Source organism: Acipenser ruthenus, chromosome 22 (genome assembly GCF_902713425.1).
Source record: "Acipenser ruthenus chromosome 22, fAciRut3.2 maternal haplotype, whole genome shotgun sequence".
Lineage (NCBI taxonomy): Eukaryota > Metazoa > Chordata > Actinopteri > Acipenseriformes > Acipenseridae > Acipenser > Acipenser ruthenus.
The window spans coordinates 30,681,699-30,735,293 of NC_081210.1; the positions used below are offsets into that span (position 1 = coordinate 30,681,699).

At 46.3% G+C, this 53,595-nt stretch overlaps 3 protein-coding genes across 7 annotated transcripts; 2 read left to right on the plus strand and 1 right to left on the minus strand.

Moving 5' to 3' along the window:
• Positions 1 to 228: 228 nt before the first annotated feature.
• On the plus strand, positions 229 to 5,658 carry LOC117973774 (nucleotide exchange factor SIL1-like). Its single transcript, XM_034927012.2, has 10 exons — positions 229 to 564; positions 1,181 to 1,277; positions 1,625 to 1,751; positions 1,838 to 1,940; positions 2,189 to 2,294; positions 2,497 to 2,688; positions 2,837 to 2,958; positions 3,320 to 3,416; positions 4,197 to 4,361; positions 4,684 to 5,658. Exons 2-10 carry the CDS (start codon positions 1,188 to 1,190, stop codon positions 5,044 to 5,046), a joined length of 1,365 nt encoding a protein of 454 aa, XP_034782903.2. The 5' UTR covers positions 229 to 564; positions 1,181 to 1,187; the 3' UTR covers positions 5,047 to 5,658.
• Positions 5,659 to 6,098: 440 nt separating this feature from the next.
• LOC117431126 (trypsin inhibitor ClTI-1-like) lies at positions 6,099 to 8,676 on the minus strand. The gene is made up of 4 exons (XM_058996523.1): positions 8,526 to 8,676; positions 7,203 to 7,243; positions 6,750 to 6,859; positions 6,099 to 6,234 (listed from the first exon to the last, which is right to left on the minus strand). Exons 1-4 carry the CDS (start codon positions 8,572 to 8,574, stop codon positions 6,183 to 6,185), a joined length of 252 nt encoding a protein of 83 aa, XP_058852506.1. The 5' UTR covers positions 8,575 to 8,676; the 3' UTR covers positions 6,099 to 6,182.
• Positions 8,677 to 9,959: 1,283 nt separating this feature from the next.
• LOC117431427 (casein kinase I) lies at positions 9,960 to 36,588 on the plus strand. Of its 5 annotated transcripts, none has more exons than XM_034052311.3 (11): positions 9,960 to 10,683; positions 11,135 to 11,241; positions 19,406 to 19,532; positions 19,873 to 19,971; positions 23,410 to 23,493; positions 28,226 to 28,365; positions 29,184 to 29,262; positions 29,877 to 29,951; positions 30,598 to 30,704; positions 31,538 to 31,634; positions 34,864 to 36,588. In XM_034052311.3, the coding sequence occupies exons 1-11, from the start codon at positions 10,561 to 10,563 to the stop codon at positions 34,876 to 34,878; spliced, it is 1,053 nt and encodes a 350-aa protein (XP_033908202.1). In that variant the 5' UTR covers positions 9,960 to 10,560; the 3' UTR covers positions 34,879 to 36,588. The 5 variants fall into 5 exon arrangements, with proteins under 5 accessions (XP_033908202.1, XP_033908200.1, XP_033908199.1 ...); XM_034052308.3 differs by having other exon boundaries at positions 9,961 to 10,683; positions 31,538 to 31,686; XM_034052310.3 differs by having other exon boundaries at positions 9,961 to 10,683; positions 31,538 to 31,650.
• Positions 36,589 to 53,595: the final 17,007 nt, after the last annotated feature.

The following is a 53,595-nucleotide window of genomic DNA, read 5'->3' on the forward strand; positions in this document are numbered from 1 at the left end:
CTTCAGAAAGTGAATTCCGGGTTCCTTTATTTATATATAGCGTTTGTTTCACTCTAAGATATGTATACGTTTTTTAATAGCATCTTGATGGTATTAAAATCATTTAAAATGAAATGCCTTTGTATAAACACACTGCTACTAGCTTTTGTATTGGATTTCTGTCTCGGTTACGAAACACTATTATGACGTGTGGCGGCAGAGGACAGGAAGCCGGTGAACCAATCACATGGCTTTCTGGAAAAGGGGCTGCGGTCCTTTTACACGATCCCAGCGCGGATTGGTCCACATCATCTCAAAGACGTAAGGGGGAGGAGCCAGGAGTTACGTGGCGTGTGTGTAACTGACTTTTGTTGTGTGTTACCTGGTATAAATATTTTAAGGAGTCGTTATTATTACAGTGGAAATTGATGTGAAAAGTTACATGTACAGTTTTCTGCAAGGGGAGACAAACCGAATCGTATCGCGTTTAGAAACCAGAATTCCAGGCTGTCGGACCTCTCGGCTCATCAGAAAATAGCAGTGTGTTTGACCGGTGCTGATAGACGTACTCTGCTTTTAACCAAGGTAAAAACCCCGATATAAAGTACATTGTTATAGTGAATATGTGACTACAATCCTTTCAATTATATTAAACGACACGGTTGTGCGGTTTATGAAATGCCGGCATGATGCCGCAGTGTAGGTAGCGAACGCACACGTGTTGCTATCAATACCAATCGTGGAAAATACTGTCTGTTGTAGTTACAGGTTTTCTTCTTGAGTGATGAGTTCTTTGCATTGAATTGTACAGATTCAGAGCTCATCTGGCGTGCTGTGTGTGATTGCGGTGCCGCTTTTCTTGGAAATGCTTGATCACACAAGGCATTGCTTGGTTGACAACTATTACTAAATGATGAGGAAGATATTCATTCGTTTCTTGAGCCACTATACTGTATAGACGTCCCTCGCATCTGAACTCTAGAATGCACAGTGTCTGTCCAGGGATGGGAATAAGACTCCTGTTGCATAGCCCTGTCATCCATTCCAGGTTTTACTGCCAGCTTGATTGGCTCCAGTGTAGAGATAACAAGCTCAGGTGTGTCTTATTAAAACTCCTAGTGAAACCAGGACTGGATCAAACTGCTATGCAATGGAAGATTCCACCCCTGCTATCAGTGTGTGCTGCCTGTTGTTGTTTCAGTGTGATCATGACTGTGAAGAGAAGGTTTCTGAAGAAGGTGCTCCTGGTCCTTTCTGTGCTGCTGTGTGTTCCACGCTGTCTGTCTGGGACCGGTACAGTAAGTGTGGTGTTGTGTGTTTTTATCTGTCGTATGCACATTTTGGGTGTAGGTCCAGGGATGGGAATAAGACTTGTATTGCATTGCACTTTCACCCATCACAGGTTTTACTATGAGCTTGATTAGCCCCAGTGTAGAGGTAACAAGCTCAGGTGGTCTTGTTAAACTCCTAGTGAAACCAGGACTGGATCAAACTGCTGTGCAATGGGAGTCTTATTTCCACCCCTGAGGTCAGTCTGATGAGCTGAAAACAGTTCACAGATCTTTTAAGCCTGCATGTAACTTTGAGAATTTGCTCAAACAGTTTATTTCCAGTGTACCTGTTGATCACAGCCCCCCTCTCCCAGGCGCGGTCCGCCCTCACGGTGGTGGAGGGCAGTGAGCCGGACGGAGAGGCCCAGGTGAGCGATGATGAGGACCCAGAGGACCTGGAGGTGTTTCAGCCCACCGACCAGTGGCAGGAGCTCAGGCCAGGTACGCTGCTCTGGAATGTGCAGGCTGTGTGTTTGTAGGGCTCTAGCTCCGGCAGGCAGGCTGTTTAACTGCGCTGTGTTCCCCAGGCCAGGCTGTGCCGGCAGGATCCCACGTGCGCCTGGACCTCCAGACTGGGAAGAGGGAAGCCAAGCTGCAGGATAGCCCGGGGGAGGAGGAGGAGGGGGGCAGGTACGTCTGCAAGAAGCCAGGGGCCAGTTAGTACTGCTAGCAAGCTGTCTTCCTGTTTCAGATAGAACGATTTAGAGTGGAGTAGAAATCCACTCAGCAAGTCTATATGATTAAAGGTCAATGTGTTCTTTTATTTGTAGAAGTGAATTCGATTTGCAGATTGACCAGCATGAAGGAAAGGGTGTTTCTGAAGAGGCTTTAAGAGCTGAACAGTTCAAACATAAAGTGCTTCTCTGCTTTCATTGCAGGCAGGGCACGGTGAACACGGAGTCTCAGACCTTCACTGCTCAGGAGCTGAAGAAAGCTCTGAAACATTTTAAAGAAGCTGCCGTGGTGCCCACTGATGAGGAGAAGGTAAAGGGAGGGGTCATTGATTCCTGAGGCACACTGTCACAAGAACTAATGCTGACTGTACAGCAGCTGTGGCTGGATAGACTAAAGTCTTCTCACTCTCTCAAAACATTTGATTCCCTGGCTAGCAGGGCCAGTGTGAGTTTCAAGCCATGCATTTAAAGAGGGAGGAATGCACTAGTAGTGACTCTGTGTCTGTCTGCAGGAGGCAGCGGAGGCGCTGAGGGCTCAATTCCGCCCCCTGGACGAGCTCAAGAGGGACATGGAGGTGCTCGGTATGATGATGGAGACAGACTTCCAGATCATGTCCCGCCTGCTACAGCAGTTCAACAGCTCTGCAGCCTCGCTGGAGGAGAGGGTCTCTGCACTGCGAGAGCTGGAGTACCTCGTACACCAGGTGAGCCTGTGCCATCATTCCTTATTGAAATGCTCCATTCCTCTGTGCCATCATTCCTTATTGAAATGCTCCATTCCTCTGTGCCGTCGTTCCTTATTGAAATGCTCCATTCCTGTTTAATTGACGACTGCCTTGTGTCCGCTGCCAGGTGGACAATGCCCAGGATTTCATCACCATTGGGGGTCTGCAGCTGGTCATCGGCACCCTGAACAGCTCAGAGGCAGTGCTGCAGGAACACGCTGCCTTGGTGCTGGGCTCTGCACTCTCCAGGTAACACACACTCCTGCCCCGCCAGGGCCACCCTCCATACAGCTCTTCCATTGGGTGCTTTGCATTCTCACCTTACAGGCTGAGAGATGGACATGAGTTTCTGCGCTGCTCATGTGTCCATGTGTCTCTCCTCTCCTGTCTGCTCTGCTCACGTTGTGCCCCTGTCTGTGTGTGTCTCCTCTCTGCTCACGCTGTGCCTGTCTCTGTGTGTCTCCTCTCTGCTCACGCTGTGCTCGTCTCTGTGTGTCTCCTCTCTGCTCACGCTGTGCCCCTGTCTCTCTGTGTCTCCTCTCTGCTCACGCTGTGCCCCTGTCTCTGTGTGTCTCCTCTCTGCTCACGCTGTGCCCCTGTTTCTGTGCAGTAACCCCGTGGTGCAGGTGGAGTCTGTGGAGGGGGGAGCTCTTCAGAAGCTGCTGCTGCTGCTGGCCACCGAGCAGCCCCTGCCTGTCAAGAAGAAGGTAAACACAGCGCTGTGGCTCTGGCTTTACCGCTGTCATTAAATAATGAAGAGACTGAGACCTGCAAGGAGGGCAAGCTGGTTGGGCTCAGTTATACAGGGTGCAGGTAGAACAGGAGGAAGAGTCAAGAGGAGCCCTGATCGGCACTGTTCATTAATATATATGTAAATATAAATAACATGCATTTATAAATGACAGGTAGAGAAGTCTCCATGTGCACCTGTTTCTGTGTAATCCTAACCTCAATTGCTCTGTGTGTGTGTGTGTGTGTGTGTGTTTCAGTCCCATTGTAACCTCACTGCTCTGTGTGTGTGTTTCAGTCCCATTGTAACCTCACTGCTCTGTGTGTGTGTTTCAGTCCCATTGTAACCTCACTGCTCTGTGTGTGTGTTTCAGTCCCATTGTGACCTCACTGCTCTGTGTGTGTGTGTGTGTGTGTGTGTGTTTCAGTCCCATTGTGACCTCACTGCTCTGTGTGTGTGTGTGTGTGTGTGTGTGTGTGTGTGTGTGTGTGTGTGTTTCAGTCCCATTGTAACCTCACTGCTCTGTGTGTGTGTTTCAGTCCCATTGTGACCTCACTGCTCTGTGTGTGTGTGTGTGTGTGTGTGTGTGTTTCAGTCCCATTGTAACCTCACTGCTCTGTGTGTGTGTGTGTGTGTGTGTTTCAGTCCCATTGTAACCTCACTGCTCTGTGTGTGTGTGTGTGTGTGTGTGTGTGTGTGTGTGTGTGTGTGTGTTTCAGTCCCATTGTGACCTCACTGCTCTGTGTGTGTGTTTCAGGCTCTGTTCGCCATGGCCTCCCTGCTGCGTCACTTCCCCTTCGCTCAGCAGCGCTTCCTGAAGCTGGGTGGTCTGCAGGTGCTCGAGGCGCTGTTCCTCTCTTCGGGGGGGGCGTCCCTGCGTGTGCGAGCCGTCACCCTGCTCTACGACATGATCGTCGAGAAGGTGGGTGTGCAGGGGGGGGTGCTTCGTAGTAATGATGGAGAGGAGGATGATGAACGCGTGAGGGGAATGCTAAAGCTTGCTGAAGCTGATACTGTGATGTCACACTGCTACAAGCTAGCTATTGAAATACAGTAGATGCTGCTCCCTGCCTCTCCCTCTCTCCCCCCAGGAGTCCTGTCTCTCCCTGCCTCTCCCTCTCTTCCCCCAGGAGCCCCGTCTCTCCCTGCCTCTCCCTCTCTCCCCCAGGAGCCCTGTCTCTGACTCCCTGCCTCTCCCCCAGGAGCCCTGTCTCTGACTCCCTGCCTCTCCCTCTCTCCCCCAGGAGCTGATCCTGCAGCATGGTCTTGACCCAGTCCCCGATGCCTCACACGAGGCCCGGCTCCGGCAGTACTCCCAGGTGTCTCTGCTGCCCCAGCTTGCAGAGCGAGGCTGGTGCGGGCTGGTCCCGGAGCTGCTGGCCTCTCCGGAGCACGACGTGCGTGAGAAGGCCCTGCGCGCGCTGCTCGCCATGATGCCACCCTGCCGGGAGCTGTACCGGGGGGACCGTGCGCTCGCCGGAGCCCTCAGCCTCCTGCAGGAGCAGTACCAGGGGCTGGCGGAGAGCGAGCGCGGCTTCGGAGACGAGGACGACTACTTCGGGGAGCTGCTGGGCCTGGTGGAGAGCATGCTGGGAAAGCTGAGGTGACCCCCAGCTGGAGAACCTGCCTCCACTAAACCACTGCCCTCGTCTCACTGCGTCGCTCCCCTACGGCTTCACAAACACAATGTGATAAATGTACTGTTGAGCATGCTTGCCGAAGTGGAGCTGTGTTTATTGCAGGGTTTGCAGTGAGGTGCTTTCACCTCCCTTCCTCGTGTCATTCTGATATATTGGGGTACACACATTTCTTTATGGATCACCGTGGCTGCAAGTGTTATCTTGCAAAAAAAAGAAAAAAGGGTTTTGTCATGATAGAAGTAATGTAAACCCCATGTAAATGTAAGACTTGTATGTTTTGCTATTAACCTCATGCAGCAGGGATTGAAATAGGTTAGTATGAAGCAGTCAGTGTGATAAACAGAAAGCAATTCTAGCAACCAGGACTGGAACACTGAAGTGAAATCGGCATGGAGACCATCAGACAAATATAAAAGGTGCCAGGCTGGGACTGCCTGTGGACTCAATGGACACCCTCAATACTATGAACTTTGCACCATGCCAACATACTGTATCAAGGACTTGCCTTTGTGTGGGAAAAAAGGAATTCATTTGCACAGCTGTGTGGAAGCTTTTGTAAGTAATAAAATGATGTATGGATGTTGTTGTGTTGTCTCTCATGTGGTCGCTGTGAGCGCCTGCCTCGCGAGGCTGATGGCAGTGTAATTGATTGCATATTGAAATGTCCTGAATTCAAAGAGCTGGTGATTTCTCCAGTTGCCTTGACTATGTGTCGTCTTTGTGAAACACTGAGTGCCCTGAACTGCTCTGCAATGTGCGTTCATGGTCTTTAATCAACTCCTGTGTGTTTATCTGTTCATTTCTTAAAGTAGAAAACCACCCTGCCAATCTTACAAGAACCAGGCAGCTAATTCTTCTCATTAACAAGGATGTTCTCCTTTTGAAAGCTGGGAGGTTATGTACAGACGGAGGTGCAGTGAGGTGGTCTCAGATTAGTGGAGTCACGATCTGGTGAGCGTGTGATAGAATGACCAGCTGCAGAGCCTCGCTGACAATGAGAGACGAGCAGACGGAGCGAGGCATGCTGAATCGTTTATTGCGTCATCTCAGAAACGAGTGGACGGATTTGATGAAGAGGCTGCGGGGCTCCTCAGACTCCAGGATCATTCCAGGCACTCCCCCTCGCTCCGGATCCGGATGTGCTCGTTCTTCATCCTGCAATATGAAGACAGAGCTGACGTGGGTAGAAAGCTACAAATGCCTTGTCTGGTGTTTGATACTTGTATTAAATCAACACTGGTGAAATCTGGAACCGTGTAATTGTGAGGGACAGATCACAGCTCAGCTTGGGTTAGACAGAGTGCTGTGTTACAGACAGGGCTGTGATCGGGCAGGGTGATGTCTTTGCATGCAGAGGACCCTGTGTCTGTCATTGAAGTGTAAAAAAGGGTTCTTCTTGCCACATTCTCGTTGCCTATCATTAATCTTGCCCGTCTGTCACCTCATGCACGTTTCAATCTAATAGGATGATGTCCCCTTCAGTCACCCGGGCTAGCAAACCACAGAGAGGAACGTTAGTGTTGCAGGGCAGCTGTTGAAACGGACACATTGAGGTGAATTGCATCATAAAGGTGGTGAGGTTTCAAGGTGACCAGCTGCATGCTGCCCCCAGGATCCCACGCTCCGGGTTAAAGATAACACTGGCTGTAGCCTCGGAGGGCGTCTCCTACCTGTTTTCCATGCACAGTACGCACTCGTTGGAGTAAGTCTGGCCATTGGTCCCGCACACCGGATTGTAGTCCCTGGGACACATAGCACCTAGGTACTGCGCACAGTTAGGCTGGAAGAGAGAGACAGGAGGAGCTGAAGTACAGTTCACAGCCATCTGAACAACAGGGCTGCAGAGCACCTCTGCCCTCGCCATACTGACAGTGTCACATTTTTAACAGCAGATTCCATGTATAATAATGCAGATCTGTGCTATGTCAAGGAGCTGAGAAAGTGAGTTTGTGTGAGTTACGGGTGATAATAAAGTCCTAGTGTAATAGGATTTCTACAGTGTCATTCCAGGGGTGGATGTAACAATGCATCATTTATAAAGAAAAACAAAAAGACACAAACATTCACTTCATTTGCTTTGTGTGCTCTCTGCAGGCAGTGTGTATAAATCATTACTGTCTCACCTCCTTTGGTTGGCCAGAAGGTTGTTCAGCCAAACTGAATTCTGTAAGAAACAATAAAAAAAGAACATGAAAACAGAATTACTGTATGTCCAATAAATGGTGTATTGGTTATTGATGAAGCACCAGTAATGGATCCCCCATCAATTGAATTGATCACTTGCTGAATAAGATCCGGGCCACCATGGAGTGAGAACAGTGCCAGATCTGACATGGGCCTGCTTTCTGGCATCCAGTCGTTTTATCAACACTGACAGAACAGCAGAGCTTTACAACAATGAGGAAAACCACCCGAGAACACTTACAAACCAGGGATCTAGCCGTGCTGACAAACACAAACCAGGGATCTAGCCGTGCTGACAAACACAAACCAGGGACCTAGCCGTGCTGACAAGCACAAACCAGCAGATGCTGTGAATAAGAAGCTCTTCGAGTGCACTTTGCTGACAGGGTTAAAACCCCCTGATCTCTGATTGTATTTGTCTCCTCCTTTTCTTTTGAAACTCTTCCAGTATTGTGTGCAGCTCTGTTCTCATGGTACCTGGTTACTCGATACTCTATTGAAAGATGGGAGTGAGCCCAGTATTCTGTTACCTGGGAGTCTCTGGGCTGGATTCTGTGGCTCACACATCAGCGACTCCACCCAGGGATCCATGGGAATGCCACACTCTCTGCTTTGCTAGTTTTAGAGCTCAGTGGAATGAACTGACACCTCCGCTCATTGAACTGAATGGGAAGGCAAACTGAGCCCAGCCCTGCTTACCAACCCCTAAAGAAGCAGCTCTGTACCCAAGAGCTAAGTACGGGTCAGTGTGATTCACTGATCAGCTGCACAGAGATTCATTACAACAGCAACGAACACAAGAAAACACCAACATACAGGTCCTGGCAAGCACAGAGAAGACACACACACTCAGCTTGACACAGAAGTCTGTTTGCTGAGCTCAGTAATGCTAAACAGCTTCCGATAATGAACTGCAAACGAGATTCAGGCAGACGAGCAAAAAAAACACCATTTCAGTGATTCACAGTTTGTTAAGTTTCCTTCTGCCTCTGCGTGTAACGGACTCCTCTCTCTTAACCCCTGATTGTGCTGTGCATGTGCCCCTTGGATTATCGCTTTGGCTACAGATAATGTGAAACAACACACTGTGAATGTTCAAACACAGGCGATGAGTGCTGTTTGTTTTCAGTTTTGAAACCTGAGCAGCCTAGAACCCTGGGAACAAAGTCGAGTTCTAGAACAGCTCAGGCACAGCTTAGTCATGTGGCTGCCCACCTGTCCAGCATCTCAGTGTTAATACCATTAGAAAGCAGCATGCTTACCAGAAAGGCAGAGCAGGGCCAGGGTCAGAAGAAGGCAAGTGGTCTTCATAGTCGCGTACGTAGTGAGTGATGTGTGAGTATGAGTGTGTGTGGACTCTAGTATCTGTGTGGACTCTAGTATCAGTGTACCTGCGCAACTAACTAACTCTCTCTCTCTCTCAACTTTCTGTTTGAGAGCTCAGTAGTGCCCTCTGGTGTAAGCAGCGAGTCGTGTTTTATTACCAGACCATGCCTGGGCCAGTAAGCGCAATATTTTCAAAGCGTTTTACTTGGGTGTTTAATTTATAACTCCTGTTTTTTTTTTGAAAGAGGTAAAACGTGTGTTAATTTTACAAACTGTGGTGAAGACTAACTCTGGACAGGGCATCACGGGCTAGGTAATCACAGATCACATGACGTTCTACTGACGTTTAGTCAACCTCTACCGTGTAATGCGACATCATAACCATAAGGTGGCAGCACAGTGTTAGTAATAATGGTAACAGAGCGTGCATGTGCAGAACGGCAAGCCCTCTCCACCATGCTATCTGAAGAAGGCCGAAGTCCAAGCATAGCTAATTTTTAAAATAGTCAGCTTTCTTCTTCATTGTATGTACAAATTATGGCAACAACAAATGATTTCTAGCAAGACCGGGGCTGGGGATAATCGTCTCCTCTTTAAAAATATGTGAATGTTTGATGAGCAAGACATCTCACAAGTAGAGCGTTCCCTCGAAATGTTCTCCTCTTTCTAGGAAAGCAGTAGAACTGGAGACGGGGAGTTTGCTGCCAGATAGAGTGTCTGTGTGTCAGTGTGTGTGTGTGTGTGTGTGTGTGTGTGTGTGTGTGAGAGAGAGAGAGAGAGAGAGAGAGAGAGAGAGAGAGAGAGAGAGAGAGAGAGAGAGAGAGATTGTCTGAGACCGCTCAACAGTAAAGGCCTGTCTCAGGATCTCACTGTGTTGAATATTCATTTGTTGTAAGGCACACATTTTGCCCTGTGTAAAGACATTCAGATTTCATCATGTAGTAACTCTTAGACTGCCTGTGCATGTCTTAGTGCAGCATGCAGAGGACATGCAGCAACATGTGCAGTGCTGGCGTGTGCACACAAGAATGGTTATGGTGCTGAGAGAGTGTTACCAGTGTAATACATTGCTGTATTCCGTTCAGGGGGGCTCAGGATACTAGAACACGTCAAATATGTGGCACTTTGGTGTGATGTATGTGAGAGCTTAAAGAACCTCATTCTTACAAAAGACACAAGCCGCATAAAATGCCTGCTAGGGGTTCTCACTTCGATACTACTTCGCATTAAGGTGAGGACGGCCAAAAAGTCTGTGTGCGTGTGCCCGTGCCCGGGCCCGTGCCCGCGCCCGCCTCGCCGTCGTGCACGGTTTGGCTCGGAGCGCGTCCCCGCTGCCTGGCTGTTTTTCAGATTGACGTTAACGTCATGGCCCCGCCTCTCCGCAGCTGCTCGCTCCCCCAGAGTGCCTCGCGCTGTGAAGAAACCGCTGAGCCTCGAGACGGGCAGAGAGGAACGACAAGATGGCGGAGTGAGCGAGCGGTGCGGCTGAGAGACAGAGACGAGAGAAACAAAACACACAACCACGGCCGAGGAGGAGCAGACCAACCGCCACTAAACAAAACCGTCGACCCCAGGAGACAGGGGAGGAAGCAGTATCGCCAGGACATTACACAAGGCGATAATAAACTAGCTGGATAAGAGTTGCTAGAGAGAGAGAGAGAGAGGTCGAAAATATAGAGGAGGAAAATATCGTGTGGCTTAACCCCCTTTCCCCCCGAAAAACTCTTACCGAGAAATCCATGATTTTAAAACTTAGCACCTGGATTTTCATTTGTAGTCGGTAAACAAAGCGGCTCGCTCTCCCGCTGGCTCGTTTTATTTTTATATTTTCGTTTCCTCTGAAGTACGCGGTCGCTGACAGCTGCACCGGGACTCTATGTTATTGTATTGAAAGACGGAAAAGGGCGGCGGATTGAGCGCACAATAGCACCTCTTTTTTCAGCTCCAGCGTTGCCGGCGGTTTTGGGGGACATGGCGAGCAGTAGCGGCTCGAAAGCCGAGTTCATCGTCGGTGGGAAGTATAAACTCGTCCGGAAAATCGGATCCGGATCTTTTGGGGACATTTACCTGGCCATCAATATCACAAATGGGGAGGTAAAAAAACAAAACGCGACCTCCTCGTTTTAATAAAGTAGACAATGTCATGGCTGAGCTTTTACAGAAGGTTGTGCAGAAACGTTGAGGATACCATTTTGTAGTATGGTTCGTCCTTGTTTAGCTGGCTTTTTGCTGCTGCTTATTACTCTGTAATTACACACTGCAGCTTTCTGGGGTGTTTTTTGTGTATGAAAGTGGAGTAGTTTGATGTATCATGGCTAGTTATGTGAAATACGTGACATGTCTCTGTGAAAAAGCAGAGATGGGTCAGCCTTTGTATTTTTTAAACCTAATTTATTCTGGGACCTGTCGTGTAATTTACATTTCCCCACAGTACCGTCGTTTTTGTGTTAATCTTTTATTTATACGATTGTATCTGGAACATATTTGTTTGTTTTTAGATGAGTAATGAAACTGTTAACATATATTGTGCATTGTGTATTTTCAGGAAGTTGCAGTGAAACTGGAATCCCAAAAGGCCAGGCATCCTCAATTACTGTATGAAAGCAAACTGTACAAAATACTTCAGGGCGGCGTCGGAATTCCTCACATTCGGTAAGAGACCGGCCCCGGGTTTTTAAATCATCCTTGATCAAATGATCAAATATAATGCCCCCCTGGTTTGGTTTGTGATCAACTGGGACTTGTCAAACTGTTTATCTTGTTTGAATGGGGTGATGATACCTGTAGAAACCCCGACTCCCTTTTTAGGTCGAATATTCCTCTTTTTTAAGTGGGATAGCTGCTTTTTCTAAGTGGATGACGCGTTATAGATCCGGGGAGCCCTGTGGGTGTTTAAAATGATGCGGTGTATATGAATGTCTGTGTTCACGGAGCGGGGGTAGGGATTCGTGCGAGTTGGAAATGGCCGCTCCTCTCTTTTGTTGTGTTTTGTTCCAACATGTCTGCCTGCTCTCTGTGTTAGAAAATGGCGGATGGATGTCAAGTGAAAACAAGTTTGCGAGGCTCTCCGGGGCTTTGTTCTCCGAGGAGATCAGAGCTGCATTCCAGCTCTTAATGTGTCTCATCACAAAAAAAAAAATCACAACGTGGGGTGATAGGGAATATATATCTATAATGTACGTGCGTGTTGTCATGGTCTAAACAACACACAAACCAGCAACGAGAAATAACTATTTGAACTGTGAGGGTTGTAACCGACTTCAGACTTTACAAAACAAAATAATACCAGATTCAATTAGTGTGTATAATTAATATATATATATATATATATATATATATATATATATATATATATATATAATAATAAAAAATAATGTGTGTGTACAGTAACAGTCAACAGCCTAATTTAAATTTCACATACAAGTTTAATTTTGAATGCATGGGTAGAGTAACTCTATCCTGTACCAGATACATTTCTGATATATATTTAAATGATATACTTATATTTATTATAATTAAATTATATACACACACACACTGTTTAGGTTCCAGAATGAGTTGGGGTCCATTTTGCGATCAGTTGTTAACTTTCCAGGCAGCTAGATTAGTTAATGTGACAGATGCAAGCCTGTCCTGAAGCCCCTGGCTGTGCATCAGACTGCTTTAATGCTGGTTTGCTGTGGTGGAGCCGCTCGGGAGACACCCCACAATGCACTTCAGCAGGTTACCCCGAGTCATTTTGCAGGTATATTACAATGGGCCTGGGAGACTCCACACAGCAGCCACCTGAAGGAGTGTTTTTATTAGTGTCCGCAGGCCAGTGCAGACAGCCACAGCACACACTTGTCACTGTGTTCACACACATGCTGCATGGCTGAGAGCACAAGTTAAAAAGACAGTCCCCTCTACTGACAAGCACCCAGCTCCAAATACAACATGCAGCTAAAACTGCCATGCTCACAAGGGCGTTGAGTTTGACATGGGAGTTCAACAAAGCTCCAGAAGCCTCTCTTCAGTTTTCCCTTTCTTTGTTCTGCTAAACTTAGTTTAATCATTCAGCTGTATTACAGCTTTAAACTGCAGCTCTGATACAAGGCCATTGTTCTTTCATCAGGGATTGTTGGGGCTGTGTTGAAAATACAGAATATTTGAGGTTTGTGGAAAAAATTAACAAACTTGAATGCGCGTAGGAGCCCAAATAAATGTTATTGCTCGTCCGTCCTGCTGGATTTATTTTATTTCCTTACTGACAAAAGCCCAGTCAGTCCGCAGGTTTGAGTTCAATGAGGTGTTTCACTCCGGTGGCTTGCGTTGGATCCTGTAAGCCTTTCAATAAGGAGGACAGAGCTGTCCGTTTGATACTGGCTCTCTCAGTTCACAAGAGGACCTGGTAACAGAGCTTGAATTCTGGGCGCTGGTTCTGCTAATCCACACTGCAGTGTTAATGACGGCTTGTTCCCTTGCTAAGCCAGCCTGTCTCAGTGAATGCGTGCCACTGCCATCACTGGAGCGCTCTGTATAGAGAGGGTGCAGACAGATTAGACCCTGCGAGCACCCTGTGATCAATCTGGATCAGCATGTTACAGCTCCTCTCCCCCAGAGGAAGATTGCTAGACTAATCACCTGTTTGAGATAATGCTACCAGGGTTTACTCCTGCAGCGTTTAATGGACAGCATTGACAGTCCAGCCCAGGTCTTCTTGGTAAACTCGCCTCTTAGAGTAGCTTGATGGATAGCAGGTATCTGTGTTGGAGTGCGGCTTCAGACTTTTTTTTTTTTTTTTTGTTTTGGCTCTTATTTTAGCCCATGAGATCTTATTTTCTATCTCCCTATAGATTCCCTAATTCACTTGTGTCTTGTGGTAATGTCTTGCAGTGAATCAATACTTTATAAGTGGTAAGAATCTGTGTTTCCTGTAGAGATACAGTAATTGATTTGTCATGGTAAATTGCAGTACCTTCTTAAGGGCTCTGGGCAACCATTTTGTCTAGACATGTTTAAACAAGTCTCAGTTGTTGAATGGCAGAAAATCAAGACTCCCTCCCATTGCACAGCGGTTTAAATTATTCTTTGTAACAAAGATCATGTCCCGTGGATCTCCCCTGTTCACTTAGACAGTTTAATAGACTTGTTGGTATACTTTTATGTTAAAGGTGAACGCTGCTTCTGTAGAGCGCTTGAGGACTACTGTAATACAAATATTGTTTTTTTAACCCTGCTTGGGAACAGACGTCATCTTCTCTGGCTTTGACATGGTTTAGTAAACATCACAGTTTTAAAATCTTGTGCTCTAAGGGAGGGGACCATTCTGTTTACAAAAACAAACAATTGTTGGGTTGGCCAATATTTGACTACTGGCAAGCCATAAAGATCAGGATAGACTTATCCCCATGAAAGTATGGTCTGAAAGCAGACTGAGGAGGCTGCTTGCAGGTCAGCTATGAAATGAAGTTGAAAGCTGCTCCTGTTTGCTTTCAGGGTTGCTTGGACACCGACCGTGTTTCTTTGGTTTGCTGTGCTGTAGCTGGGGCTCTAGTTAAGTCAGGTATGCATCAATAAGAGGCTAGGCGGGTGCAGCTGCTGCAGTTTGTTGTGTAACCAGTCAGCTTCCTGCAGTTGCTGAAGGCTTCTCAATGGACAGACTGCTTATGGTGGCCTGTTCTGTGTGGGACAGCGAAAGGGGTCAGGCTGTTTTGTGGGGTGTGTAATCCTCTCACTGGACTGTGTTGCTCAACATGCAGCCCTTTCAGATTACAGCAGGGATGGAAGCAAGATCCTTGCTGCAGTGCGTTTGAGCCGTTCAAGGTGTTGCTGTGAGCTGTACGTTTTGTGAGGAGCTCTGGTATGATTGACTAAGCTCATTCCAGTAAGACCTGGAATGGCTTGATCTCTTAGCTGCCTTGCCTGTGCCAATTGCCTGTGGTCATCCTCCTCCTCTCTGAAAAAGTAGAAAATACAAAGAAATAAATAGGGACCCCTTGTCATTTTGACCTTGTTTAACCCAGATAGAGGTTGAAGGACTGGGTTTTGTTCCTTGTCCCTCATTGCTTGTCCATGCATTTGTCATTGCAGAGCATACACTGTATATCCCCCTTAAAACCATCTTATTCCATATATTCCTTTAAACCGATCAGCAGCGGCTATAAACAGCAAGCATCGCCCCTTCTGACGATGATGCAAGATTGTGCAATGGAGATCCCATAACACACAATAACTTCTCATAGGGGAATGGTTTCATTAAAAGATATGTTTCAGTTTGCATAGCGGTGGCTGTTTTTAAAAAGGGTAATATCTTTGAAAAAAAATAATCTTCTTTATCATGTAAATGCCAGTAGTCCTGTTTCAAATTTCATATCGGCTATGCAAAAGTGAAATGGTACAGTGAGTGGGTAACAGAGCGTGCTTCTGTTTTATTAGGTAATTTTCTGGATACAGTGAAAACCACTTAAAAGCATCACCCTTTAATTGAATCGGAAAGATCATAGCCGGATCAAGTTGCATTCTGAGAACAAACTACCTTTTTAAAATGCAGGTAAACATGTGAATGCATTGCCAGATTTTTTTACTGTGAATCTCGCCCATAGTCTTTGCATACAGTTGGCTTCCTTACTCTTTACCACCTCAGAAGATTGTCCTTGTGGGCTGGTTTTTGGGTTTCCTGTTCCTAGCAGCGGTGGGGGGTTCAGAGCCTCTCTGTTCCCACAGACACCTGTGAAGGCTGAGGAGGAAGTGGGTGTAAACAGAGCTCCGTGGATTCAGAAACCATGTTGTTGCAGCCTTAGATAATTGTACTAATCTAAAGAGCAAACACGACCTTCAAGCTTATTGATGGAGGGAATGGAGTGTAACTAGGAGACGCGTCCGTTTAGCAGTGTGCCAAGAGAGGGAAATGTAGACCGGACCTCCATAAACATTCGTTTATCTTGTTTACTTACGTCCTAAACTTATTTTGAGCGTTGGAAAGCATAGAGAACAGCACTAAGGTCATGAAATGAAGAGCCATTATGTATTCATGCCAAAAAGAAAAACACAAAATGAAAAGATCACATGTACTTGCTCTTCTTTTTAAGGACAGTTAGCTGTGTAGTGTATTTGGTATCGCAGTACGCATCATGAAGGGAAGTATGATTTTATCAACAGAGAATCGTTCCTCTTTCACTTGTAGCCCTCTCTCTGTGTATTATCAAGTCCTTGAACCTGCTGCCCACATGAAGAAATCCCCATTCAAACCAGTGCCTGTGCACTGTATTCCTCCCAGTGTCCCGACACACACAAACCATTCACCCAGATGTGTTTATTTTAAAACTCAATGCGACTCCCTAGGAAACAATAAAACTGTTCTGGAATAGGTTATTGACGGCCACGCTGGTTACATGAGGAAGCTCTAAAGAAGGAAGCTGCAAGTACAGTAACACAGCAAAGCCACTCTAAGGAGAACACACAGAGTAGCAACTTCAAGCAAAAAGCTTACTGTAAATACAGTTATGCAACTAACTTAGCCAAAGCCTCTTTCTTGACAGGTCAGCATGGTACAGTATGCTTTGTAATCCAGCAGGCCACCAAAGAATGTATTGATGATGAATCAGGACTTCTACAGTACAGTTTGTGGGACTTCAAAAGGCAGGGTAGCTCTGTGTTGAGTAGATGTGTGGGGAACCCACTGTGAACACTCTGTTCAAACAAAGTGGGCTGTGCGATACTGCTCCGGGCATTCGGGTGTTGTATTAAAAACACAAAGAAATCCGATTATGAAACAGTTTAGCTCTGTTCATTTCTGATTGTGTGTAGGGATTCAGTCTCCTAACAGAAGGCCTTGCCTAGTTAGCTGCACCTTGCAAGGTGTATGTAGTGCAGGCTGGTGGAAACACCGTGGCCTTGGTTTGGATAGGGAAGCTACCATTGAATCACCATTTTAGAAGCGAACCATGACCTTCTAAAAATACTTAGTTTGGCAGTTGAGACTTTGATCTCCCATTTTTATTTTTGGTTTTCCTGTGGCTGTATAGGTTAAGTGCTGTAACCTTTACCATGTTCACTTGTACTTCCAGATGTATTTTCTTCTGTATTATGGGCCAAGTCATGAATAGCAACTTTACCAGTGCTTGAGACATCCTGCATTTTTGAATTGTCCTTTTCTGGGAAGTGGTGGAGAGAATTGGGTGGAACTTGTTGAGCTGTAAGTTGCCTGTAACTGATGCCAAGCCTCTCCCCTGCCTGCAGGCACATCAAGGACACAATGGCGGCGAAACTTTCCATTGAGCCCAAAGAAGCCGCTCTGCTTTTGTGCTGCTTTTTTAAAGGTGCTTCCTGTTTCGGGCGCTATAAATGAACTTTTAACAGCGATTTTAAAAATAAAACCAGTAGAAGTGATTGGGCTGTGATTGTGACTGTGGGGGGGGGGGGGTGGTGGTGGTGTTTTCCTGTAACTGCAGCATATTGCAGTTTATGGAAAACCCAGAGTGGTGTGTGAGCGAATGCTGCAGAGGGTTTGTCAGCTCTGTCAGTGTGCGAGGCTGTTTCAAAGGGAGTTGTGTAATGGATCCCTAGTTTCTTTCATTGGGGCGTGACTCCTCCCCCCTCACTGGGAGGGGTTTGTACGAGCTCTGCTCAAGCCCAGGACCGTAGTAAAACCTGTGTGGGCTTCTCATTCATACAAGAATGGAGAGAACCTCATGATAGACTGGGAGACTGTGGTTGCTGCAGAGGGGCTAGGAGGCTGGATCTCTCGGCTTCAGGACTGTGTGCAAGTCGAGTCAATAGGCAGTGATGCAGCTTGTGTGTTTTAATTGTTGTATTTCTCCACTGCTCAGATTCAAGGGTGTTCTGTTTTAAACATGTCCACGTCTCACTTTATTTTGCAATGCCCACCTTGGTTCCCTGCCACTAAATTCATTCTGTAAGGTGTTGCAGTGCACCCTCTTTATAATTAACCCTGTTCCGCTGTGTAACTCCTAACATGGGAGCACTGCCATTTGCTCTCTTCCTTCCAGTATCCTCCCCTGTATGTGGGGACTGGGAGGGGGTTGTTCAAGAACTCAACAGGCTTCCCTTTTTGGCTCCCATCGCAGTGTAGTTTGTCGACAGCTGCCGTTGGGGGTTGTGAACTTTGCTAGAAATGGTCAGTGTGGCTTTGTCTTTAACTCGTCACCTGTTTTCCCGTTTCTACTCTCCCTAATCCACTTTAGCTGCTGCTGCCACTGATTGCGTTTGCAGTGGATCTGAGAAAGGAGCGTTTGAACAGCAAACCAGCCAGATTGCTGCTTCAGAGTCCCGGTAGTTTCAGATGTGCGTCTCTCTCTTTTGTTCAAATCTGTAATCCTTAACTTTCAAATTGTGACAACGTTTTACTCCCAAGTCGTCATTAGTGCAGTTTTCTCAGTATTGAGGGCATGCCCGCAGTCTTCTCGTATCGATAAGGCAGCCGCTGCTGTGAAGGTTAGAGTCCTCTCTGGAGGAAACAGTCTGGGAAATGGAAGCGCTTGTTCATGATCAGCGAACAGTGATGGTCAGCCAGAGAGTGTAGCGCTCAGGACCAGAGTACATGGAGTCTAATCAACATGCTACCAATCTACCAATCCTAGGTGTATCCAAACAGGGTTAATGTTCCTCTCCTCCACCACCTCCTTAGCTAAGGACAGCTCATCACTAATGAGACGTCTATCAGTCATACAAGAGCTATTTACTTATATGAAGTTCATTCTTTAGAATGCAAGTAAATTGGCTATTACAATACAAAGCTATGTGGTCATAATGACTCCTCTTTAAATGGCTGTGTATGCAGACTGAATAGAGCTGGGCAGATGTACTGTAGGTACCTTCCTCATTCCTTTTTGAGGTACAATGAAATGAGGTGGAGTGTCTGTACGGAGACAGTCATGTGATTTCTGAGGTGGAGTGTGGGTGTTTGTACAGAGACAGTCGTGTGATTTCTGAGGTGGAGTGTGGGTGTTTGTACAGAGACAGTCGTGTGATTTGTGAGGTGGAGTGTTGGTGTCTACAGAGAGTGTTGTGTGATTTCTCCACTGTGCACTTTGGAGTTGACATGACTCTTTGCACAGCCCTTTAAGTTGATATGCTCTGCCCTCCTTTACTGGCCCATCCACTGCTCTTTCCATTATCTAACGTGTGTGTGTGTGAGGGTGAGGGCTGCTCGCTGTACTCCTCACCATGCTGACTAAACCACAGCTGCTGCCCACGCAAACTCATTTTAATATTTCCCAGGCCTGTTCCTCTCGCATTAGCACTGATTTTAATGGTGGAATAGGTGGAGTTTGTTAGGCACCTTTGCTGTAATCTCATTATTAACTCTTCTGCACATGGGCTGACTAGACTTTACACAGTCAGTTTGTCTCCTCTCTCCTCTCTCTATCTCTCTCTCTCTCTCTCTCCTTTTGCAGAGTACAGTAGGAGGAGGATTTGTTCCTGAGCTTCTAAAAGCTTTTGCATCAACTCCCCCGTGCCTGTAGTGCTTGACCCACACAAGAACATTGTTGCTTGTTGGTGTATAATATTGTGTTTTGTAATTTGATGTTGGCATGGATTAGTACATAAACCGATGCGTCAGTTCTTTAGTATTGTATTTGAATTGCCTTTTGCAATATGGTTAATGGCTGTGTTCAAGTTTCACTTAAGTATATATTCACTTGATTGCTTAGGCCTAAGTGATATCTAATACAACATTTTAATTTTCTTCCTTTAGAAGGAAATGTGACATGAACTTGCTAGATGAGGAACCTGGCTTAATTTTCACGATTTCCTTCTGGCTTTTGTCTGTGTTGGTTTGACCTGTTGTATTTTTTTTGTTTTTGTTTTTCAGGTGGTATGGACAAGAGAAGGATTACAATGTTCTAGTCATGGATCTTCTGGGGCCCAGTCTGGAGGACCTCTTTAACTTCTGTTCCCGCAGATTCACAATGAAAACAGTGCTTATGCTAGCAGACCAGGTGAGAAGAGCAAAAATCTGTCTCAATAGTGAGGGGAGGGGAGGGGTAGCATTTGCCTTGCTATACCAGCAGAAATTGCCTCTGATTGTGGGCTAAATATCCAAGAGCCTGAAACTGCAATACTGCCAGCTGAACATTGGTGCATTGCACTCGTGAGTCAAAGTCAAAGCAGTGCGTTGAGAGTCTGTGCAGTTAAGAAAAGGTACAAGCAGTTGGGTGTACCAAAAGGGGTAGTACTGCTAATCTAGTTGAGTGAACCGTTCAACTCAACAACCCGTTTAAAGGTCAGCTACCATTCCAGTGACTTATTCGTTTCAAACTCTTCTCTCTCTTCCTGCAGATGATCAGCAGAATCGAATATGTACACACAAAGAACTTCATCCACAGAGATATCAAACCAGACAACTTCTTAATGGGCATCGGACGCCACTGTAACAAGGTAAGACGTGGGTTAGTAATGCAGCTGCCTGCAGGGGCTAGTTGTTATGCGCACAGTCTGACTACTTGGCTAGGACAAGGACATTAGATTATGGGTCAGTCTGATTATTCGGTGGGGGCGGGGTGTAACACAGTGGTGTGGGATTTTGGATTCTACCTGAACACCCACTCTGTCACAAACCGTTCTAAATGATGACAGGGTCGTTGTGCATAGAAGTTATGAAATCCAGAACACTTTCATCCATGTTGCATCCCAAATCCTCCTCCAAGGTATTTCGGATGTGACATGGACGCCCACAGTTGCTGTCTGTGAACACCTTCCCTCAGTCCCTCTACTGCAGCACCCCTGGTCCACAGTGCTTGTCCTGTGGGTGCTCCACTTTCCTCCCTGTAGCGTAGAGGATCATTGAGCTAAGCCAGCAGGCTTTAGCACATGGAGCCACAGTGACGGCAATGACTGCTGTTCTGTTAAACTGAAACGCTGGCTCCGTTACTTAAAAAAACAAAACTTGTTTACAATTAATCTTGGCTTCAGAGTGGATTATATTTGTGTTTTAGACCCTACCATAGTGGTGCTAATCAACTAAGACAGGTTTTTTATATATATATATATATATTTTTTAAACTGATACCCTAATGCCACGAGAGAATTAAAGTGTTACATTCGAGCAACAAGGAGGTTGATCTTGTTTGAAACTGGGCAGGCAAAACAAGTGACTTATCCTCATTTACAAGGTTTTCTTTCCCTTTCACAACAGCATGCATGTTTGTGGGTCTGTCAAGTATAATTGATGTATAAACCCACAAGCAGTCATTGGGCATTGATGGAAAGCTTGATAAAGACTTTTTTTGTGTGTAGTGAATTCTGTTTTCGTGAAGGGGTTTCCTCCGATCTAATCTATATTAATACCAATCAGTATCCTGTTTCGATCAGCCTATACAGTATGCGATGCATTCAGTCCCAACGTGTGCATCTAACCCTGTTCTTTGAGAAGGGAACTTCCATGAATTTTAGCAGAGTCATTTTTCAGTTCAACAGGTATGCTTCCAACCAATCACTTTTTTAAAAGGTAAAAAGCTGCTGCTCCTGCAGTGCTAACTAATGCTACTGCATGACTCTTCACTTGTGGTAATCCATATCTGACTTTCCTTTTGCAGAAAAAAAACATTTGAGGTATTTTGTGTGGTTTTAATTTTTAATTTATTTTGTAATACTGAAAGTTGCCTGGTTTTTATTTGTAAAGTTACAAATATTTATGTTGAGCCCTTGCAGACAGGCAACATTGGCAAAGTTAAAGCATGATGCATATTGGGTCTAGACCTGCCAGTACCAGGATAGCAGCGAGTACTGGGGGTAGTGAGCCTCAATTTCTCTAAAATCAGACTGACTGACAGGTCACGTTATGTACCATCAAAGCCTGTATTACCATTTCTGGCACTGCTACCTCAAACAAGTGTTTACCATTGTGTGTCTGTGTGAATGCCAGCCTCAAGCTTTTTATTTTTAATTTGATATTTTATATATATTTGTAATTTTAATTTGAACTTTAACAATTGTCTGCAAAAAAGAACAAGCAGCAGCGCGTGAGAGGTGAGGAGTCTGTGCGTTTAGTCCTGCGCTGGACGTCCTACTTGTGCATCGGCTTCCTGATTTGAAGCGCTTCAAGCAGATTACGCTGTAGGAGACAGCAGGACTCCTTGCGTGAAGATGGGATTTTCACATGCTCTTGTTAAACCTGATCCTACCCCGGCTGGAGTCGTCAGCTTCTCTGTGCCAACTTTATCACGCTACTCCTGCTTCCCACACCCAACCACTCCCTTTTTTCATTTTTTTTTTCCTCCCCTAATTTTCTCTTTTGTATTGGGCTGTGTAGTTCCAACGATGGGGTGCTGATTCTTAATCGGGATGATTATTTCATGTAGTTTATTCCCCCCCCGTTCTAATTTCAGTATCAGATCTAGTGATTGGCTTAGGGTCTGTAAATGGGTCCCATCCATTCCGGTCTCCTTTTTTTTTTTTTTTTTTTTAATTCCTGCTTAACGATGTATTTGAATGACAGCTAGATCCTGTCACTTTGCCCTTGTCCAGTCTATCCGGGAGGCACAGGCTTGGTACATGCTAGAGCAGGAGGCGACTCGTTGTTAGGGTTCGAGCCCTTCGTACCAGCTAGCCTTTGTTTAATAGGGTGTGCTGTAACTCCTGATGTATTTGAGGGGGTTTAGGGTGTTAGGTGACTAGTAGGGGTAGCTGTTCTCTTGTGTTTTGTGGTTATCGTGACTGGAATTGGGCAGTTATCACACCCCACCCTTTCAGACAAGATCAGTGGATTTCATTTCTTCCAGGGCCCTAAATGATCCCCTACTACCAATGCAACAAAACCCAAATAGCAGTCCCACGAAAGATTTGAATTATTCGTATGTGTCCTTTTTTAGGCTGAATGTAGATCTCCCTGATCTTCCCTGTGCTGCTCCTGTTAAGTTTAAGACGCTGCAGTCAGTACTTTTCCTAGATGGTGATCCATCTCCTTACACGTTCCCAGTCTGGCTTTTGAATGAATTGTTTCCAGATTAATTTGCAATCCCTGCTTGTGTTGTGTGCTGTTCTTTTTATTGGTTTGTATTTGTTTTCTCCAGCACTCCTCCTCCCTGCATGCAGATTAGCCTGATGGTCCTATTGAATGGTGCCAATATGCCTTCTGCCCTCTTCCTTACTGAAGTGATATTCAAAACAGACTTTATAACAAGGGCATCATTTCATACATGGCTTTAGCGTTAAGGAAGTTGTTTTTGTGGGGAGGGTAGCGTCCTCCGTTTTAAAATCAGAAGCTGGCAAATGTCGGCTGTTACTTTGTGTAATAAGATGCTTTAAAGAAGAGAAAACATAGTGCCAGCAAGTTCACGCTTCAGCTCATAAGCTTTCCAACGCTCAGCATTTCTCTTTCCTTAAGTTGCATCAAGAATCTGAGCCACTTTGTGTGTGGCCATTGGCAATGCTATGGTAACGCTGATTTATTTAAGACTTTGCCAAGAGAAACAGGCTGCACTGAGTGGTTATGATTCCATCAAACAAGGAGGGCTTTGGGACTGCAGAACCATTAATCAGTTAGGTAAAACCATGAGCAGTTTACCAAATAAATAATTGTACTTTTCAAACCGAATATATCTTGTAATTTTAGCAAAGTGCCCTGTGCAGAGGACCCTGCCGCTGCTTTTAGTAGCGATTCGCTCATTCCAGTAGTTGGGCGAGACCTCCCCGGTGCAGCTAGCTCTCCTGTTGTAGTTTGAAGAAGGCTGGTATCTGGCTTCCTTCTCCTGCTGCTGCTCCTCCTACTCCTTGCTCCGTTCTTTTTCTTGAGCCTTGGTGTTGCCTGTCTGCGCTGGCCTGGTTGGATTGTCAGCAATACTGTTTGATGCACTGCACCCTCTATCGTTTGTTCAGTGTTTAGAATCTCCAGTGGGGAAGAGGAAAAGAAGCTTGGCTGTTAGTTCTTCTCAGGACCCATCTTTCTCAGGATTAAACAAGGTCTGAAACAACTACTGTCTCCTCCTCCTATTACTATACTGCTCCTCCTCCAACCTCCTTTTTGCTTTCAGCTTTCTTTCTTTAACCCCCCTCCCTTTTTATCAGTAACCAATACTTTGACTGTGTAGAAGAACACTTCTTGTGTTGGCATTTAATCCAGACACACATGCTAAACAGACCTAGACCATGAACAGCACTCTATCCAGAGCGCAGCGACCTGCCCAGGTTTACAGGAGGCTCTGTGTGTGTGTGTGGGGGGGGTTTGTGTGTGGGGGGGGTGTTGGTGTTTTAAAGGGCTATCCCGTGGGGAGTGGGAGGTATGTTGGGGCTCCAGGATCCCATGCCACAGGTTCTCTTGAGCAGTGGCTTCAAATTCTGATCCTCTGGGACTGGCAGCAGCCCAGTATTGGATTGGGAACTGCTGGTACTGCAGGACAAGACTCGTTTCTCCTGAAATTTTAAACTGGGAAACCTTGAATGTCATGGTAAGGATGGCAGTGAACACAAGGGATGAGGAGGTGGTAAAACTGGGCAAATTGCTTCCACTGGCTAGCTGCTAATACTAGGACTAATCCAGTGAGCTTGAATGGGAAATGAGACCCAGTGCATAGCAATTTGATCCAGTCCTGGTTTTACAATTAGTTTGACTCCCATGAGCTCATTACCTGTACACGGGGCTAATCAAGCTTGTTAAAATCTGGCATGGATGAAACTGCTATGCAGTAGGAGTCTTATTTCCATCCCTGTGGTTAAGTCTCTTTACTACAGATTGATGGGTTTATATATATATATATATATATATATAAAATAAAAATATAAAGTATTGAAAAAAACAGAAGAACCTCCCAAGTTCTGATTGTTGATTTCTGTGTGTGATTGTTGCTGTTGTAATCTCTTTCCATGGATAACAAACATTGGAAAATTCTGTCATTTTTTATATGAATTGGTGATTTTATTAAAAAAAGTGGTCCAGCCTTTATAGTGAGCTGGGGAGGAGTGTATAAGGCAGTGCAGTTGATCAATTCCTGGCTTTACTATGAGTTTTTAATAAGGCACACAAGCTTGTTGATACACTGGCTAATCAAGCTCTTCATAAAGCCTGGCCTGGGGAAACTGCTATGCAGTAGGAGTCTTAATTCCATCCCTGCAGGGGGTTAGAGGGGCTGGGCTGCAGTGTGGAAGCAGTGGGTTTGTTTAAAATATAGATGTTTATTTTTAATTCACTAACATCACCTAGTCTCGGCCACCTTGCAGTTGGACAGTCACGCCATGGTCTGCTCAAGGTAAACATGAACTCTGAATAAAGAGCTAATGTGTGTGTGAAATGTTAATTTCTGTGTAGACGTTTCAGGATGAAACCCAACGTTCAGCTGTCTATCGCTCGAATGGTTCAGTTCTTGAGTTTCAGATCAGATCTGAGCAGATGTAGACTGTAAGCGCTGTTACAGGGATGTGTGCAGCAAAATAATCTGTTCTTTATTTAAAAGGATAATGATATACCGAGAAACTGTAGCCTTATAACCGCTGTAGGCATTGTAGAGGGATCTGTGATCCTAAATATATGCAGACTTACAGTACAGTAGGTCTTTTTCTTCCTTTTTTTTCTTTGCGATTTACAGGTTTGGTTGCTCAGCAGATAAGGAATCGATTTAGTGTTGTGCTGTATTTTGCAGATGAAGCTCTGTTGATGCAAGGCTGCAGCCGAATGCACAGCCTGAGCAAACAGAAGCGCAGTGCCGACCACAGCAAGAGCGAGAAGGGGAGGGGGGGTGGAAACAAACGCACATGATTCCGCTGGATTCTTGTTTCATGTTAAACCTGAAATGAGTGCATGTAGGATATTGGGCACTAGCTAGCTGTTTCTACACTTTTGGAAGTTGGCTGTAAGCTGTAGGGATGTAATTATTATTATTATTATTATTATTATTATTATTGTTGTTATTGTTATTCTTGCTTGACTTGTGAAACGTTTCACTTTTATCTTTGTGACAGTTCAGTGACCCTGTGGTGGCTGTCTGTGGTGCAACATACTGTACGTGTTCACTTTTCATAAAACACATCAAAACCACATGGCAGCTGGTTTAACTTTCTTGACGTGTCACAGCTTGTCTGAAGCAGAGCTCTGAAACCCAGGGGCTGGGTGCAGGATTAGTGTGCTTCTTACCCTGCTTATGCAGTCTGTGCTTCATGTTCTGAAACTGCTGATGTACTGTAAACTGTTCAACTCAAGCTCTAGTGCATTTACTTCAGCTGGTATATGACACATCGACCTCAGTTGCTCTGTGTATTTTGTATTTGTTTTTATATAGTGCCTTTCATAGTGGACCACCATCACAAAGCGCTTTACAGTGGTAGGTAGTCACTTACAATGGGACATAGATTTAACATCTCAACCGCAGGATGATGCACAAGGAGGTTAAGTGACTTGCTCAGGGTCACACCGTGAGTCAGTCAGTGGCAGAGGTGGGATTTGAACTGGTGACCTTCTGGTTACAAGCCCTGGACTTTAACCACTGGACCACAATTCCTCCTATATTTTGAAGGCTAGTGTTGGATACAGGAAAGGTAAGGCTTGGAGATCCAAGCCCTGCGGTTGGCTCCTAGATTAAAGTAGTTTTTAGCAATACACGTTTATAGAAGTCATCCAGTTTCTTACCAGGCGGCACATGGACCTTAAGCATGGGGCTTATTTGATCAACACACAGTCGCTCCCTAATACTGTCACCCTAATTCTCACTGACACGCCATTCTCAGCACAGTGACTCCCCTCTCCAGTTACACCACCACGCTGCATGCTTAGTGAGAGCTCCAGTGTCCCCTTGCACATCCGTGTATTACAAACCATTTAATATAGAAAACGAGTGCCTGGGCTCGCGTTAAGCCTGGAAGTGGCTGATGTGTGTTGCTTAGATGCTGCTTTACTCTTTGTGGCTGGGCTTAACGGGGGAGGGGAGCATGTTCTCTTTACTGGAGGTAATAAGGTTTGAATTCCAGCCCAAGCTGAGCAAGCACAGTAGTTTGTACAGCTAGAGAGCTCTGCATGCACGCCATGAGCACATTGCACTCCTGCTACATTAGAGAGCTCTGCATGCACGCCATGAGCACATCGCACTCCAGCTACATTAGAGAGCTCTGCATGCACGCCATGAGCACATCGCACTCCAGCTACATTAGAGAGCTCTGCATGCACGCCATGAGCACATCGCACTCCAGCTACATTAGAGAGCTCTGCATGCACGCCATGAGCACATTGCACTCCTGCTACATTAGAGAGCTCTGCATGCACGCCATGAGCACATCGCACTCCAGCTACATTAGAGAGCTCTGCATGCACGCCATGAGCACATCGCACTCCAGCTACATTAGAGAGCTCTGCATGCACGCCATGAGCACATCGCACTCCAGCTACATTAGAGAGCTCTGCATGCACGCCATGAGCACATCGCACTCCAGCTACATTCACACGCGTCCGCCTAGAGAGGGGAAGCAGCAGGGTATTGGACGACTACAGTGCTTTAGAGCAGGTGTAGTGCGAGCGATTTTAATTATCAGTAAATGACTCGAGACAAGGGTCTGGGAGGCAGTGTGGTTAGAGCAGAGACGCCGGCTGGGAGGCGGTGTGGTTAGAGCAGAGACGCCGGCTGGGAGGCGGTGTGGTTAGAGCCGAGACGCCGGCTGGGAGGCGGTGTGGTTAGAGCCGAGACGCCGGCTGGGAGGCGGTGTGGTTAGAGCCGAGACGCCGGCTGGGAGGCGGTGTGGTTAGAGCCGAGACGCCGGCTGGGAGGCGGTGTGGTTAGAGCCGAGACGCCGGCTGGGAGGCGGTGTGGTTAGAGCCGAGACGCCGGCTGGGAGGCGGTGTGGTTAGAGCCGAGACGCCGGCTGGGAGGCGGTGTGGTTAGAGCCGAGACGCCGGCTGGGAGGCGGTGTGGTTAGAGCCGAGACGCCGGCTGGGAGGCGGTGTGGTTAGAGCCGAGACGCCGGCTGGGAGGCGGTGTGGTTAGAGCCGAGACGCCGGCTGGGAGGCGGTGTCGTCCAGTGGGTAGAACTGAGGGATTGGGCAGCAGTGTTGGTGGTTAGAGCCGAGTCTTGGGGACATAGATAGATAGATGCTTCCTCTGTACGCTGTACAATTTATTAATATCCTTTACTGTAAATGAGACCTGCCATTTGTGATCTTGAGGCTTTTAACATTTCCAAACGTTAAAATGTTTCCGTCTCTGTCCGACCGGTTTTTTTTAAATGTTGTCTTGTCACCTTACACACTGTAGCCCAGTGCCACGTAAAAAGGTTCCGTTTTTATAGTGTCTCATAGGTTCATCTTGGATGCTGTGTGCCATGACATGGGCAAGCATATTCCGAGTGAAACGTCTTATCCAGTGGTGTGGGTGTTGGAGGTTGTGTGTGGTTTTTATTTATTTATTTTTTAATAAAAAAAGAAACAAAGCTGAATGTTCTTAAGCAGTACAAATGCATATTCTACAGTTCAGTCTTCTAGCCAGCTGTGTTGGAGACAGAGAAACTAAACGCAAGGAATAAATTACCAGTTGGCAGAAGCACAGGACCAGGTAATTGGTCTACTAGGTTTATGTCTCTCTTCCTGGAAGTTTGCTGCAGATTGATACAGCAAGGCTGCAGGTAACAACAATTGATGTCATCCTGACATTAAGCCCAGTGCATTTTGCATACAGAATTGCATTGATTTTAAATTGCATCGATTTCCTTCTCTTTTCAGTTGTTTCTTATTGACTTTGGTTTGGCCAAAAAATACCGGGACAACAGGACAAGACAGCACATACCCTACAGAGAAGACAAAAACCTGACTGGTACAGCTCGCTACGCCAGCATCAACGCACACCTGGGCATTGAGCAGAGGTGAGACGGGATTGTTGAAATTGCAATTCCAGTGCCACTGTTCAATTGCAATTAGTTATGCTGCAATAATTACACTTGCACTAAAGTAACAAACTGCTACAGACTAGCTTGTTTATTCGAAATAACCAAGCAATAATCACAGGTACACATGCAGAAACATGCTATGCAACTTTTATATTTCATCAAACAAATGGGGTCACCAAAGGTGTTTGAAAATACAAGATTAGTGATCGAATGAGAAATGTGTAATTGAACTGTAATCAGTCAATTACATGGTATGATTACAATTACGCAGGTTCCACTACAATTCCAGTTGCATTGGAATTACGAAAGCTGGCAATAGCCCATCCCCTTGCATGGTGGTTGGAGGAGGAGGAGCCCCTACTCCCCTTCTGGGTTTCCGTGGAGGAGAAGCTTGTGTGCTGCTGAGTTTGGGCCGGTCCCAGCTGGTAGTGGCAACAGCTTGTTTTCTTTCTTCTCTTGCCAGTGACCTGGAATCCCAGATCTCGTAGGGTCTCAGCTGCTTGTGAAGGAATTCGCTCTGGCAGATAGGGAGGGGTGTTCTTGTCCTGTCAGTTCTCTTTAGTTGCGCGCTCCTGTCAAGCAGGGCCCTACTTCACAAGAAACTGCCACCCCCCCTCGATTCCTTCGTTATTTCAAACCCTACTGCATTATAAAGTCGTTTCTTTGGATGTGACTAACCATTTTTTATAGCAATGAAATCAATGATTGGATTAGTACTTGCGGAGAACAATGTTGAGCTGAATTGGCTGATGCTAATTGTTTCTCCCTGATCTCAAATCCTCTCTCTTTCTCAGTCGCCGGGATGACATGGAGTCTCTAGGATACGTGCTTATGTACTTCAACAGAACCAGTCTACCCTGGCAGGGTCTGAAGGTAAGCCAGGCAGAGACCCAAAGGCTGGGCTTGAACTTCCCAGTGCCTGCAGCTCTGTGTAGTATCCCTGGAGGAGATGGACTCGTTTCTGCCCAGTGACGGCACGCTGGGAATCAACCTGCTGGTTAGCAGCAGTATCAGCTGCTTTAGTGGTGGAACACATGGCTGAATGCAGAGGCAGGGGGATTATATGGGTCACGACATGCTAAAGTGAACTTCATGTACATAATCACTTATTTATTATATAGTAAGTTACTCATTCCATGACTCTGAATTCAAATTAAGCACGTTGATAGCAGTGTCTTCTTCATGCTGACTGTGGAATAAATTAAGTGGAACAGCTGCTACATATTTCCTATTTTTATATAGAAATGCCCTTGTGCTAAGCATTTTATTTATTTTTTGCACTGGAAGACCACGTTAAAGTGATAAACGAAACCCCTGCGGAGTAGGTGGGAGCGATCAGATTATAAAATATGATTTAATCACACACACACACAGTGCATGCGAGGGTAGCTGTAATCCCTGCGGGGAGAGGGTTCTGTAGCAATCTCCTACCTTCATTTCAGTCGGTGTTGCACAACATTTTATATTCTCGTCCACATGTTCCACAGGCTGCCACAAAGAAACAGAAGTATGAGAAGATCAGTGAGAAGAAGATGTCGACACCTGTCGAGGTTTTGTGTAAGGTATGTGGACCAGTGTGCTGTCCCTAAGCTTTATGAGAAGGAGATGCGCCAACGTTTGTTTTTGCAAAGCTCCAGTTGGGTCTCCCAGAGGAAAGATTTGTGTAACTTCATGTTTTGAGTTTGGTTTAAAGGGTCATTAGAGATTAAACGTGATTCCCAAATTTATGCTGCTTTGGTAAGACCTGGTTTGACCTGGTCCTAAAACAAATGCAACTGTCTGGGGATTTAAAGGGAAATTGCTCTGGGTAGAAGTGAATATTGTTGTAATGTTGAAGCCTTGCAACACTGTGTGGAGCTCCCTTAATGGAATTGACAGAGGTGGGGCAGGGTGTTAACATTAAACCAAACCATTGTACTGTGGAGCGAGCAAGTATTTCATTAGCAAACAACCCTGTAATCCACCCCAGGTTAGAATCGAAATGTAAAGGATTGCTCAACAGCATGGTAAATGGAAGCTTTTCTCAGGGTGGCATTAAATACATTTGATAATGGATGCAGGTATGTGGGGTGTGGGGGCTCAGTACTTTGTCAGTACTGAGTTGTGATATAGAACCTGTTGGTTGGTTAAATCGGCAGATCTGTGTTCTATATGTGTTAACCATTATTTTTCCCTGCAACCTCTCTTTGTCTCTCGGTCTCATGCTAGGGTTTCCCAGCAGAGTTTGCAATGTACCTGAATTACTGCCGTGGGCTGCGGTTTGAGGAGGCTCCTGACTACATGTACCTGAGGCAGCTGTTCCGCATTCTCTTCAGGTGCTCTGCACTAATAGTTACTGGCTGTACAGCCCGTTTCCTAGGGATGGGCTCATACCTATTTAAAAAAACAACTTTGTGCTTGTTCCATTTTAGCTCAAATGAAACACAATTATTTAAATTGCAAGAATGCAGGTTGCCTTTTCCCTTCCAGTATCAGACTTTGAAACTTGTTGGTTATTTAAGGGTGAAATCCTTTTAATTTAATACATTTCATATAAAATGAGTCCAGTAGTTCTGTGTTGGGTATTTGTGTTGCTCAAATCGAACTGGTAATCTGCAGTGTTCCCTTTTGGCTTCTCTTTTTTGCTTTGTGTTAGACCTGAAATACCTTGAGCTTGTTTCCATGCGCACAGATTGACCTCCAGTCTGAGCTGATCAGGCTGCTCCTGCAGTCCCATTGAACCTCCGTGGATAGTCCATCCTAGTTGAGTTTGACGGATGTTGGCGGTTCTTCACCAGCATTCATTTGTTTTCAGAACTGAAATGATGGATGCTATTGCTTTGCTTCCAATAACCCTAACAGTAATTGAGCTTTTTGTTCCTGCTCACCCCGGATGTGGATTAAATATTTCCACCCACTCGTCATTTGATTGGTTAGTGTTGTGATGTACTTCCATCCACACACTTTGGGATTGGGTCAGAAAACAATCCTGGGCAGCTCAGATTGGTAGCCTGTGTGGGCTGGCTAAATTAGCATGGAAACGCAGTATCAGGGACAGCAGAGTTTTCAACCCGGGTTCAGTGGTGCGTGGAAACGAGGTATTGTTTGTGTGTGTGTCTGCTGTTGCTGCTCTAGGGCCCAATCAAACGGTCTTCTCCCTCCCTCACAGGACCTTGAATCACCAGTATGACTACACGTTCGACTGGACCATGCTGAAGCAGAAAGCGGCCCAGCAAGCCGCTTCCTCAGGGGGGCAGGGGCAGCAGGTAGTAACCCCTACAGGCAAGCAAACTGACAAACCCAAGACTAACATGAAAGGTTAGTAGCAAAGAGCCAAGCGACGTTGAGTGCACCAATTGCTTTTACTTCAGACCAGCCAAAAAGGAATTTGGACAGAGCTCTCTTTCTTTTTCTACTTTCTTTCTTTCTTTTTCTTTCTCGCTCTCTTCTCCTCGCTCTCTCTCCTTGCTCTCTCTCTCTCTCTCTCTCTCTCCTGCTCTTGCTCTTCTCTCTCCTTTCTCCCTCGCTCTTCTCTCTCTCTCTCTCTCTCTCTCCTGCCCTTGCTCTTCTCTCTCCTTTCTCCCTCGCTCTTCTCTCTCCTCCTCCTCCTCCTCCTCCTCTTCTCTCTCGCCACCCCCAAATTCTTTTTTGTTGAATAAAGTAAATAAAATAAATTTAAATAAAATAAGCTTGTGTTAGTTCAAGGAGGCAGCTGTAACACAAAAGGAGAAATTCAATTGGTCAAGTCTTGCTGAAGCAAGGACGTCCTTGGGAAATTTGACTACTAACTTTGAACCAAAGTGTTCTTCTTTGGTACAAAAGGGTGAATGAACCTCTCTCTAAATGGGGCAACCTTTGCAATGAAATTGTTTTATAATCAATGATCCTGGACCTAACACTTGTTTGATTGGAATGGGAATCCATGTTGAATCGTATTGAATGGAAAGGGTTTAATGGGAGTGAGATTTTAACTAAACACTAACTGTGGTGTCTCTGTGGTATTGGGGCATCTTGATTGTAACCTGGTGGGTATTTGGGTATTCTGCATTTTATTTATTTATTTTATTTATTTATTTATTTATTTATTTAATTTTATTTTATTTATTTATTTATTTATTTTTATATATATATATATATATATATATATATATATATATATATATATATATATATATATATATATATATATATAGACTTCAATGCACACAAGATCTGATACAGAGTGGGAAATGTGTATCTGGACTCTTCAATACAGAAGAGTTACTTTTGGACCAGGCTTCTGAGCTGCTGAACTGCAGCTGTGTGTTGATGTCTTCCTCACATGCGATTTATTGATGGAGAATAAGATACAAAGTCTTTACTGACCTACACCGTTTTAAAGAAGGATGGAAATAAGGCTCCCATTGCATAGCAGTTTTACTCTGATTTTAATAACTCACCGGTGCTTTTTACCTGTACCCTGTGGCTAATCAAGCTCTTAGTAAAACCTGGAATGGCTGAAGTGCTTTGCAATTGGAGTCTTCTTTCCATCTGTTAAAGAATGTCTTGGTCACTTTGAGGTGGCTTTCCCAGTGCGGTGTATGAGGGAGACTTTCAGCCAGGGAATTGAATGCAAGACTGGTATTTGAGCTTGAAAGCGCTTTGTTTGGAATGTATTGCTGGTGTCCTGGAAACCATGTTGGCTTCCCCGTTCTATCAGATTGTCTGGTCACAATACCTTCATTGTTAATGCTGGCTTATGTTGCAACCCTGCTGCATAATCACACAAAGAAGTACTACATTAAACTTGTTCAGAGCAAACAACTACAGCACAGTGTCCTTAAACTGGCTTTTGCTGTTAACTTTTGGTCTGCTGTGCGAAACTAAGCATTCTGAGACACTCTGTAGATTCCCAGCAGGTGTAGGGGCTCTAACCCATGCAAGGGGAAAACACATGACCAAAGCTGCCAGAGCCAGGCTCCTATATCCATGACTTATAGCAATAATGAGGCTGTTCTGCACAGATTAGGGGATGATATTGTACGTGGCGTCTACTGGCTTGTTTTATAGTCCCTGATTTCAGCACTATTCTCAGACCACCTTGAGGCAACGTTCAATATGTCAGATTTGTCAGTCTGGGTCTGTGACTTGACCCTGTATTGCTATAGCCGGTTCTGTGAGCGCGCTGTGGCATTTTAATAAAGATCTTTGACCTAATTTGGCTCAATGGATATTTCCGTGCCGGAGGCGGTGTTTGGGTGGTTCATCTGGTTACAATGCAGAAGCAGCAATGCTGAAGGGCTCATTTCCGGGGTGGGGGTGGGGGGGGGGGTTGCAAGCTCAACACTTTGTAGGATTTTGAGTAGTTTTAAAAACACAGAACATGTTTAGAGGTCTGAAACTTTTTTCCAAAGTGCAATCTGAAGATAAGCTTGATTTCAGTATAATTGCAATAAACTATAAAACTGGTTAGTTTTTTTTCTGTAAAGTTTCAGAAAGTGGAAGGCTTTTAATTTTTTTTTTTTTTTTTATGTACTGCAGGAGCCCCTCACAGCAGCTAGTTGTACACGGAGGTCAGCTGGCAGATAGGCTAGCACTCCCATATTAAAACTGTATTGACCACCTGGTTGTCTATCTTGCCAGGAGACAATATGGACAGCAGTGTGTGTATGGAGGGACACTCTGCAATGCCAGAAGTGAGTGGAGCCCGTTCGAGCTTTCCACGAGACTCGGGAGTGGAGGGACTCTCTGCAATGCCAAAAGTCAGTGGAGCCTGTTCAAGCTTTCCACGAGACACAGGAGTTCCAGTTTGTTAATTGGAGAATGCCCCAGTTATGTGCTGCTGGTGTTTGTGTATCCAGGCTCCCTCTCCCTCTGTCTTTTCCAGCTGGTATTCTTGAGCAGACAGCTGCTATACAGTATGTGTCCACACCACACAGCTATGGCAGATATGCACCTAGCGTGCTACAGCTGGACTCCTCCCCAGGCATGACATAACTGCCCTGCTCTGCTCTGCTCTCTTTATGGACTGCTGTGTTGGCAGGCTGGGTGTAAAAAAGGAAACCGGGCTTTACTCCCACGCTGGTAATTGGAGAGGCACGTGGGTTAGCACTGCTGTGTTTTTGATCACCAGGAGCTCTCTCGATGTCTCCTGCTAAACCTAGAGCTCTTTTTGGAGCGGCTTCAGATTGAAGCTGTCCTTTGTTCTCCACCTCGGAGACTGTAAACGCTGTTGCTTGGGCTGATGGAGCAGCAGGTATAAGACCTCCCAGTCATTTGGAATGACGGTGCATTTCCGAGAGGTTCTATCTTTAGCTTTTTATATAAATGTTTTATGTAACCCGATGACGGCACTAATGGGCTCGGACCTCGTGTGCATTGTGTAAGAGGCTCTGTGGTGAAGGTGCTCTCAGATGGGAGCTGTGCTGCTCTTCATTCGTTGTGATGTTCCTGGATGAAAGCATTACAAGCAGCTACAGGCTTTTAACCTCTTTTTTGTGTTTGTGTCTCTCGCAGGTTTCTAAGCATTAAGACGATGTAACGAAGCACAGCAGAACAGTCGTAGTGGGATTTACCTTCTAATCGCTCCCCGGCATCTAGGATTTAATTCACAAGAACCTGCCAGGCATCGTGGGCAACCAATTTGTTTCGCTGTATAAGAACTTTTGTTTCATATATTATATGTAATGGATATATAGATATATTTACACAGTGTGTATCTATATATGAGTATATGTATATATTATATACATTATACACAGAAAAGAGGTGGCTATGTAAGGAGCCTTTGAAGCTGTAGCCTTTTTCTATTGTCCTGTTCCTGAAGACTGGTGTCCTGGTTTCTTTAGTCCCCTCCTCTACCCCCCCCTCTTCAAACTGAAAACTACCAATGGTTGGCTCACAAAGGAGAACTGTGCGTATGCCAATTTTCTTTTTGATTTCTTATCTCCGGACTGATCTGCTTGGATTCCACCCCTCCCAGTCTCCTCCCCTCTCTCACACACACACACACGCACACACACACAGGGGCACCGTATGAGCAGTGTGTGTGCACGTCTCCGCTCTCCCTGCAGTTGGATGTAATAGTTTTTAAAAGCACCTATATATTTTTTTTTTCTATTTCCCTCCAGACAAGCCTATTTTTTGTTTGTTTGTTTTGAATGGAAAAGTTGTAAAACTTCCAGGAATGGTTTGCATCTTCATTCGAAGTGAATAGTTTGCAAATGTAGGGGGGGCATGGGACCTTTCTTAGTTGTTGTTTTTTTTTTTTTTTTTTAGGGTAAACAAGACTCTGCCTGCTGATCTGTGCTAGAAAAGAGCGTCTAATGTGAAGAATTTAAAGTTAAATAAATCAAACATTCTAGTGACTACTAGGTTTCTCTTAGAGCACTGCATTAACTATAATTGTACTCGGTATAAAGAATTGAAATGGTATGTTCATTACATATTAGGCTTCTCTTCCTCACTCAACCTGTATGTAAAAATCGCTTACACATAATTGTACACTTCCATGATCTGGGATATTTTTTTCTTGGAAACGTAAGATTTTGTTTAAATTGTAAAAGTAAACAAACCGTTTCTGTTTAACGAAGAGGTTTATTTTATTGCTGTGATGACAACACTTTAAAAAAAAAAAAAAAATGTAAAGAGAATTCTTCCTTCCCATTCTGGATTTAATTTTATTTTCATTTTTATCAGTAAAGATTCAAGAATCCTTTAAATACAAATTCAGTATGTTTCCTTTACAGCTTTTTCCTTTTTAGATTTGTAGAAATGTGTCTTTGTGGTTCTTTCAATAAGATGATTTTCATTTTGTATTTTTGATTCTCATTTTGTGAAAGGGTGTTGTGTGTTTTGGTTCTTCCTGCGCTGAAACAGACCCTCATGTAAATATCTCTGGGACTGTGTCTCTGCAGCTGAGAGAATAGCAAAGCAGCTGTTTGCAATGGTGGCTTTTTAAAAACAAGAAGAATTATTCAAAGAAAGTGTGTTGGAGGGTTTGTGGTCTTTTTTTTCTTTGTTTACTTTTGAATCTTGTGAAGCAGAAGGAAATGTGAATGAACTTCTCACTTTTCCTTTAGCCACACCCAGTGCGCACACCAGTAACTTGTGAGCTGACTGGCTGACTTTCTCCCTCTTACTACTCCTCTGACCCAGCTTCAAGTATCTTCGTGCTGGACATACTCAGTGTCATTTATTCCCTTTTAGCATGTCAGAATAAATTAAAATGACTTGTCAGAACTGCCGTCCCAGTCTTCTGTGTAATTAAAAACCCAAAAGCAATCAAAGGAGTTAAGCACCCAGAATTGTTTCGAAGCTCTGTCTGTCAGGTACACCTACTCAGAAGTGATTCCAGCCTCGTTTCCATCGGATCAGTCAATGTGTCTACAACCAGTTGGTACCTTCACATGACCTGAGCAAACGACGCTGAAGTTTGAGCTGTGAGTGAAGGATTCTCATTATTCTGAGAGTCCACTCACTGTGTGGTTTAGTCTGATGAAAGTGAAAAACAAGGCATTCATCAGATTGTGTATGCCTGGGCTAGTGTTGTGAAAGGACTAGTGCCAGGCTAGCAGACCAAACCTTCCCATTCATTTCAGTCAAATAAGAAACAACAGCCGTTTAAAACAAGCAAACAGCAAAGTTACCACGAGTGGATTGATGCCAGTGCAGGTGCAATTTTTCTGAAAATGAGTTGGATTATAAACACTGCTGTTAGATTAGATTTTATTTTGTTATTCATAGCGGTATTCTTGCCCTTCAAAGTTCACAACTACTAGAATAAGTGCTCTGGTTCTGTGTGCAGTGTAACACTGATCAGTGAAGAGCACCCCGGGGCTGGTGATTCTTGGAAACCGTGTTCAGTACGTTAGTGGCAGGGTGCGGTTCAGAGTGCGCCAGGATTCTCCTGAGCTATTGTGGAGTGACTAATAAAGTGTCTTCAATCCATCAGCGTGTTTATGCATGGAGTGTTGGCAAGTGATTTTAAACGACCACACCTGGGAAAAATCCGATTCAGACACAGACACACCCGGCTCAGAACAGACACCGGCCCTGCGGAGGATTCCTCCAGCGCTGGCTTGTCTTCGTTCACCCGTCTTAAAAAAGAAAAGCAGCAGAACTCTACCACGCAATGGGTTTGATTGGTTTTCAGCTGTCGTTGGCAATGCATTTCTTTGCCCCTAGTCTCAAATGAAGCTCCTGTTCTTTAGTGTGTGTGGAAGGTATCGTTTGAATGCTTTAACTTGTGTTCTAATAAATAACAGTAGTGAAATAAACAAAGCAGTCGTGTACACTGTTTTGAAAGTTTAGCAGCAGAGAGGCTGCTGGTGCTAAATGATCAAACCCTGCTCTTCAGTTAAACTTCCCCCACGACATGAAGCTTGGCTCCTGTGTGTGTGGAGGAGTCATGTTCTGTGCTAAAACTCTTCAAACATTCTATTAAATGAAAAGTGTGCTTCTTGCTAATGGATTATATTGGTAAGAATAGATTTTTATGTTTTATTTTAACATTGCTCCCGTGCTGTGCTTGCTGTTCAATGCTTGTGATAGGCTGAACTGTCTTTTAATCACACTGAATGGGTTTTATTAATAGAAAGGTGATTTACTGTTTAAACTATATTGGAAATGTAATCCGAACCCGTGTGTATTTCAGTATTCTTTCCAGTGTGGGTGTGATTTAAGGCAGGCCAGTGCACCAGCCTCGGCAAGGGCCTTGGTTTGAACCCTGGCGTTTCATTAAAAACAATGTGGGATGTTTCTCAAGCAAACCTTTCCAATCTGTTGTTAACTTTTCCATTTGTAGCTGGTCTCTGTAAGACGCACTTGTGGTTATTTCCTGTAAGGTTTTCAGAGGCAAGTAGCAGCGTCTTCGGTCTCTTGCACAATACAGGTGCAGCCCTATTTGCATCTAATCCAGGTGTGTGTGTGTGTGTGTACAGGAAGCTCACCTGAACCTGCATCTAATCCTGGTGTGTGTGTGTGTACAGGAAGCTCACCTGAGCCTGCATCTAATCCAGGTGTGTGTGTGTGTGTGTGTGTGTGTGTGTGTGTGTACAGGAATCTCACCTGAACCTGCATATAATCCAGGTGTGTGTGTGTGTACAGGAAGCTCACCTGAACCTGCATATAATGCAGGTGTGTGTGTGTGTGTACAGGAAGCTCACCTGAACCTGCATATAATCCAGGTGTGTGTGTGTGTGTAGAGGAACCTCACCTGAACCTGCATATAATGCAGGTGTGTGTGTGTGTACATGTAGAGGAAGCTCACCTGAACCTGTATCTAATCCAGGTGTGTGTGTGTAGAGGAAGCTCACCTGAGCCTGCAGCTAATCCAGGTGTGTGTACTAAAGTGTAATAAAGCACAGTGAAACCATGGGAAAGCACAGCAAAGTGTCTATGTATATGATTGATTGATTGATTGATTGATTGATAAACTATGGTGGTACATGCATAGTATAACCACGGGAAAAGCATGGGAAAAAGTGCAAAACTTTTCAAGGGAAGACCTGGCCCGTGTGAATCACAGTAAAATGAAAGTGACGCTGTCAGATGAAACGCGGTCCCGTCAAATAGAGGACACTGGGGCAATGTCGGAGCCAGTCACACGCGTATTACTGAGCTGTTTCTCCAGGGAAAAATAGCAGCCGAAGCGTAAAATAATCTTCCAGGCAGCTGAATGAATACATTGAAGGAGTCCCATGAGCGTGTAGAGCTCTGAGTCTGTACTCAGTGTGGACTGTTGTTCAGGCAGTTCCGTTTGGCAAAGCGCTGAGTAAGCCGAGCAGTCAGGTAGAGAGATTGCTATGGCGACGCCCTCCATAGAGACACGCCTGCGTGTAACCAGCCTTAACTCGCCTGAACTCTGACCACTCATCCTCGCCACCCTCACAGCCTGCTCGCTTTGACCAGCCACTGCCCCCGTGTGGCTGTGTTTTTGTGTTTGTTTTGGTGTCGTCTGTGAAGACAGCCTTGGCTGCTTGTGGTAACAGCTTGTTTTGAAAATCTGACGCCAGAGAACTTAACGCTTTCTGTTAATTATTAGGCAAGGTTTGCTGCATTAAGTGATCATTTAGAATACCTCAATGTATTTCTGTATGATGCAGCCCCAGTGAACTAGATAGTGTGCCAGGTTAATGGATTACAGACATGAGTCAGACAGAGCCCTGCCTCACACAGGTGTGCCAGTCCCAGGGAGTGTGTGTGTGTGTGTGTGTGTGTGTGTGTGTGTTCATATCAATGCTGCAAACACACACACTGAGACGCACACAGCTCCTCTGAGTCACAGCACCCCTGGCCATGAACCACATTCCAGAGCCCTCCCACTTGCTCTTACTCACAAATAGCAAGCTGAGAACTCACTGCATCCCTTTTAAAACACCTTCCTTGTGAACAGTTCCTATTAAACTTTATAACGTGTGTGTGTGTGTATATATATATACATATATATAAAGACACTTTATTTTCAGTATTCTGTTTTATTTGTATGGAAAATAGTAATAAGGGCCAAGGGCTTTGTGTACCTGGCGTCCTTCTGAGCATGAGATCACTAAAATGCATGAGGCAGGTCTCTTAGTGCCATCTGGTGGCTTTGCTCGGTATATACCACAGCAGTAGGTTTAATAGGTTCCATTTCTTTTCATGCTACATACTGGCAGGTTTTGCTGTTCTTTCTGGTAATAAAGATGATAAAGTGCAGAAAATGGGTTTTTAAAATCTTAGGGATCCTTACACTTGTAGGGTTAGCGTGTTTGAGAGAGTGTGTGTGCGTGGAGGGTTTGCATTGGGATTCAGATTATCATTAGGGCTGTTTGTTAGGGATGAGGGATGTTTGCACTGGGATTAAGATTATCATTAGGGCTGTTTGTTAGGGATTAGGGATGTACAGTGGTTTGGAAGCTCTGCGCTGCGACTGCACTGGCTTCTTTCAGCAGTAGATGGCGCTGATTCACCATGTGTGTGTTTATTATTTCACATTATACAGATATCAACATTATTTTTACATACAATTCCCCATTTATACAGTTGGGTTTTTACTGGAGCAATCTAGGTAAAGTACCTTGCTCAAGGGTACAACAGCAGTGTCCCCCACTGGGGATTGAACCCACGACCCTCCGGTCAAGAGTCCAGAGCCCTAACCACTACTCCACACTGCTGCCACACTTGTTGTTTTGTTTCATCACAGGCCTTTCTGTTTATAATAATGTGCAATTTGTATGATAATAAATGAGACTGACTCCCAGAACGCACACTTCCTTATGAATTCCTAGCAGCTGGGCTTCATGATCAGAACTCAGACACAAGGACACAGCGACAAGGGAATCAGGTTGTCAGGGTTTATTAAGCCAGACTCCACTGCACGGCCTGCAACCAAGAAACACATTCACTTAATAACTCTGTATTTCATTGATGGCCAATTTTAAAAAGTACACAATACAACAAAAAGTACCAAAGAAAAAAAAGTCAACAATCTTCCAGTTTTCACTCTTCTCCCAACCATTTGATAGAGAAAAGCAACAGTGTAAAGTCAGTAATGGTGCAGTGCTGTAACAGTGGTGCCTGTGCCTGTTCCTGTGTACAGGGAGGATTCCCCCAGTACTCCCCAGTGCTCCTCGATGAGGTCACAGCAGGTCCTGGGACAGAGGTGACACCCACCCCTCTCTGTGATGTCACGTTGCTAAGCCTCGCCCCCAAGAACAGTATTGCCAGGAATCCCCATGTGAGTGCCCAAGGGATTCCTGGGAAAACTGGACCCCGAGGGAAAGGTGAGGGAGGGACAGGAAAGCAGGGACTGCTTCAGTGATGTTGGAAGAAAATGTTGTGGGATAATCTAAGTTTATACAGCTAATGGGTTAAAGTAACTATATAACGTTTCAGCTGGTGCTTTTACAGTGTGTGCTGATTGTGCAATTAATGCAGCAGCTGTGCTGAACTAAACTCGACGGTGTGTTCATGTAATCCAAGCACACCAGAGGAGTGTCCTTGGTTCTGACCCAGCGTTGAGGTGAACGTACCTACCTTTCCAGACAGAGTCTCCCTGTGGCAACGCCTCCCTGTGGCAGTGCCTCCCATGTGACAGCGCCTCCCTGTGGCAGCGCCCCTCTGTGACAGCGCCCCCTTGTGGCAGCGCCTCTCTGTGACAGCGCCTCCCTGTGGCAGCGCCCCTCTGTGACAGCACCTCCCTGTGGCAGCGCCCCTCTGTGACAGCGCCCCCTTGTGGCAGCGCCTCTCTGTGGCAGCGCCCCTCTGTGACAGCGCCCCCTTGTGGCAGTGCCTCTCTGTGACAGCACCTCCCTGTGGCAGCGCCCCTCTGTGACAGCGCCCCCTTGTGGAAGCGCCTCCCTGTGGCAGCGCCTCCCTGTGGCAGCGCCCCTCTGTAACAGCGCCCCCTTGTGACAGCGCCTCCCTGTGGCAGCGCCCCTCTGTGGCAGTGCCCCCTTGTGACAGTGCCTCTCTGTGACAGCGCCTCCCTGTGGCAGCGCCCCTCCTTGGCAGTGCCCCTCTGTAACAGCGCCCCCTTGTGACAGCGCCTTCCTGTGGCAGCGCCCCTCTGTGGCAGTGCCCCCTTGTGACAGTGCCTCTCTGTGACAGCGCCTCCCTGTGGCAGCGCCCCTCCTTGGCAGTGCCCCTCTGTAACAGCGCCCCCTTGTGACAGCGCCTCCCTGTGGCAGCGCCCCTCTGTGGCAGTGCCCCCTTGTGACAGTGCCTCTCTGTGACAGCGCCTCCCTGTGGCAGCGCCCCTCCTTGGCAGCGCCTCTCTGTAACAGCGCCCCCTTGTGGCAGCGCCCCTCTGTGGCAGTGCCCCCTTGTGACAGCGCCCCTCTGTGGCAGTGCCCCCTTGTGACAGCGCCCCTCTGTGACAGCGCTCCTTGTGGTAGCGCCCCTCTGTGACAGCGCCCCCTTCCCGAGCTACAGTGCTTCATCTCAGACTCCCAACTGACCAGAGATGCAGCACTGCACCGTGGGGGGGGGGCTGCGTATCCAGTGACACCAGAGTCCAGGGATCCATTAGAAGTAGTTCTAGCCAGCCTATAAAGCAGTTATTATTACTATGTAGTTAGACCCCAACAGCAGTCCTATGACAGAGCGGTCCTGTCCTCCCCTGAGCGCAGCGCTGCGTGTGGAATCCCATGACAGAGAGATCCTGTCCTCCCCTGAGCGCAGCGCTGCGTGTGGAATCCCATGACAGAGAGATCCTGTCCTCCCAGCGCTGCGCGTGGAATCCCATGACAGAGAGATCCTGTCCTCCCAGCGCTGCGCGTGGAATCCCATGACAGAGAGATCCTGTCCTCCCAGCGCTGCGTGTGGAATCCCATGACAGAGAGGTCCTGTCCTCCCAGCGCTGCGTGTGGAATCCCATGACAGAGAGGTCCTGTCCTCCCAGCGCTGCGTGTGGAATCCCATGACAGAGAGGTCCTGTCCTCCCCTGAGCGCAGCGCTGCGTGTGGAATCCCATGACAGAGAGATCCTGTCCTCCCCTGAGCGCAGCGCTGCGTGTGGAATCCCATGACAGAGCGGTCCTGTCCTCCCCTGAGCGCAGCGCTGCGTGTGGAATCCCAGTGCAGGGACAGGAAATGCCTGCTCCTCGTTATTGTTTCCTGTATCCCTGCCCTCTGCGATCAGGGCACATTCCTCAGCACTGCGTTCCCACACAGCTTGTTTAGAGAACAGCCCCTCTGCTGCAAACTGAGCTGCATATACGAGGGAGAGAGAGGGAGAGAGAGGGAGAGAGAGAGAGAGAGAGGGGGGAAGGGAGAGCGGGGTGAGAGGGAGAGAGGGGGAGAGGGAGAGAGAGGGGAAAGAGGGGGGTGAGAGAGAGAGAGAGGGAAGGGAGAGGGAGAGAGAGAGAGACAGGCTCCTGTCCTTTCTTCATTCCAGAGAGGTACACCCTGGCTGTGCTGAACTCCCCTCCTTCCTTCTCTGGAGTCATCTCTCCCTGTAGCTCAATGTACCTGTCTTTCAGCTAAACTCCTGACTCTTGCCTTGTTCCAGAGAGTCAGGGTGAGAATGTGATCTGTCTGCTCCCCTCAGCTCTCTGGTGCAGTATGCTGTAGTAAAGTACAGTATTAAACAGCACTGCATTTACCTTGGTCTCCTCCTCACTCTCCTGCTTTTCTGCTTCCTCCAGATGTTTGTGTTGATTTATTGCACGCTGAAATAAATAAGAATAACAACAACAAAAATAAAACCCAAGTGGAAAAACCTGTTCACTTGAATGCTAGCAGATGTTAAAGCAGCCTTGTGGTCTGTGTGACAGGATGGATGGTATTTGCTAGATTTGCTTCCCCTCTCTCTGTCCAGCAATGCCCTAAGGCCTTCGAAAGCTGTCTCTGCATGCTGCTCCATAGGGCCGCTGACAGGCTGCACAGAACGGATTGCTAGCAGGGGAAGTAGTCTTGCCTCCAGTCTGCCTCTGGGGGATGTTGGGAGTTGCTGCTGGGGGTCACTGCATTAACATCACTTGCTTCTGCATGCCAGTGCTTGGCTAGTTGGGCCTGGCTGGCTTGTATATTGTAGCTCCTTATAAAAGTAAGTTTCATGCTGTTCTCATGGTTACACTATAGACCCCCCCCCCCATGCTGTTGTCAGGGTTACACTATAGACCCCCCCCCATGCTGTTCTCAGGGTTACACTATAGACCCCCCCCCCATGCTGTTCTCAGGGTTACACTATAGACCCCCCCATGCTGTTCTCAGGGTTACACTATAGACCCCCCCCATGCTGTTCTCAGGGTTACACTATAGACCCCCCCATGGCAGAAAAACAGAAGAAAAAAGCCCATGAGAATTCCTCGGCTGCTTTGACTGCTTTCCGAGACGAGGCTTTAGGTTGTGTGAATTCCGCTCCAGGAACCTGGCTCTGCCCATATATGGAATGGATTGTATTTTTAGGATGGTGGAAAATGTAAGTGCGCTCTTGATAAACATTCGCTCTCCGAAGCGAACAGCCAGTGATGGCAGAAGAGATTGCTGCTCCCAGCCTGGCTGTGCTGCTGCTTGAGAAGCACCCTCTTCATCCCATTGACTCTGTGAAGCACGAGTCTCCAGATCCAGGTACTACAGTATATACAGAAGAGAGGAGCAGAAACAAAGGGATCGGACACGCTGCATTCCCCAGCACACTAATCTACATCACCCTGCATTCACCAGCATGCTAATCTACATCACCCTGCATTCACCAGCACACTAATCTACATCACCCTGCATTCACCAGCATGCTAATCTACATCACCCTGCATTCACCAGCACACTAATCTACATCACCCTGCATTCACCAGCACACTAATCTACATCACCCTGCATTCACCAGCACACTAATCTACATCACGCTGCATTCACCAGCACACTAATCTACATCACCCTGCATTCACCAGCACACTAATCTACATCACCCTGCATTCACCAGCACACTAATCTACATCACCCTGCATTCACCAGCACACTAATCTACATCACCCTGCATTCACAACCACACAGTCCACTGCTGTTATTGAGTCTAAATGGCCTCATTTGTAAAACAGATAATATACAGTTAATACTACAGCTAGTTCACTAAAGCACACCAATGTGCACAAAAACGGTTTACAACACAATGTACACCACAGACCAGAAATACTGACGCTCCAGTCTCAGCAGTGTACCCCCTCTCTCTGTTAAACATGATCAGGGCAGGGCTGAGGCGCGGGGTCATCCGATGAAACGATGCAGAATTACCTGGGCAATATCGCCAAGCGGAGCCACGGGTAGTTAGTTATTGCCCTGTTAACATGAACAGTTCAGGAGCTTATAGCCCACTGCAGGAGCCAGAGATCAGAATTAGGACCCCCCTCCCTGTTTAACTGCAGTTGCTTTAGCTCTGTCCCATCCAACATCCCCTCCGGAGAATCATTCAAGAAACCACAGCGCTGATTGCCTATCTCAGAGTTGCCCTGCAGGGAGGGACCAGCCCAGTCTGAAAGCCGGTGCCTCCCTGCTCCCCTCCTGTGACGGGCAGTGCTGTGTGATGCTGTCCCCTGTCGGTGAGATGAGACAAGGTTAAAAGCTCTATAACCACGAATGCAGACCAGTCTGGCTCTTTTGCATAGTGGTTAGTTCTCTGGTTCGCGCCCAGCCTCAGTCTGTTGCACTGCCTTCTCCAGCAACAAGTAAAAGAGGGTTTTTACAGCATTTAGAAATGGACCTGCTAACTCCAAGGAAAGGAAGCTGAGTGTTTGGATGAGCTGAAATAAACAGCGGTCAGTTCTTTCACCGCCCTGTGTTATGGTTACTGAAGTACCTGCACCTGGGCTGTTGAGTTTTTCACAGGTCACAGTGAGTGCTGTGGGGAGCAGACTGACTGAATCTGTACATGCTGATTCAGTGATTAGGGGCTGGGCTCTGGAACAGCCAAACATTGCCTTTTAAGGTCTCCCTCTCATCTTACTGAATCATCAAAGCAGGAAATGAGGCAGGGGGGGCTCTGTCTCTTTCTCTCCGCACCCCCTACCCCCACACCTCTCTTCTCCATCTCTCTGTCTCCCTCTCTCTCTCTCTCCCTCTCCCCACCCCACGCCTCTCTCCATCTCTCTGTCTCCCTCTCTTTCTCTCCCTCTCCCTCTCTCTCTCTCCCTCTCCCCACCCCATGCCTCTCTCCATCTTTCTGTCTCTCTCTCTGTCCCTCTCCCCACCCCCACGTCTCTCTCCATCTCTCCATCTCTCTGTCTCTCCCTCTCCGTTTTCGGACATCGTCACAGTTCTGCAGCAGCCCCTGTATTCAGTCACAGTTCTGCAGCAGCCCCTGTATTCAGAGTCACAGTTCTGCAGCAGCCCCTGTATTCAGTCCTCTGGGCCTCTGGGTCTGAATTCCATTTCGGAATGTTCCACATTCCACAGACAGCTTGTTGACGCTGTTGTTCTCTCCCAGTCTCCATGCTATGATTACACTGTGTAACAATTTTTTATTTTTTTTTGGTTCCTGGGTAGTAAGTGTTATTTCCTAATTGCTTATGCCTCAAAAGTATAGAAAATGGCTATTATTCCCCACAAACTTTGCTTTTGTGACCAGGACAGTGATATTTTGAAATTTACCTATTTTCCAGAACATTCCAGATAGATTCAGTGCTGAGTAAGCTTGGATTAACTTCTACAACTTTCTAGAACTTTCCAGTAATATAAATAGTAATATAAATACAGGGGCCTTAAGCCCACCAGTTTAGTTTAGTTCCAGCTGCCTAAGTGGATACATATCTGCATTTTTCTGAGATGGCATCAAGGTCATAGGAGACTTCAAAATGGTGGCATTCCTGATGGGTCTCCAAGGCGGTTTTACCAAGTTTCCCTGCTATCTTTGCCTTTGGGACAGCAGGGACACCAAGGCGCACTACCACAGGCGGGACTGGCCACAGCGGACCGAGTTCTCTGTGGGGAGGAACAACGTCAAGTGGGAGCCACTGGTGGACCCCCGGAAGGTGCTGATGCCACCACTGCACATCAAATTGGGCCTTATGAAACAATTTGTCAGAGCTCTAGATAAGGAGTCGACAGCCTTCAAGTACCTTCAAGACTTCTTCCCTAAGCTGTCTGAGGCAAAGGTCAAAGCCGGTGTCTTCGTCGGACCACAGATAAAGAAGATCCTGGAGTGCAATGAATTCCCCAAGAAGCTCACTAGTAAGGAGAAAGCGGCTTGGAACAGCTTTGTCGCAGTGGTTCGGGGCTTCCTGGGCAATCACAAGGCCGAAAACTATGTGGAGCTGGTTGAGACTCTGGTGAAGAACTACGGCACAATGGGCTGTAGGATATCCCTCAAAGTCCATATCCTTGATGCTCATCTTGATAAATTCAAGGAGAACATGGGAGCGTACTCGGAGGAGCAAGGTGAGCGCTTCCACCAGGATATACTGGACTTTGAACGCCACTACCAAGGACAGTATAACGAGAACATGATGGGAGACTACATTTGGGGGCTGATTCGTGAAAGTGATTTACAGCATAATCGTAAATCTCGAAAAACTACTCACTTCTAAATCTTTTGTAGTCATTTTTGTATTACTTTAGTATAAATACATGTTAATTTGGATTCATATGTTGTTTTTTTCTGACTTTATGTGAACAAAAAGACACATTCGCCTGTTTTCTCATTGGAAATAGGTAAATTTCAAAATATCACTGTCCTGGCCACAAAAGCAAAGTTTGTGGGGAATAGTAGCCATTTTCTATACTTTTGAGGCATAAGCAATTGGGAAATAACACTTACTACCCAGGAACAAAAATTGTGTTACATAGTGTTGATGGGCCGCTGTGTCACCTCCCCCTCTTCAACACATCTTCAGGACAAGGCCACTGCAGCTCACTGCACACTGATAAGAGTCTTTCAGCTGGGCTTCCTAATGCTAGAGCTGACAAATAGAAACTCACTTTTGAGCCAGTGTCCCCACTGTATCCATTCACTACAGCTGGTCCTGTCTCAGTACAGACTGGAAAACTATACTGTATAACTACACTAATGATACTTAACAGGAAGCCCTGAAAGAGCTGTCATTTTTTCTTTGTGTGTGTGTGTTTTTTATTTGTGTTACTGCTGTGTGTGTGGCAGCCTCATTGCGCTGTGCTGTTCAGGTCCTGGGAACGCCCTGCTGCCTGGTCCTGTGAGACAGCAGCTCTGAGAGCAGAGTCTGAGAGCCTGGGAGTGAGGGGAGAGGGGAGAGAGGAGAGGGACAGCGCCAGAGAGAGAGGCTGCTGCCTGGTCCTGTGAGACAGCAGCTCTGAGAGCGGAGTCTGAGAGCCTGGGAGTGAGGGGAGAGGGGAGAGAGGCGAGGGACAGCACCAGAGAAAGAGGCTGCTGCCTGGTCCTGTGAGACAGCAGCTCTGAGAGTGGAGTCTGAGAGCCTGGGAGTGAGGGGAGAGGGGAGAGAGGAGAGGGACAGCGCCAGAGAGAGAGGCTGCTGTCTGGAGGGGCAGCATGGGGTCATGTGAAAGAACGCTAACTTGATGTCTTCCAGACACTCTGGCCTTTAAAAAATAAACTGTTTCCTTATCCGCCATCCCTCTCTTTATTTATCTAGCTATCTATCTGGTAAAATATTCATTCTATATATAATATAGATTCAGATATAATTTGAAACATGAATTTCTAATCATTTTTTTCATGATAAATAAAAACACCAGAGAACTTAACATTCCCTCAGCTCTAAAGATATGATCACACTGCCTCCCTCCCAGTCCCTCAGCTCTAAAGATATGATCACACTGCCTCCCTCCCAGTCCCTCAGCTCTAAAGATATGATCACACTGCCTCCCTCCCAGTCCCTCAGCTCTAAAGATATGATCACACTGCCTCCCTCCCAGTCCCTCAGCTCTACCCACTAGACCACACTGCCTCCCTCCCAGTCTCTCAGCTCTACCCACTAGACCACACTGCCTCCCTCCCAGTCTCTCAGCTCTACCCACTAGATCACACTGCCTCCCTCCCAGTCCCTGAGCTCTACCCATTAGACCACACTGCCTCCCTCCCAGTCCCTCAGCTCTACCCACTAGAACACACTGCCTCCCTCCCAGTCCCTTAGTTCTAATCCCTGGAGTTGTTAACTGGAGCTTTAGATCTTCAAAGCCAGGCCCTTGACATGATAATCTATCATCTTTACAGCCATTACCCAGACTCCTGACCTGTGCTTGACGCTGCCTGGATCCCCAGTGCTTTACATTAGGACTATTAGAGGACTATTAGAGGGGTATTAGAGGACTATTAGAGGGGTATTAGAGGACTATTAGAGGACTATTAGAGGACTATCAGGGGGGTATTAGAGGGGTATTAGAGGACTATCAGGGGGGGTATTAGAGGGGTATCAGAGGGGTATTAGAAGGGTATTAGAGGACTATCAGAGGGGTATTAGAGGGTCGTTTTCAATGCGGGGCCTGGCATTTCCGTCAGACCGCTCTCTGCTCACAGCAGCTGGGCACATCTGGAGCCCGGGCCTCCCCGCTCACTGAGTTCCCAGGAAGAAAGAGCTGGGAGGCAGCAAGCCTGGGTTGACGGAGGGGTCACGTATCCTGTGCACGCTCACAGAGGGGAATCGGATAAGTTAACCATGCCTTGGTCACTTGGGAGCTTTCCCATGTTAGAAAGTAAAACAGCCCATTTACTGCATGACCTAATCCCTCTGGAAGATTGCATAGGAACAGGTTTTCATTGCTGTATAATAGTGATCATCTCATTCTGCAACCCTTAACAGAGCAGCAGCATTTGACTAGATTACACTGCGTTACTGCACAGTGTATGAGCGGCCCACTGCTCAACTCTACTGTCGCATTGGGACCCTTTCCTTCCCTGTGCCAATGCAGATCCTGTGACTACACGCACACGCACACGCACACACACACACACGCACACGCACACACGCACGCACGCACGCATGCACACACACACGCACTCACAGACTCACTCACACACACACGCACTCACAGACTCACTCACACACACACACACACACACGCACACGCACACACGCACGCACGCACGCACGCACGCACTCACAGACTCACTCACACACACGCACACGCACACACGCACGCACGCACGCATGCACACACACACGCACTCACAGACTCACTCACACACACGTGCTCACACACACACGCGCTCACACACACACACACACGCGCGCACACACACACGCACGCACGCACGCACACACACACACACACACACTCACGCACACACACGCACGCACGCACTCACGCACACACACCTTTGCTGTCAGCCTTGTACCCTGATACTGCCATTTTGACTGCTCTGTGTATGTGTTCTAGTCAGCTTGCATGCAATGGAACAGTTTGATTTCAGCTCATCTAGAAACAGGAATACTTACTGGGAATTAAAACAATAACACTATTGGTTACGCAGATGGGACCAAGCAAGCAAATGGGTTACCATAGCAATAGAGTTCATAGCAATAGAGTTTCATTGCAATAGAGTTTCATAGAAATAGAGTTTCATTGCAATAGAGTTTCATTGCAATAGAGTTCATAGCAATAGAGTTTCATAGCAATAGAGTTTCATTGCAATAGAGTTTCATAGAAATAGCGTTTCATTGCAATAGAGTTTCATTGCAATAGAGTTTCATAGCAATAGAGTTTCATTGCAATAGAGTTCATAGCAATAGAGTTCATAGCAATAGAGTTTCATAGCAATAGAGTTTCATAGAAATAGAGTTTCATAGCAATAGCGTTTCATTGCAATAGAGTTTCATTGCAATAGCGTTTCATTGCAATAGAGTTTCATTGCAATAGCGTTTCATTGCAATAGAGTTTCATTGCAATAGAGTTTCATTGCAATAGAGTTTCACTGCACTACAATAACACTTTGAAGTAACAACCTGGCTACGTTCTTCCCTGGAACAAACTGGAATACTGCAAAGCATTGGTGTTTAATATTAAACAATAAATACATAAAAACATGAAAGAGTAGTCGATTGTAAAATGAACTGCATATAATGTGCATTGTGGTATTTTTGTTAAGAAGGTAAACTTTCCCCAACATGCATTTTGTACACACACTTCGTTGGCATTCCAGTTGGTTTGTCTTGAAGGCCACAGCGGCACACAAACACACATGAGCAGTACAGCAGTGTGGAGCTCTTCCTACACTGCAGAGCAGCACTGCTGAGCTCTTCTGATACCTGGGAAACACTATTAAAGTGGCTTTCTTTATCAACAGCCTTGCATTCAAAAAACGTCTTGCATAAACATCTTAAACCAGCCTTTCAATAAAAAAATAAAAAAAAACGAAATAAATGAAAAAAACCCTGTGGATATTTCAATTTGAATGGATTTTATTTCCACAGCGCCTTTCATCCCACAGCATCTCCAAGCGCTTCACATGTGGGTTCAAACAGAAAGGAATCTGCAGCGTCAAGAAGTAGTGAAAATAACAAAGCTACAGGAAGTAACACTAACAATAAAACGACGTCTCTGATTCAGAGCAGAATAGAGCTTCTCATTCACTCTTCAGCTGCAAGCCCAAGCTGGCCTTTTCTCTTAAACGGAGGCCTGTGCTTTAGCCACTGCACCCCAGGCTCCCCTCTAACCCCACAGGCCTCCCCTGCAGGGCATCGGGGAGCAGGGGGCTGCCTTGAGAACCAAACCTGCAGGCTGCTGCTTACCTGCCCTATACCTGCAGCTCAACCGCACTGTCACCCAAGCTGCCTTGAAAGTTAATGAACAGCTGAACTGCAGGAACCCACATTTTGATCTTTTGCTCAACTATCGTGGTTTTCACATTACCAGGGCTGCCATTTCCTATGTTTTCACATGATTCATGTACTATACTTAGAGAATAGACACCCAGACAGACAGACACCCAGACAGACAGACAGACAAAAAGACACACACACACCCAGACACACACACCCAGACAGAGACACAAAGACAGACAGACAGACACACACACACACCCCCACACCCCCACAGACAGAGACACAGACACACACACTCAGCTATAGGTGTTGTCCACACTTGTTGTTCTCTTGTATTTAATATAAAAATCTTTATTGAAAAATAAATAAATAAATAAATTCCTTACCCGTCTCAGCGCTTTGCTCCAGCTGTCTTCCCGCACCCATGGGGCAGGTGGGTGGGTTTTGGGAGTGGGGGGGTGAGGAGGGGGCAGCTCTCTTTCTGAGCACCCCTCTGGAGCTCCACAATCTGGACATCTTTCCTGAGACGAGGCTCCCTTTTGAAGCCTGGGCAGCACGGGCGCAAACTTTTCTTTACCCTTATATGAGCTCAGAGGCAGGCCTGTCGACAGAGCGGCACGTTTGGGAAAGCCCACAGAGCCATGTGATTGGCTGGAGGGGGGCCCCTGCAACCCCCACCCTGTGACCTGACAAAGGGGGAGGGGAGGGGGGAAGGGGGGAGCAAAGGAAGCCGCCTTTGACAATTTTCATATTTCTTCTAAATTTGGAGATTTCTGCCCAGGCTGGAGTCTTGGCTGCCTCCCCCCCTCCCCCCAGATGTCCATGTGGAAACCATTAAAGACTGAGAGCTTTGGGATTCCTGGCAGCGCTGGGCTTGGGAACATGAGAGGATTGCTCAGGCACAGTTATCTGGAATAAATAACTTCCTTTCCCAGCGCGACTGACCCATATGGGAAAGCGCTTGCTCACAGCAGGCTGGGATTAGTATACAAATAAAAGAGAAGAAAATAAGAAAATGTCTCTTTCTGTTTATTTTAGAATGGGGGGAGGGGGTGAGGAGAGAGAAACCCTGGGAGTCAGACCAGGTCCTGTTAACCCTTTCCTGAAGGGATCCCTTTGATTCAGAAACCCTAGAGAAGAGAAGCGAGAAGCACGTGCTCCTGACATAACAACGGGGGAGATACGACAGAGTGCAAAAGTGAAAAGAACAATCACACGTTACAAGAGCAGTAACAGCCGACTCGAGCTGATCTTTTAGGGTAGAGTAAGAGCTCAGCTGCTTGCCTGCCTTGCACTTGCAGTAAGACCCGTAATGAAGTTCAAGGTTGTCTGAACGCTTGGACGGTGCTGCAGTTTGAAATGCATGCTAGTCTGTGCTATCTTAATGAAATTCATGCTGATAGGGGAAAAACACACTTATATTTAAAGTTTACCACTGCCTTTTTGCCCTCCTCTCCTCCTCTCCCCTCCTCTCCCTCCTCTCCCCTCCTCTCCTCCTCTCCCTCATCTCCCCTCTCCCTCTCCCTCTCTACCTCTCCCCCTCTCCTCTTCCTCTCCCTCCTCTCCCTCCTCTCCCCTCTCTTCCTCTCCCCCTCCTCAATGTCTGTGTAGTCTCATCAGCCCATCCTCTCTGTGTTTAAAGGTGCTGTCTCCTGCTCAAGTGTGCTGCCAGACAGAAAGAGAAACTACATTTAGACCAGGGTGGGAGGTGGTAATAAGCAACTAAAACAAACAAGGCAATGTTAGTGTAGCTGTTTGTTAACTGGGCCACTGGTTAGCTCGCTGATCCAAGAAGGTCATAGCTCTCCCTCCCCAAGAAGCCTTAAAAAGGCAATGTTTGGGGAAGACTCTCTGTTTACATCTCCTGCAGACTGGGACTGTTGAAAAAATGAACTGCTGTCAGCCAGTGTCTCAGAGCCTGGCTGGCCAGAGCATTAATAAAAGTAGATTTGTCTTTATTTTTTTAATTGAGTCTTACTTGTCCATCTTCGGGCTCCATGTTATCTTTTCCTTTCTAGTTGGTCATCTTTCCTCTGTATAGGTCTGCGATGTTGAAAGGCTTTACTACTGGGCTGAAATCA

Excerpts from the sequence above, each read along its gene's own strand:
- LOC117973774 (XM_034927012.2), top strand. The coding sequence starts at position 1,188 with ATGACTGTGAAGAGAAGGTTTCTGAAGAAGGTGCTCCTGGTCCTTTCT. Across the intron at positions 1,278-1,624 it reads GTCTGTCTGGGACCGGTACA|GCGCGGTCCGCCCTCACGGT; the intron begins GTAAGTGTGGTG and ends CCCCTCTCCCAG. Across the intron at positions 2,689-2,836 it reads TGGAGTACCTCGTACACCAG|GTGGACAATGCCCAGGATTT; the intron begins GTGAGCCTGTGC and ends GTCCGCTGCCAG.
- LOC117431126 (XM_058996523.1), bottom strand. The coding sequence starts at position 8,574 with ATGAAGACCACTTGCCTTCTTCTGACCCTGGCCCTGCTCTGCCTTTCT. Across the intron at positions 7,244-8,525 it reads GGCCCTGCTCTGCCTTTCTG|AATTCAGTTTGGCTGAACAA; the intron begins GTAAGCATGCTG and ends TGTTTCTTACAG. Across the intron at positions 6,860-7,202 it reads CTTCTGGCCAACCAAAGGAG|CCTAACTGTGCGCAGTACCT; the intron begins GTGAGACAGTAA and ends TCTCTCTTCCAG.
- LOC117431427 (XM_034052308.3), top strand. The coding sequence starts at position 10,561 with ATGGCGAGCAGTAGCGGCTCGAAAGCCGAGTTCATCGTCGGTGGGAAG. Across the intron at positions 29,263-29,876 it reads TACCCTGGCAGGGTCTGAAG|GCTGCCACAAAGAAACAGAA; the intron begins GTAAGCCAGGCA and ends CATGTTCCACAG. Across the intron at positions 30,705-31,537 it reads CTGTTCCGCATTCTCTTCAG|GACCTTGAATCACCAGTATG; the intron begins GTGCTCTGCACT and ends CCTCCCTCACAG.